Source organism: Haliotis rubra, unplaced genomic scaffold (assembly GCF_003918875.1).
Source record: "Haliotis rubra isolate DU_JTF1 unplaced genomic scaffold, ASM391887v1 Scf284, whole genome shotgun sequence".
In the NCBI taxonomy this organism is placed as follows: Eukaryota; Metazoa; Mollusca; class Gastropoda; order Lepetellida; family Haliotidae; genus Haliotis; species Haliotis rubra.
Genome location: NW_025766936.1, coordinates 430,636 through 491,583, shown reverse-complemented (window position 1 = coordinate 491,583; position 60,948 = coordinate 430,636). Strand labels below are relative to the sequence as shown.

General features: G+C 40.3%; 1 protein-coding gene across 3 annotated transcripts; it reads right to left on the bottom strand.

Annotated features, from left to right (window-relative positions):
- Nucleotides 1-441: 441 nt before the first annotated feature.
- Nucleotides 442-27,787, bottom strand: LOC124281407. Of its 3 annotated transcripts, XM_046717444.1 has the most exons (3): nucleotides 27,660-27,787; nucleotides 22,566-22,643; nucleotides 442-2,222 (listed from the first exon to the last, which is right to left on the bottom strand). In XM_046717444.1, the coding sequence occupies exon 3, from the start codon at nucleotides 2,220-2,222 to the stop codon at nucleotides 1,386-1,388; it is 837 nt and encodes a 278-aa protein (XP_046573400.1). In that variant the 5' UTR covers nucleotides 22,566-22,643; nucleotides 27,660-27,787; the 3' UTR covers nucleotides 442-1,385. The 3 variants fall into 3 exon arrangements, with proteins under 3 accessions (XP_046573400.1, XP_046573399.1, XP_046573398.1); XM_046717443.1 differs by lacking the exons at nucleotides 22,566-22,643; nucleotides 27,660-27,787 and adding an exon at nucleotides 16,667-16,836; XM_046717442.1 differs by lacking the exons at nucleotides 22,566-22,643; nucleotides 27,660-27,787 and adding an exon at nucleotides 4,233-4,306.
- Between the last annotated feature and the right edge of the window lie 33,161 nt (nucleotides 27,788-60,948).

Here is a 60,948-nt window from a genome sequence, read left to right as displayed (position 1 = left end):
TTTAACAAATATATCGATTTAAAGAAGACAGAATACTTCCTGTGGGGGTGGCTAATCAGTGTAACCATGTTACCTATGTAACCTATGTAACCAGTGAGATTCAGAGGTGACATAAAGTAGGTCTGTAATGTATAAAGTCGTCCGTGTTGGAACAGACTGGGGAGAGATACCATTGTTAGCAACATTCACAGACATAGCTTATATGAGAACAGGTGATCACAGGTACATTCACTATTCTACACCGACAGGTATCACATACGTTCTAAAGTCGTTCTTGCATCACAATGGGGACAGCCGGGACTATACGACGTTTGAGCAACGATACCCATTTGAATATTAGCGAGGAGACAGCGTCTTGCAAGGAGCTCTGAGAGCACGTGTTGTCATAGTAACAGGTGTGTCTGTCTCCACGCTGACATACGGGTCCTCATGAATGTATACACACATGCACACGGTCGGTGGGTGTTCTATCGTTCATGACAAGCAGGTGGTTGTCACGTGTACTTGCAGAGAAAGCTTGTGTCGCACGTGCACTTGCAGCGTTAATGGTGTGGTGTGTACACATGCCAGGTGTGTGTACGTCCATCGTCCAGCAGAGATGACCATACATTCCATGAAGACCCGTCACCAGACATTCCTGGACACTGACAACGTAGAACAAGGAGAATTTCAGCATGGTTAATTTTCGATGAAGTCAACACTGTTTTGCAAATGAACATCTCCATTGTTGACAACAAAGAGTGTATGACATCGCTACAGTTATCACAATTGTTTCAGACAGTATCACATATTGCAGTAATTGGGTCCTGAGGGCAGGAAAGTGATGGGCAGTCGCGGGACTGTGTCACTCCCACACACATACCGTCCCTCCACTGACATCCTAGCACTTGGAGCCTAGCTAGTCTATAGAAGCTGGACCCGTTAGTGGGTTGCACTGACCTTGGATAAGATCATCGTGACCTGTAGATGCTGCATCTTATATAACACCTTGATGAGGCCATCGTGACCCTCGTCGGATACGTACCACTAACACAAAGGTTCACCTCACCACACAGCTTTCTACTCACACGTCTAGAGACACATGTACATTTCTAGACATGCTATCGGTACGAAACATACTACTTTGTGCAGCCCCACCGTACTGGCCGTCCATGGACAGTTGGAGAACTGGACTGTGGTCAGTGATTGTCCCAGTTTCTGGCCAACCATATCTGGTTTCTCCATCAATCCTCAGAACACAACATGTTGACCAGATGCTTGTCCAGTACTCTCCACTCCCTTCAAGGTGCAACACGTAGTAGAGGGAACACAGATAGGTTGGCCACATGTGAGCATACCAGGTTCCATCACGAAGCAACATATAACACTGGTATTGTCCGGCATGTTCACTCTATCAGGCCGGCCACCTGTTTGTCCAGCTTCTTAATTTCCTCTATCTGAGACACCTCTTCCTCCTCTGAATCCATCTCCACCGATTTGGATTGGATAGGGGGAAGGGGCATTGTTTTAAGCATACCAGTCTCCGGGTTCGGAAGCTGAGGTAAATGGTTCACATTTAATATCACAGGTGGAGCATACTCCTGTTTTGTCTTTAGTGACGTTTCTATGATTTCCTGTGCTGTCCCACTGATAGTCGTCCTGGACGACGCGGTCTGGGAGGAGTCTAGAGACTGGGACGACTCGTCCAGATCGATATGTTCACGACGGGGCTCACTTTCATTGATCACCTCCTTATGAGTTGTGAGATTATTTTTATATTTTTTAAGATGTGGTCGTTTCTTTGTAGTCCGCTTCCCACGTCGGCCTTTCGATGAGTTATGCTGTTTCGCATTCACCTCTGTACAGTATGGGTCAGGTGTGTTTGGAGGGTGGTGGGCTGTCTTCCCCGCCGTCAGATGTCCCGGCCCGTGTCCCTGGACAGGTCCAGCAGGGGCGACGGCAGGGGTGGTTTTGGGACGAGAGCAGACAGTAAAGTACAACACAGTGATGAGGGCACTCATTCCCATGCCGCCTATGCCACAACAGATGAGGATGATACCAACAATCTTCTTGCCCTCCTCATTCCGCCACTCAGGAGGAAGGCCTGTCGTGTCCACCTCCATGATGCGGTAGTTGAGCACCAGGCAGACTCCGGTCGACAACATGATGATCCCGAACAGCGCGGAGAAGACGCTGATCGCGCAGCAACAACACTGGCTCTGCATCGACTGCATCCTTGCCATCTGAAACATACAGAAACCATGACAACAGACTGAAGTATTGGGATAGCAACCTGTCCTGAAACATACAGACACAATGACAACAGATTGAAGTATTGGGATAGCAACCTTTCCTGAAACATACAGAAACCATGACAACAGATTGAAGTATTGGGATAACAGCCTGTCCTAAACAACATAGATTGGTACTTATTCCAAACTCAAGAGAGCAAATAAAAACACATCCAAACCCACCATAAGGTTGCCTCTGTACTGTATGTACAAAGTAGACTGACATGGATAGCGATGTCAATCATTCTGTCTGTACTCATATAGGTCTAGAGGTAATGTCAGCTGTTGGAAGTTTTGAATGAATGTGTAATACAAATATATTTGAACAATTCATACACTGATCCCCCAAACACACAGGAATTATCACCTCCGGGTTAACAAGCCTCATGTGTGCTACTCAAGGCAGTTCTACTCGTGTAGGCGATACTTCAGTGTATATATCTATAGTAATGATCTTATGTATATGTGTGAACGTCACGTCACCGTCACCGCAGTTAGTGTGATCCTATGGGTGGGGAAACAACGCGTTTTCTCTTCAAAGGCAGAGACGTGAAAGGTTTTGTTTTGAACTACATGGACACTCGGCTACAGACTACTGGCGTTTGATGAGACCAACTGCAGAGTCAGTGATGAACTAGATATACCGAGATGACAATGAGTAAAATATATGTTGATGGTTGGACAAAGGTGACTCAGTTAATATTCCAGCGTGATGGAGTCTGAACGATGGCCTTTACAAACTATACCCAGGAGGGGAATCGAACCCTTGACCTTCAACAGACGAGGGACTGTTTTAACCAAATGGCCACCCCACTGGATCTGAAGTTGCTCGAATCACAAAAGGCAACATGCTTGGGGCGACTGGTTTAGTATTTGGCGAGGAGTGCACGTAATTTCTGACGTGTAATACAAGTAATTTCCCATAGGTAACAGGTCTCCAGACATTAAAAATCAATGAACTGGCACGTCTGTTGCTGTAAGCTGTGAAAGTGGTGGCAGGCTGCAGTTACCAACACAGGAGAAGGTGTGTTCCCAGCGCAGATGAAGCATTCACATCAATTAATCTAGCTGTGCAGCAGAAAGAAGCCATAGTCGGGTTTCTGTACATAGCCCTCTCTTTAAAATAAAATCACGAAATATTGCCATTGTTAATGAACATAGCGTTATGTGTGTTACTATACTTATAAAGTGCTAACAAGCTGTTCCAGGGATAAAAAATGTAAGTAATAGCAATGAAAGCTTTGCCAGGGTAGGGATGCCTCGGGTACCACAGTGTCATCATAACATGGGGGTCAGGTTGGCAGGAGGGAAGGAGCAGAGGGTATCATTATCACAGGTACTGAGGGGACATTCCGGCCAGAACAGATGGACATACCCTAGCCACTGCCTCGGTATACCTTACAATCAGGCGAGCAGATAGTCTGTGTGCGAATCGTGAAACACCTACCTTCCCGAGAGGACCACGCAGCTTCTGGCCCACAAACGGGTGTACATGCCAGCTCTAGCATGTCACGAGTCAACTGGACGTGAACACATTCATGTTTGAGTCAACAACAGGACCAACTCGACGATTGTACTTAATATTGTATTCACCCTTGAACGATTATTAAGCTTATCCTTCGGCAAGTCCAGAGCAATTGTAGCTGCTCTGCCCAGACTGGTCAAACCGGCAACAATTGATCAAATGACCAGGTCACCTGTTAACAATCCCTGTTGTTTAATTACCACAGCATCACATTGAGAGTGACCACGTCCCAGGGACATCTTGTAGGTATCTCCACGGGACAGACTCACCTGTATACGAACCCCACTTGGCAGTACGCTCATTAAACAGACATCCATAAACGTTCGCAGCACTTAATATTGCAAATGTGATACCGTGTATATACTGATGTGTCTGACATTCACAACCGTGGCGAATATCGGGGATCACCGAGGTATACCAGACATAGATTGACATACCTTTGGCGATCCATTATCACAAGCCATCCTGGCTCAAACGGCCACAGTGTAATACCTTGTGAACATCCTCTGGTAGTCAGACCACAACACGCTGTAACACACAGCTCTGGTTAAACAATGAGCCACAAGCACTGGTAACACGTGTAGCCTACACTCGGCAGCATGTACTTCCTGGTACAAATGTCAATGGGCTCTGTGTCTGGTTGGGCGGCACACCAGCCCCGTGTCTGACTGGGTGGTATACCTGTCCTGTGTCTGACTAGGCGGTACAACTGTCTTGTGTCTGACTGGGCGGTACACCTGTCTTATGTCTGACTGGGCAGTATACCTGTCTTATGTCTGACTGGGCGATCGACCTGCCCTGTGTCTGGACGATATACCTGTCCTGTGTCTGACAGGGCGGTACACCTGCCTGTGTCTGACTGGGCGGTAGACCTGTCCTGTGTCTGACTGGGCGGTACACCTGTTCTGTGTCTGGTTGGGCGGCACACCAGCCCCGTGTCTGACTGGGCGGTATACCTGTCCTGTGTCTGACTAGGCGGTACAACTGTCTTGTGTCTCACTGGGCGGTACACCTGTCTTATGTCTGACTGGGCAGTATACCTGTCTTATGTCTGACTGGGCGATCGACCTGCCCTGTGTCTGGACGATATACCTGTCCTGTGTCTGACAGGGCGGTACACCTGCCTGTGTCTGACTGGGCGGTAGACCTGTCCTGTGTCTGACTGGGCGGCACACCTGTTCTGTGTCTGACTAGGCGGTACAACTGTCTTGTGTCTCACTGGGCGGTACACCTGTCTTATGTCTGACTGGGCAGTATACCTGTCTTATGTCTGACTGGGCGATCGACCTGCCCTGTGTCTGGACGATATACCTGTCCTGTGTCTGACAGGGCGGTACACCTGCCTGTGTCTGACTGGGCGGTAGACCTGTCCTGTGTCTGACTGGGCGGTACACCTGTTCTGTGTCTGGTTGGGCGGCACACCAGCCCCGTGTCTGACTGGGCGGTATACCTGTCCTGTGTCTGACTAGGCGGTACAACTGTCTTGTGTCTGACTGGGCGGTACACCTGTCTTATGTCTGACTGGGCAGTATACCTGTCTTATGTCTGACTGGGCGATCGACCTGCCCTGTGTCTGGACGATATACCTGTCCTGTGTCTGACAGGGCGGTACACCTGCCTGTGTCTGACTGGGCGGTAGACCTGTCCTGTGTCTGACTGGGCGGTACACCTGTTCTGTGTCTGACTAGGCGGTACAACTGTCTTGTGTCTGACTGGGCGGTACACCTGTCTTATGTCTGACTGGGCAGTATACCTGTCTTATGTCTGACTGGGCGATCGACCTGCCCTGTGTCTGGACGATATACCTGTCCTGTGTCTGACAGGGCGGTACACCTGCCTGTGTCTGACTGGGCGGTAGACCTGTCCTGTGTCTGACTGGGCGGTACACCTGTTCTGTGTCTGACAGGGCGGTACACCTGTTCTGTGTCTGACAGGGCGGTACACCTGTCCTGTGTCTGACTGGGCGGTATACCTGTCTTATGTCTGACTGGGCGATCGACCTGCCCTGTGTCTGGACGATATACCTGTCCTGTGTCTGACAGGGCGGTACACCTGCCTGTGTCTGAATGGGCGGTAGACCTGTCCTGTGTCTGACTGGGCGGTAGACCTGTCCTGTGTCTGACTGGGCAGTACACCTGTTCTGTGTCTGACAGGGCGGTATACCTGTCCTGTGTCTGACAGGGCGGTACACCTGTCCTGTGTCTGACAGGGCGGTACACCTGTCCTGTGTCTGACTGGGCGGTACACCTGTCCTGTGTCTGACAGGGCGGTACACCTGTCCTGTGTCTGACAGGGCGGTACACCTGTTGTGTGTCTGACTGGGCGGTACACCTGTTCTGTGTCTGACAGGGCGGTACACCTGTCCTGTGTCTGACTGGGCGGTATACCTGTCCTGTGTCTGACTGGGCGGTACACCTGTCCTGTGTCTGACAGGGCGGTACACCTGTTCTGTGTCTGACAGGGCGGTACACCTGTCCTGTGTCTGACTGGGCGGTATACCTGTCCTGTGTCTGACTGGGCGGTATACCTGTTCTGTGTCTGACAGGGCGGTATACCTGTCCTGTGTCTGACAGGGCGGTATACCTGTCCTGTGTCTGACTGGGCGGTACACCTGTTGTGTGTCTGACAGGGAGGTACACCTGTCCTGTGTCATTGAATGATGTTGTTAGTGAGTGGTCGAGTTTAGTTTTACGCCGCTTTTAGCAATTTTTTAGCAATATCACGACCGGGGGACACCAGAAATGGTCTGCACACGTTGTACCCATGTGGGGAAGGTGTTACTTTACTTCCAATCATTGTTTGATAGATATGCAAATAAGGAACTGACATAACCTCCACGCGTATTTTGCATACGTGCTCCATATACTATTTATGTTGAATGTTTAAGTAAGTATGTTTATGTGGAGGTTTTGCCGAGTGCAGATGATTCCTCAACAAACATATGGCTCCATAAGGGACTATTTTACTAACGCTTTGCACATTCTTACAAACACCTTTCATTGTATCAATACGCAGGTTTTGAGAATACTTAGCGAGTCAAAGGCGTCTTGATCTCCGATTATCTATGAGTTACACAAAATAATGTTTAATTATTACCCTCGTATGTTTCAAAACAGTAAAAACTTAATTCCTTTCCATATTATTTTTTTGCTGGTTTTAACGACACGGACATGCACTTCGCTTTTGGTATACGATACCCTTTAATCCTTTGTCTACAACGGGTAATCTTTGGAACTAGTGGCCATTGATTTCAACAACACATGCTTATGTAGCCAAGGAAAACCGTCACCGTGACCCGAGACATGCATCGACCGTCTCTGGGAAAACCGTTTACTTATTACTTTGATCAGGAAGTCCGATCATGACAGTACTGAGTTAACGGGGCGCTGTCTGTATATTGTGGTTCCTTATACGTGCTGAGGTAACGGGCGCTGTCTGTATATTGTGGTCTCTAGGATGTGCTGAGTTAACGGGGCGCTGTCTGTAAATTGTGGTCCCTAGGATGTGCTGAGGTAACGGGCGCTGTCTGTATATTGTGGCCCCTAGGATATGCTGCGTTAACGGGGCGCTGTCTGTAGGATGTGCTGAGTTAACGGGGCGCTGTCTGTATATTGTGGCCCCTAGGATGTGCTGAGTTAACGGGGCGCTGTCTGTATATTGTGGCCCCTAGGATGTGCTGAGTTAACGGGGCGCTGTCTGCAGGAGTTGCTGGCCCCTATTGTGGGATGTGCTGAGTTAACGGGGCGCTGTCTGTATATTGTGGCCCCTAGGATGTGCTGAGTTAACGGGGCGCTGTCTGTATATTGTGGCCCCTAGGATGTGCTGAGTTAACGGGGCGCTGTCTGTATATTGTGGCCCCTAGGATGTGCTGAGTTAACGGGGCGCTGTCTGTATATTGTGGCCCCTAGGATGTGCTGAGTTAACGGGGCGCTGTCTGTATATTGTGGCCCCTAGGATGTGCTGAGTTAACGGGGAGCTGTCTGTATATTCTGGTCCCTAAGATGTACTGAGTTAACGGGGAGCTGTCTGTATATTATGGTCTTTTAGAGATGCCCCCACCTCCTCCCCGAAACAGTGTGTCGTGTTCCGCGCAAATCGTTCACGACTGCTGAGATCGATAGAGATCGATACAGCCTGCTGAACGAAAGCAGGTGCTAACATGTGACTACATCCCTGCTATATGGTTGTACAGTTATGAAAACACTCCGTTAAAGCAGCCAGAATGTGGAAGGGTCTGTTGGTGAGTCGGGCCAGGCAGCGTGGGCAAGGGCAAGAGTCACACGTTTCGGCGTTAACAGCACCGCGTGCATATTCTTCAGAAAAAAATGACAATAACTGACCAATGAGTCATATACACTAACTTATATTAGACTTGGTCAACTCTGTTCTATACGTCAGTATGACATGATCTAGATGATTCTCCTACCTACACAACACAGTACTATACGTTAGTATGACATGATCTAGATGATTCTCCTACCTACACAACACAGTACTATACGTTAGTATGACATGATCTAGATGATTCTCCTACCTACACAACACAGTATTAAACGTTAGTATGACATGTTCTAGATGATTCTCCTACCTACACAACACAGTACTATACGTCAGTATGACATGATCTAGATGATTCTCCTACCTACACAACACAGTACTATACGTCAGTATGACATGATCTAGATGATTCTCCTACCTACACAAGACAGTACTATACGTCAGTATGACATGATCTAGATGATTCTCCTACCTACACAACACAGTACTATACGTCAGTATGACATGATCTAGATGATTCTCCTACCTACACAACACAGTACTATACGTCAGTATGACATGATCTAGATCTAGATTCTCTCCTACCTACACAACACGGTACTATACGTCAGTTTGACATGATCTAGATGATTCTCCTACCTACACAACACAGTACTATACGTCAGTATGACATGATCTAGATGATTCTCCTACCTACACAACACAGTACTATACGTCAGTATGACATGATCTAGATGATTCTCCTACCTACACAACACAGTACTATACGTCAGTATGACATGATCTAGATGATTCTCCTACCTACACAACACAGTTCTATACGTCAGTATGACATGATCTAGATGATTCTCCTACCTACACAACACAGTACTATACGTCAGTATGACATGATCTAGATGATTCTCCTACCTACACAACACAGTACTATACGTCAGTATGACATGATCTAGATGATTCTCCTACCTACACAACACAGTACTATACGTCAGTATGACATGATCTAGATGATTCTCCTACCTACACAACACAGTACTATACGTCAGTATGACATGATCTAGATGATTCTCCTACCTACACAACACAGTATTAAACGTTAGTATGACATGATCTAGATGATTCTCCTACCTACACAACACAGTAATACACGCCAGTATGACATGACCTAGATGATTCTCCTACCTACACAAGACAGTACTATACGTCAGTATGACATAATATTTCCACGAGTGGTCAGCGTGACCGCCTCTCATGACAGTACCACTGACCGCCTCTCATGACAGTACCGCTGACCGCCTCTCATGACAGAGATGTTTCTGGAATTATATCTGATGAATATTGAATGGGTTTAGTGGGACCAACAGTGTACACATATATATGTAGACATCTCAGTTCAGATAACATAACCCGATATGTTTACAACAAAATCTGTTTGTGACGTTACCGAAAACAAGCCCACACAGTCCCGTATCGCGGGATACACCACACTCACGTCGACAGGTAAACAGATGTGGGGCTTACACACAGTGGCGTATCGCGGGATACACCACACTCACGTCGACAGATAAACAGATGTGGGGCTTACACACAGTGGCGTATCGCGGGATACACCACACTCACGTCGACAGATAAACAGATGTGGGGCTTACACACAGTGGCGTATCGCGGGATACACCACACTCACGTCGACAGATAAACAGATGTGGGGCTTACACACAGTGGCGTATCGCATACATACACACACTGATCATGGCAACGCTTACACAGACGTGTGTACAAAAGATCGTATTGTCAGTCCCTTTTACGCAGAAATCCGCTATAACCTGTCCATGTACTGTAACCATTATGTAAAGGCAACGCTGTGTATACTGGAAGGTCGGTATACCGGCAATACTTTGTCGCTGTGGTGTAAGTAGAGCATTTGATTCTAGATAGATTCAGTGTCGCAGTGAGCATCAAAAGGAAGTCGGTCTAACCAGAATTTCCCAAACATATTGCCAACCTTACAGACACTGCTGGAACAGCCATGTGAGTGAGTGAGTGAGCGAGTGGGTGGGTGAGCGGGTGGGTGAGTGCGTGCGTGCGTGCGTGCGTGTATGGGCGGTCAGCCAGCGTGTGTTGATGAATACTAACAAGGTATACTGTCGATCAATGACAGGGCACACATGGACAAAATGATAACAGTTCTTGAACACATTGTATCACAGACAAGCATAATGCAGATTTGTACCAAAACAGCCAGACGCTGGTGCCCGACTGCACGAGTTGACTGGGAGCGAGGTATACCCCGCTGGGTCATGCTGACACTACAGTGTACCTGTCTGATATCAAACTGACATCATTATCTCACAACCAGATTGTAACGGCTCCTCGCGACATGAAGGACTTTTCAAGTGCTTCTCGATAGCTTCGTTCGATGAGGGTCTTGTCGACCGCAGAGGCCCAGGTCCCAGATAACACAACAGTTGCTGTGGCTATAGTCCGGGTATTCAGAGTTTTTGTCCTCCTTCGTCTACCCGCTTCTACCCGTCGTACTGGGTGTATATTGATGTGAGCTTCACACGCTACTGTCGCCTAGTGAGGACAGGGTGATTTGTGGTGGTGTATGATGCCGGACCACGAGGTCCTCTACTCTGCACAGCGTTACGACGTAATACGGAGTCTTGTCACGAGACAGATCTGTTGACGGCTTAATACACAACAACAACAGGACCACTGTTGCACATACACCGAGCGAGAGAAGCACATTTCGGGGGGACACAGCCTCCTCATCCCTCACAGTTCACATACAGTCACATGTCGGGGAGGAAGGTGCTTGTTGAACACATCACGAGGCCCGAGGCAGCAATTGGGACGGTAGGGTGGGAGGCAGGGGGTAAAGAGTGTAGATTATGGGTGTAAGGTTAAGGGCGTCAGGCGGTGTGCATTCTGGGAGAATTGTCTTCACAGACTGAACAAAGTGGCAAGCTTTGAATTTGCAAGTGAAGTGGATTCGTTCGTTATCGGCCGGGAAATCTCGGATTTACGTCTGCCAGGTTCAGCCTCTTGAACAGGTTCTACTCTATCGGCCTTAAGTGCCTTAAGTGCGTAGTAATAAACAAGTGTGCACCAAACACAGTCTTTTAAAACACCCCTCCCACCCACTTTTTTCAATGAGGGGGTAAGGGGAAAAAAAGGGGGCTGCTGAAACAAGGTAACTGCGGCCCAGTCACATCCGTGTTGGTTAAACTGAGTTCTCAATACCTCCAAGGTCTTCCACAGTTATATTGAGACAGGCGCTTGGCGTGGTTTGTTTGAAGTCAAATGTCAAACGTCATTTTGAGAGTCACAGGTTAAGATATTTGGAAACATAGGGAATCAATTGTTGTATTGTCACGCATAAAAAAGGGAGCACAAAACACCCACGTTTGCTCGTGGTGGAAGAATACAAGGGAAATAAATGGTACCTCATTTCTACTAAAATTCAATATTTGTATAATAAATGTTCTTCGTTTTGCTGATGAAAAGATCAACATATGATGACGTCTTGTAATGGTCACCACTCCGACATGTTCCCCACCACCGGGATCCAGGTGAAACACAGTGGACGCAATGAGACTATTACGGTCACTTGGGCCCGTGGTGGTCAAACAAAGATATCACAATGGCACAGTTTGTTATCTGATCTACGATCACTTGATCCCCGTGGTGGTCAAACAGAGACATCACAATGACCCCTGTTGTCCCGATGACACGTGCTGACCATTTGGATACAATAAAGTTTCAGCCCAGCGGGTCCCGTTTCCAAAATATATAATAGGAATGCGAAATCTGGCCAACATAAACCTATTTTCTCTAATAAGTGATATTTACAATTTGGTATCAAGGATGGATCAGGAAAAAAAACGATATTTGAATTTGTAAACATACGCAAAATAAACGAAACGAAAAAGTAGATTGGAAATGTCTGACGAAGTTTTTCTGAAGGCTTTCAGGTCTAAGCTCCATCGAACATTTATGGGATACTCTTGATCAACGTCTGCGATCACATGACCAACAACCACAGAACCTCCAACAGTTGGCACAAGCGCTGCAGGAAGAGTGGGTAAACTACCCCAGTCCACAATTGGTAATCTGGTTGGTTCCGTGGGGCAAGATTGCCAGTCAGTTCTGGACTCTCTCAGAAGCCATACATGTTGAGAACAGATGACCTTCACGTTGACATTCGACTGTTTCATGTGTGGTGAACCTCGGTCTTTGAGAATGACTTGTGCTTAATCTGACCAATTTGATATGATGATTGTTTATAACAATGCATATAGTATACACCTGTAAAATACATTTGTGTGTCTTTTCGGGACAATATGTTATTAAAAACATGGTATTATTAAATAAATTGATCGAAAATTGGTTGAATGGAGTGAAAAATAGTTCCTGCCAGGTGAGCTGGTTTACATCAGATGAAGCTGATATGTTCCACAGAACTACCTATACATGACCAACAGTTGGACATAGTTAGAATCTCCACCACTGATCAACATCAGATGAAGCTGATATGTTCCACAGAACTACCCATACATGACCAGCAGTTGGACACAGTTAGAATCTCCACCACTGATCAACATCAGATGAAGCTGATATGTTCCACAGAACTACCCATACATGACCAACAGTTGGACACAGTTAGAATCTCCACCACTGATCAACATCAGATGAAGCTGATATGTTCCACAGAACTAACCAAGCAATGACCAACAGTTGGCCATAGTTAGAATCTCCACCACTGATCAACAGCGACTCGACACTGAGGTATCGTATGCCAGATAACTCAATCACATAATTAGATAATCGATGTCGGAGTAATAATCAATGTATTTGTGCATGGTATTCAGCATGACGTCAATAAAGGGTAGCTTACTGTATCCAAGGCTGAGCATTACCTGGAGTTAGTGCCACGAGAAGTTTCAACTTTGTCGTTCCAGTGGTTTAGTAAACAAGATGTTCACACGCCGGATGCCAAATAGACCATGACATCAGTTCGCTTGACCTGTCAGGTGGGCTAAAATACCTTTATCAGGCCATTGCCTTTCAAGAAACAATTTGCTACATTTTATGACGCTAGATAAGTGCTGGTAGGTGGACCACGCCCATTTTTTATATGTGTACGCTCGTCACATCTCAATGCCTGACATGAATGCCATCGCATCTAGCATACTGTACTGATGTGCTTCCATGAATACAGACACACAGCAAGCCGTGACGCCACTAATAATTCAGTGTCGGGGTCTTCTCGATCTTTCCATGTCCTCTACCAAAGCAGTGCTTCGTCCACCCCTGGCTACTGACAAGGACAACTAAAACCAGCATCCGGCTCACACCATCACCACCTCACACCAGCTACGTTCACATCACACCGTTTGCTAACGTCACACCGCTCCCCATCTCATTCCATTAACACGCCTCACACACTTTACCAACATCACACCGTTTACTGACTGAGTGAGTGAGTTTAGTTTTACGCCACACTCAGCAGTATTCCAGCTATATGGCGGTGGTCTGTAAATAATCGAGTCTGGACGACAATCCAGTGATGAACAGCACGAGCATCGACCTACGCAATTGGGAACCGATGACTTATGTCATCCAAGTCAGCGAGCCTGACCACCCGATCCCGTTAGTAGCCTCTTACGACAAGCATGGGTTGCTGAAGATCAATATTCTAACCCGGACCTTCACGGGTCACATCGTTTACTAACGTCACACCGCTCCCCATCTCACTCCGTTAACACGCCTCACACAGTTTACAAACATCACATCGTTTATGTTTCTAAAGTCTCCCAAACCTCCAAATGGAGTGGCTCTTGGTATTTTATGAAATATATGCGTTTATTAATATGTACCAAATGAGGTGAGACTTATATAAAATAATTATCTATCTATCGTTTACCAGCACCTCATCATTTACCAACGTCAACCGATTGTACCCACATCACACCGTTTACCAACATCCCCTCGTTCAGTAAGTCACACTGTGTTCCACCTCACACCATTCACACGCCTCACATCTTTTCCCCAAATCCCTATATTTACCAACATCACATCGTTTACGAATAAAACGCAGTTTACCAGTAATACACCTTTTACCAACATCACACCGTTTACCAACTAAACAATGTACCAACATAACTATACATGTCATTGTTGCCCCTAACACAATCTGTATGCAAGTCAATTAGCGGGTTGCCTTGAACACCATCGGTAAACAAATATTTAGCATATTTGCCATTGTCAGTGGAGTCATCGAATAGATCCCCAATAGAAGGATGGAATCATCAGCGGCCGAGACCATTAATAAACCATCACAAGAGTCGGTTGTAACTTACATATCTATTGATTGTCATATGGAGACGATCGGCAGTAAACATTTCTCGCACACTGCTGTTATTACCAATGTGCCTCTTACTGTCACACAAAACTGTCATTGCTGCAACCTGACAGTCTGTTTCAGTGTGGTATTCCACCCATTTGTGTCAAGTGTTGGTATTCCACCCATTTGTGTCAAGTGTTGGTATTACACCTGTTTGTGTCAAGTGTTGGTATTACACCTGTTTGTGTCAGTGTTGGTATTACACCTGTTTGTGTCAAGTGTTTGTATCACACCTGTTTGTGTCAGTGTTGGTATTACACCTGTTTGTGTCAGTGTTGGTATTACACCTGTTTGTGTCAGTGTTGGTATCACACCTGTTTGTGTCAGTGTTGGTATCACACCTGTTTGTGTCAGTGTTGGTATTACACCTGTTTGTGTCAGTGTTGGTATTACACCTGTTTGTGTCAGTGTTGGTATTACAACTGTTTGTGTCAAGTGTTGGTATTTCACGTGTTTGTGTCAGTGTTGGTATTACACATGTTTGTGTCAGTGTTGGTATTACACCTGTTTGTGTCAGTGTTGGTATTACACCTGTTTGTGTCAGTGTTGGTATCACACCTGTTTGTGTCAGTGTTGATATTACACCTGTTTGTGTCAGTGTTGGTATTACACCTGTTTGTGTCAGTGTTGGTATTCCACCCGTTTGTGTCAAGTGTTGGTATCACACTTGTTTGTGTCAGTGTTGGTATTCCACCTGTTTGTGTCAGTGTTGGTATTCCACCTGTTTGTGTCACTGTTGGTATCACACCTGTTTGTGTCAGTGTTGGTATTCCACCCGTTTGTGTCAGTGTTCGTATCACAATTTTATTTTGGTATTTATATCATACGTTTGGTCACACTCTCTCAAACTCCAATCGACTCAAAATACATATCACAGTTTGTGTCAGAATGTGTTTACCATTAAATATGTGTCGAAAATGGTGAGGGTCCACACCGTAACACAAGCAGGGGCGTCCCATTTTTATTGAGCACTAAAGGTGCGATCTAGTGTGTTTATCTACCATTACAGACACAAGGATTCCACAGGCTTTGTGTCGACATGTTAGAGACAGCCACGCTCCACAGTGCAGATTACTATACACAGGAATGTATAACAGCCGGTGCATCACATAAATACAACAATGTGTACATACATCGGTGTGTGGTGCTCTCATGGGTTTAACATTAACACATGCGGTGAAGCAGCTCCTACAACATGTTTACATAGGAAGTCTTAATTAATGTACGTGTGTCGGTGTGCAGTTCTGTGGTTTTCTAAGATTGACACAAATGATTGCAATCAGGCAATACTGCGTTCAGCACAGCGTTCCACTCCAGTGCATATACACCTGGAATATCGTGGTAGAGGCAGCTCGTCAACACAGATTGTTCACAACGTCAGATCAAGACATAACCCGAGCGCTGATCCGACCACTGATCCGACCAGTGTTGTATAGGTGTTGGCTAATGGTCTACACAAACAGGGCTCCGGTAATAAACCCACTGGTTACTATGGGCATCACAGCAGGTGTACGCTGCAGGTGTACGCTGCAGGTGTACCAGGACGTGGTGGGTGCGGACCAGGTCACAGCGTGCCAACATGTAGGTCAGGTAAGTATTGCACGTATTTCATCGGAACTAAAATTAAACTTTCGTTTGTGTATTACTTGTGAAAGAGTCACGGACGGTGTTATCATGGTCACATCACGGTCACATTAGGACAGTGGATGACCAGTGACACAGAGGTCGGATAGTTCACTGTGTATTTACATTGTTGAACAGACACGGGCACTAATTACACAGGAAATGTAAATATCTTTGTAAATACTTCTGAGCGAAGAAGATATTTATTTTAACCACGGATGTCCAAGGTACACACACTAGGTCAACAATCAAATAAGTGTCCTCACTACAACTTTGTAAGGTCCAACATCAACAAACCCCCTATCTCACGTACACCACCTTGGACAGTAGCCTGGTTAAACCAGCATTCTGATAACATGGGCGATATTACTTGACTACAGCTGGGTCGTCAGGTCCACATAATACACTAGTATATTACCCCGGATGCCTAGGAGCGATTTGATTTGATACCTCAGCTTCAGGCCACGTTGCATCTTCCCCTAGGTTCACGTTTGTAGGATGGATGGTCGTGAGAGAAATAGGTCAGATAACTTTGTGGAAGTTGATTACGGTGATTACGAAGCTTACCTGATTCTACACAGCCATGGGTACAGCCTTCAGTCCCGTGTAAAGTTTTGGGCATGTGACAACTAGCCTCCCCTCCATTGTATCGTGGGTGTCAGTAACATCCTGCGTCTATCTAAACACTTCTCGAGTACCCAGCTTGACGTTCACACAGCGATATCCCAACACAATGCGGGTTTCCTCAGCCCGATCCGGATCAAAATAGCAACACTCGCTTCTCAACACAGGTCACGTGACTTACTTCCCGCGTGACGTCGTGCATTCAGCGAGATGTATTTCATAATTTTGACTATGAAATCAATGTATGGCTGAGTTCCCTATCGACTCAGCTTACCCTTTTATTTAACAGTGGAGTATTTCACAAGTGAAACAACGTATCGGGATATCGGCGACATCGCTGGAAATTTCAAACTATTTGAGAAGACAGAAGTAGATGGCAAATCCGTATTCAGCCCATATTTCACCATGCTCACTCAGGTTTGCCATGGGAACAGGGTTTGAGAAAACAACAGGATTTAGTTGTATTTTTACATGGAAACCAACAGTTACAAATCAGCTGTATGCCAGCTGTGCGGGAAGCACACTTTAGACTCCCCCTGAGATAGGACATGGCGACAGGTACTCAGCATTCAACACTGATTTATATGTGCGTGACCCGACTATACAGGTCGGACCTTGATATAGCGGCTATAAATAGCCGACACTGGGGGTTGATATATGTGTATATTTGTGTGATGAGTGAGTGATCTTGGATGTGTGTGGGGTGGTTGAATGGGTCAGTGATCTTGTAAGTGTGTGTGTGCATGTGCATATATGTGATGTGTGTGTGGTGTGTGTGAGAGAGTGTGTGTGTGTGTGTGAGAGAGAGAGTAATCTTGTGGGCGTGTAGTGAGTGTTGTGTGGTTGATCGACTGGTTGGGTGTTGTTTTGGTTAAAATGGGTTGTAGAGTGGATGTGCAAATGAGTGAGTGAGTGGGTTGTGGCGTGTGTGTGTGTGTGTGAGTAAATGCGTAGCTCCACCCTTCGTGGCTCTATGCTGGACCATGCCAATTACAATGTATCTCGCCGGGCTGCTCAAAAAGGAGGTATTTTAGTCTGTCTCACAATTTCTAAATCCATCGCACATGAATTTTGTGTTTCTATCAAAGTTATATACATTAAGAGGCAAAGCGTTTGTCAACATGTTCCCCGTAGACGTTCTGTTACAGCGATGTCATCATACATTCTCAGTTCATGTTTTACAGATACATCACATGTTTGTCTGCCTCCATGACATCAGATACTGCACCAACTCTAACCTGATCTCAAGTCTAATTATTTGGCAAGTGTATTCAACTGGAAATATTGTCCTGTTCTATTGGGATGTGTGTCAATATGATTCAATACTTGTATTTCGGGGGACGTTAGTTTACTGTTACTTGTGCGCACAAAAATTGCAACACAACTTAGTGAGCTAAACTTCCGCCAGCTTTTATTTTCATTTCGTTGTATTTGGGCGACATAGTTAAGAAACATTTCCATGAAAGAAATATATGTAGGAAGTGTAATATGTTTAGAGAACAACAAGCGGCGTCACTGACAACGGGGGCTTCAACACATGGTAAGAAATTAAAGGGGCACTGACACCGTGCAGATGTGCTACAGTGGGCCCGTCCCTCTGTTCAGTAATACAAGTTACCATCTATTGACGAGTTCATCGCAAGCGAATGTCACACTGATCATATATGAATGATCATCTCGTTACCATAGAGACATACATGAAATATATCCAGTGCGATTCTGTCTATATCATGTGTTTATTATTCTCCTAGATGTTCGTGGACGCATCCTCCACATCCGGGTCACCCGTCACAAATACATGCATAGGCAGTTCAAGAGTTTACCATGTGTTCATATGTGACGTGTATAATTTCAGCCATACAGCGACGTTAACCTGAAGAAACTCGTTGACATATTGTAATCATGTTAAAATATGGAACTGGGTTGGACATTAGTGGAGAGTATTGCTTACTAGATGCGTAAGAGTCGAGATGTATCCCTGTCATATACGTTCTGTCATGTGAGATATCATTAACCTCTGAACCTACATGACCCGGATAATGAGCTGGGGAACGTGACGAAAGGAGTTACCGTTACAGCTAGCGGTATGCAGGACGCCGGTGTGGTTTGTACCTGGATGTGAGGTACAGCTGATGCGGCTGATGCTCCACCTGGTGTAGTTTGCACCTGGTTGTAAGGGTTGATGTACCTGTACCTTGATGTGAGGTACAGCTGATACAGCTGATGCTCCACCTGGTGTGGTTTGTACCTGGATGTGAGGTACACCTGATACAGCTGATGCTCCACCTGGTGTGGTTTGTACCTTGATGTGAGGTACAGCTGATACAGCTGATGCTCCACCTGGTGTGGTTTGTACCTTGATGTGAGGTACAGCTGATACAGCTGATGCTCCACCTGGTGTGGTTTGTACCTTGATGTGAGGTACAGCTGATACAGCTGATGCTCCACCTGGTGTGGTTTGTACCTTGATGTAAGGTACACCTGATACAGCTGATGCTCCACCTGGTGTGGTTTGTACCTGGATGTAAGGTACAGCTGATACAGCTGATGCTCCACCTGGTGTGGTTTGTACCTTGATGTGAGGTACAGCTGATACAGCTGATGCTCCACAAGGTGTGGTTTGTACCTTGATGTGAGGTACACCTGATACAGCTGATGCTCCACCTGGTGTGGTTTGTACCTGGATGTGAGGTACACCTGATACAGCTGATGCTCCACAAGGTGTGGTTTGTACCTGGATGTAAGGTACACCTGATACAGCTGATGCTCCACCTGGTGTGGTTTGTACCTGGATGTGAGGTACAGCTGATACAGCTGATGCTCCACCTGGTGTGGTTTGTACCTGGATGTGAGGTACAGCTGATACAGCTGATGCTCCACCTAGTGTGGTTTGTACCTTGATGTGAGGTACAGCTGATACAGCTGATGCTCCACAAGGTGTGGTTTGTACCTGGATGTAAGGTACAGCTGATACAGCTGATGCTCCACCTGGTGTGGTTTGTACCTTGATGTGAGGTACAGCTGATACAGCTGATGCTCCACAAGGTGTGGTTTGTGATGTGAGGTACAGCTGATACAGCTGATGCTCCACCTGGTGTGGTTTTGTACCTGGATGTGGTACAGCTGATACAGCTGATGCTCCACCTGGTGTGGTTTGTACCTAAGGTACACCTGATGTGATGGTACACCTGATACAGCTGATGCTGGTGTGGTTTGTACCTGGATGGTGCTGATACAGCTTTCCACCTGGTGTACCTTGATGATGAGGTACAGCTGATACAGCTGATGCTCCACCTGGTGTGGTTTGTACCTTGATGTGAGGTACAGCTGGTACACTGATGCTCCATACAGCTGATGCTCCACAGCTGATGTGGTGTGGTTTGTACCTTGATGTGAGGTACAGCTGATACAGCTGATGCTCCAACTGGTGTGGTTTGTACCTTGATGTGAGGTACACCTGATACAGCTGATGCTCCACCTGGTGTGGTTTGTACCTGGTGTGTGGTTTGTACCTTGATGTGAGGTACAGCTGATACAGCTGATGCTCCACCTGGTGTGGTTTGTACCTTGATGTGAGGTACACCTGATACAGCTGATGCTCCACCTGGTGTGGTTTGTACCTTGATGTGAGGTACAGCTGATACAGCTGATGCTCCACCTTGTGTGGAGGTACAGCTGATACAGCTGATGCTCCACAAGGTGTGGTTTGTACCTTGATGTAAGGTACAGCTGATACAGCTGATGCTCCACCTTGTGTGGAACTATGTATCGGTTTCAGCATTCAACACAGGCTGTCGACCTTCAACTTCACCAAACAGGTGCAAACAAGGTGTTATATTGTTCTGCATATATGACAACTCAAGACGTGGCAGTTATATATATATGACAGAACAAAGACTCAAATGTCATTAATTTAGGTTATAATGTTTGTATGTTCCGTCTGTTGTTGTGAGACTCCCCGTGGAGGTGGGGCACATCAAACACTGCTGGCCTTCTCCAGCTGCATGTTGAAACTACTTGGTTGGCGTCGGCGACGCTGTTTGATAACATATCTCAGGTGATCATGTGCTCAACGACAGATGATCCTTTAGATGAGGCCCGTATCGATTACGTATAGAATATCTTGTTCACAAGACCAGATTCTGCGATAGTCACTATCAGCACACAATTAGAACCAACACAAGTGGACTGCGCCAACAACCAGGGAGAAGCAGGTGAACAGAGGATCAGTGGGGCTGGCAGCGAGGGTCTCTGTTACAGGATTCTCAATCTGAGTAGGAATTATAAAATGCTGTCAGATTTTTACCCTACACATATTTCACACCACTCCTTCTTTCAATATTTATAAATAATTGTTGTTTTGAATAATTGCCTTAAACATGCGAAGTGAACTGTTAACACGGATATACGAGGAAAATCGACAGCACACTGGAGACTGACACATCGCTTTCATGTCAGACTGACAGGTGCCTGAACAGATTCACCCAGCAGAAACACAGCATACTAGAGACTGACACATCGCTTTCATATCAGACTAATAGTTTCCTGAACATATTCTCCCGGCAGCAACACAGCACACTGGAGACTGACACATCGCTTTCGACCCGTGAAGATCCGGGGTAGAACAGGTCCCGATTTCTCGAAACAAACTTAAGTCAGAGTTTTTACTCAAATTTGAGAAAATGCAGGAAATGCATTCTCCAGAATAAACTGAAATCAATATTAAACTCAAACTTAGTAGACAATTTGAGTTTGGTAGATAGATTACTTAAGTTGTTTGGGCTTTTTTTATTTAAAAAGAGCAGTTGAGTTAAAAATTCAGCTGTTTCAAGTTGTCAAAGTTTGAAATTTGAGAAAAACTTAAGTTCGTTTTGAGAAATCGGGGCCAGGTCTTCAGCAACCCATGCTTGCCACAAAAGGCGACTACGCTTGTCGTAAGAGGCGTCTAACGGGATCGGGTGGTCAGGCTCGCTGAGTTGGTTGACACATGTCCTCGGTTCCCAATTGCGCAGATCGATGCTCATGCTGTTGTTCACTGGATTGTCTGGTCCAGACTCGATTATTTATAGATCGCCGCCATATTGCTGGAATATTGCTGAGTGCGGCGTAAAACTAAACTCACTCACTCACATCGCTTTCATATCAGAGTGATAGTTTCCTGAACAGATTCATGCTCCAGCACCACAGTACACTGAAGATTCATTTATCAGTTTAACGAAACACTGATCACAAAGTTTCAGGTCACACCAAGTAACATCCGCTAATTTCCTATCACTGTAGGTAGTTTCACGGTACACTTGAAATGATCCGGTGACAAGTTTTGTTTCGATCTTGAATCCCATTCAAACTTTCTGGAGAGGCATTTAGATGTTGGTGTGGTGAACAACGGGGAAAGTTCTATGGATATATAACTTCTTTATTATAAGATAAGGGTCGTTTCGGCTTCCCCCGTTGTTGAAACAATTCAAAGTTCAATGAAAACCACTATATATGTGGCTAGAGGGACGGTTTTTCTGAAGTATCAAACCGTATTCTGGTGAGTAGACGAAGGAAGGGGAGACAGTAACAGTAGTCTACATGACCCACGTTCTACGTGTACGGTTGTGACGATCATTTAGTGCTGAACGCATACATCAGGCCAACATGGCAACCGCTCTGTTCAGTTAGGGCAGATGACACCATACACATTTACGTAGACATCATACTGTTGATACCTCTTGACTGCCTACCCCTGAGGTATCCAACTGGCTCTCCCACGGGGCATTCCGTTGGCTCCTCCTCATGGCAGTCTGTTAACAGTACTAATGGTATATCATGAGCATCTGACGACGACACAACCTACCTTGAACGTGTTTCTGGTCTCTCGATCCGTCCATCCCCCGGCGTTCTTGACCACTGTCCAGTCACATCGTGACACCCTCTAAGATATAACACACAAGTATTAGATGTACAGCCAGAGACAAGGTGTATATGGAAGGTGGTTGAGTTGTCTAGCAGGAACGTTTGACTTCGTGACTTCAGTTAGTTGTTGTTCGTTACTGTAGGGAGTTAGGTTTACAGCTCTTTAGATACGCTAAAAATAAAAGTGGACCCGGAAAACTCACGATACAATTGGGTAATCCTCGTTCGTATTACTACTGTATGAGCCATATTTACAACTGAATAAAGCGCTTGACTCCATGTCAGTTATTGTCGAGCTATATCACAGCCAGCTGTCACTATCGAGACCCACTCTGACGACACACCCGGGTTACTTGGGACCTGGTCTGCAGGTACACACAACACAGATCCTGTCTGTTAAACGGTGAAATGTATACCTCAGTCGTGTTAGTGTCTGACTGTCTTTACACTCCACTTCACCCTACAACCCCACCCCTAATGCCATACAGCGTTTTACGGTAAACGCCACCCTACCTCCCCCCACCCTTCACCCACTCTCTCACCCCTACCACCCCTAATGCTATACTGTATTCTAAAGTAAACGCCACCCTACTTCACTTCACCCACACTCCTACCACCCCACCCCTAATGCTATACTGTATTCTACGGTAAACGCCACCCTACTTCACTTCACCCGATCTCTCACCCCTACCACCCCACCCCTAATGCTATACTGTATTCTACGGTAAACGCCACCCTACTTCACTTCACCCGATCTCTCACCCCTACCACCCCACCCATAATGCTATACTGTATTCTACAGTAAACGCCACCCTACTTCACCCGCTCTCTCACCCCTACCACCCTACCCCTAATGATATACTGTATTCTACGGTAAACGCCACCCTACCCACCTTCACCCTCTCTCTCACCCCTACCACCCCACCCCTAATGCTATACTGTATTCTACGGTAAACGCCACCTTACCCACCATCACCCGCTCTCTCACCCCTACCACCCCACCCTAATGCTATACTGTATTCTACGGTAAACGGCACCCTACTTCACTTCACCCGCTTTCTCACCCCTACCACCCCACCCTAATGCTATACTGTATTCTACGGTAAACGCCACCCTACTTCACTTCACCCGATCTCTCACCCCTACCACCCCACCCTAATGCTATACTGTATTCTACGGTAAACGGCACCCTACTTCACTTCACCCGCTCTCTCACCTCTACCAACCCACCCCTAATGCTATACTGTATTCTAAGGTAAACGCCACCCGACTTCACTTCATAAACTCTCTCACCCCTACCACCCCACCCCTAATGCTATACTGTATTCTACGGTAAACGCCACCCTACCCACCTTCACCCGCTCTCTCACCCCTACCACCCCACCCCTAATGCTATGCTGTATTCTACGGTAAACGCCACCCTACTTCACTTCACCCGCTCTCTCACCCCTACCACCCCACCCATAATGCTATACTGTATTCTACGGTAAACACCACCCTACCCACCTTCACCCTCTCTCTCACCCCTACCACCCCACCCCTAATGCTATACTGTATTCTACGGTAAACGCCACCTTACCCACCTTCACCCGCTCTCTCACCCCTACCACCCCACCCTAATGCTATACTGTATTCTACGGTAAACGCCTCCCTACTTCACTTCACCCGCTCTCTCACCCCTACCACCCCACCCCTAATGCTATTCTGTATTCTACGGTAAACGCCACCCTACTTCACTTCACCCGCTCTCTCACCCCTACCACCCCACCCATAATGCTATACTGTATTCTACGGTAAACGCCACCCTGCCCACCTTCACCCGCTCTCTCATCCCTTCCACCCCACCCATAATTCTATACTGTATTCTACGGTAAACGCCACCCTACCCACCTTCACCCGCTCTCTCACCCCTACCACCCAACCCCTAATGCTATACTGTATTCTACGGTAAACGCCACCCTACTCCACATCAAACACCCGTACCACCGCACCCCTAATGCTATACTGCATTTTACGGTAAACACCACTCTAAAACACACCTCCTCCTCCCTTTCACCCACTCTCTCACCATACCACACTCACACACACGCACCCCTACCCCCACCTCCCATGCTATACTGTATTTTACGTGCATGTCGTAATGTGCCGTGGAGCCGTGTCGTGCATGACAAGCCAACTACTGCGTGATCGGAATGTTCAGAATAACAACACCAACTTCTGGGTCCATATACCTGTGATGTAGGCACCGTTTAATGTGTGGTGGCAAAAACAAATGAGAATAAACCCAAATCAATATTTGTTTGTTGATAAGGTCGTTGTTGCCGTGGCGAAAACGGCGTCTCTGGTCGTCATGTCAACACCATGCGCACCCTGACAATGGCCGCACTCTCCAACTCCTGCCATTACACAGCGAGCAAACAGAGTAAAACAAAACCTTTTGTCGTTGTCCCAAGGGACCAAGCCGAGGTCAACTGTACGCACGCCGTACAGTGTACAGATCGAACCATGTCACTGGGTCATGGGACAACGGCTGCGGTACAGAATGTCAATAATCTTATTAATCCTATTACATATATATTTTATAATAATGTCTCTTTAGAGACGTATAATACGTAGGTAAATACATGCTGATTAAACGTCCTATACGCGACGTGACTGGTTTATTTTCTGCTAATCTGCTAACCAAATATTAAGAATGAGAAGTGATTTCTATACCAAATGAAATAAATATCCGATCACTTCTAAAATGACATAGTATTCTGTATATAACTCTATAGAGATCATGCCTATCGGAAATACCGAAGCATCCTTATCGATCAATAGATCCACATAGTTGTTTGTTAAATCAAACACATAAAGTGGAATCGCGTCTACCTTACTGGATGGTGATATGACGAGTAAACAGTTGTTGGATGGATGTACTGACACGTGGTCTACCTGTCACCGTTCGCTCGCTGAGCAGCTGTATCCCTCAGTCAAGATGCAAAGATTGTGTTTACAAGATTCATTCTTGTCAGTACTTATATTAGCCAACAACCTACGATACAGGTGATGGCCCACAGAAGAGAGTATGGCCAAACCGCGACCTATTATGGAATACTGACTGACTAACTGAGTTTGGTTTTACGCCGCTTTTAGCAATATTCCAGCAACATCACGGCGGAGGACACCAGAAATAGGCTTCACACATTGTACCCATGTGGAGATTCGAACCCGGGTCTTCGGCGTGACGAGCCAACGCTTTAACCACTAAGCTACCCCACCGCCTCCTATTATGAAATAGACACACATGGCAATATCACGATTTGTTTACATTAGATTAGGTTTCATTAGAACATTTAACTCGGATAATGTGGGATGGATATTAAACGTTTATGGAATTTACTTTTGTCGACCGTTGACATCATCGTTACAAATTAACAACAAACTATATTCGTCCTCCACCATAACACATGCTACAAAACCTTATACCATTTAAACTCTTGTTAATCTATTATCTACCCGTTTCTGTACGTATAGAATGTCCGAAGCCGATCTAAATTTATAACCGCTATAAAATATTCAACACAGAAGTTTGTTTAAGAAAAGGCAAGATGGAGCATCTTTGCTAAGTTACTAAGTGAATAACTGCTAAGTTCCCAGATGAGACTGAAGGTGCTGAACATTCAGAAATTTTCACTTGAGGGTAAATGGTTTTGGAAGGTTGAAATTATAGACACAGTGTCACGCAAACGCACACGAGCTCGCGCACGCAACCACGGTGTTCAATTACTGTACACAGGTTGGGTTGCAGCCAGTACGATACACACATACAATTCAAAAACAGTATTGATCTCATGTATTGATCCAGGGGCGGATACAGCTTTTTGAGAAAGGGGGGCTGCACACAATTGAGAAAAGGAGGGCTGCACACTTCAATTTCACCCGAGTTTCAATGGTCATTTAACAAACTTTCAGCACAAAAGTGGGGGTGCGCACCCCTGCACCCCCCCCTCTGGATCCGCCTATGTGATCTACTGATCTTGAGACACCAAACAACAGTGTAGCACTGGAACTTGCAGGTTTAGAATGTATCCGTTGCAATCAGATTCAGTGTGCTCCCTGTTGTAAACCGAAACTTCGTCTTTGTTCCGTTGCCCGTGGAATTGCTAACGGGCTGATGTATGCTATCCGGTGAACGTTATACTGGGGTTGATATTGACGGAGGCCACTCCTCACCGCGGCACATGCCACAGTCGATAATAGATCGCAATATGACACCAGTGGTCTTAATAAAGTCATTGAAGTGGCGAAGAAGGGCCGTTCATATGGCCGGGAATGGGGAGTAGTCTCCCCTTGTTGTCATAGTGATCTCTCAAACACAATGGCGTACGTATTGGAAAAGAAAAGCCTTGTTGTCTCCCCATACCGTGAAAGTGAATTGCTTAACTACTGGGAGCGAGACAGCATACTGTCAGGAGATGCATGGGGACGCAGCAGGGGGACGCAGCAGGGGGAGCGTCAGCGAGACTAACACAGTTAGCGCTGTGAAACTTCGTGTAGAAATATATCACAATATGTTTAGTCAACAGATGAAGAAAAGCAATGGCTATTTGGCATAAATTATTCAATCGCTTCAATTACTTTGTTAAATCAACAATCAATGAATTACTCAACAACATACTTAGAACATCAGCCTGTCACTCCACATGCATCAAACAAGATTAAACCACAAACAAAACAGCTAATGAAACCAAACAAAAATGAAATTATAGGGTAAAAATACCCCTACCCCGCCGCGAAAAAATAGGAAAGAATATTTTAAAAGGTATGAAAATTAAATAAAATAGAAGAACGCGCTAAAGCAACCGTATATTTTATAAAATCGAGTTGTATCAGGACAGATACTTACCTGTTTCAGTCTAACCTGAATTACTTATCGCTCTACAGTTAACTGAAACCAGTATATACCGTTAGATTCTTCCAAGATATTACTTTGGAACATCCAACCGTTTAACAGTGGCTCGAGTTAATTACCCGACATTGAAAAACTCACCTCACATATATAAACACATACAGTTCGTTCTGAGTGTAATCCCGGGCAGCGCTGAGCACAGCGGCATGGTAGATCAGCAATGTTGTAGTAGGTGCGTGTGCAGTCGTTGTCGTTGCTGGGCGAGGGGGTTGGCGTGCGGGGCGTGCTGGTATCGATTCCCTAACACGTGTATATTGCATCCAGATAGAATCTGAGTGTGAGACTATCAGAGTTACCTCCCCTTCTGGCACCATGTGGGTATCGGTTAGTGGTGGTGGTTGAATTGGGTTTAAGGTCGTACTTGAAAATATTTCGCTCATATGACGACGTGCATGCGTCTGTATGTGTATGTGCGGCTGCTTGTACTAGCCCAGACAGAAGCTGGTTTTATAGTGCTAGCCCACTGAGATACCATGCCGCAGTGAAGCATGAATACCCCACTCAGACACATTATACTGACTCCGAGCCGACCAGTCCTTGTTGTACCCATTAATGCCGAGCACCAGGCAGGGACCAACAAGAACCACATTTTAACGTCTTTTTGGTATGACGCGGTCGGGGATCGAACCCACGACCTTCCGCTCTCCGGGGCGGACGCTCTAACCACTACACCACGGAGGCGGTGGGTATCGGTTAGTATTTCTGTGCCCGGCCTACCTTTAGAATACAGCACCACAAACTTTAAAAATACGTCATAATACCCTTTTACGTAATGTAATGTGATTTTGTTCGAGAGCACGTTCTCGGTACAATGCCCTATGACGCCTGCATGGCAACACGGTTGTCTGGCTCAGCGAGTGCGTATAAGCTCCGCTCACTGGTGTTTCATCTCTACGAGCTATGTCATTCCATAAGCCCAACGATGTTGAGAGTTTCCAGTAGTTGTATACCGGCGGATGCGCAATATTTTGTAAGCACCAGTTTGAAATATTTTTCATTTTTCACTAATACGCTCATATTTATTTGTATTACGGGCTGCTGAGGTGTTATGTTTTGTGTATTTTGTATTTTGTAATTTTTTTAATTTACATATATATTTTTGTCATTCAGTATTTTGCACCATTACATAGAAAAGTGTTTTAATAGTATTTTATTTTTCGAAGCGGTAATAATGCATTACACTAGTCAGTCGTGTTTGTGCCGGTTCGGTCAATGCATTCTATTTATTAGGATTAATTCAAGGGATTGGGGTTAGGGTTATGCTTAGGGTTTAGGGCTTAGGGTTAGGGCTAGGGCTAGGGGCTAGGGCTAGGGCTAGGGGTTAGGGTTAGGGTTAGGGTTAGGGTTGGGGGTTGGGGACCTAATGCAATATAGTAGGTACATGTCCGGTGGTTCGGTCAATGCATTCTATTTATTAGGATTATTTCAGGGGGTTAGGGTTAGGGCTGAGGCTTCAGGGGTTAGGGTTAGGGTTAGGGTTAGGGACTTAATCCAATATAGCAGGTACATGTCCGGTGTAATACGTGAGTACCATTTGTTGTTTTTCTTTTTTGCATTTTAATACTTTTTTTTCACACAAAAACGGGAAACCAAAAAACGTCGAAAGTACATTATGAAATGGGTTAATGTAGAAATTTTGGGCTAATGGAAATTGGCCTGGAATTTGCACTCAAGCCTCTTTCACACGCAACATAAATTTTGTTCAGTAATGATTCGAAGGCTAACTCACCCTCGTGCCGTCACTACACATGCTCATGTCTCCCTCGTTTCTTAGTGCGATCCACATTATCCTTACAGTGTTCCCTACATCACTTTTCTGTCACAAAATCACCGATTTATATAAAAGCGCGTCATTCATGCATGCACCGTGAAATCTACGTCTGACGCCTGACGTCAACAACCCTTTTCAGTTTGAGGCATATCGGCTCATTCCACGCCACACGTTAATTTGTAGATTACGGAATGGGACGAGTGTGCCAAATGGCATCGGATCCATTCGGCAATTGTCCGAAGAATAAAATCACGCGACACCAAGTCTACCCGTAGCATTCGTAATTGTCCGTGACCTATTCGACTCTTTCCGTTCATTTCCGTGACGCCACAGGAATGACTCGACAAATTTGCACATTGTGCAACAGTGTGGACGTAGCTCAGTCGGTTAGCTGTCGAGCTAACAATCCGAAGGTCGCGGGTTCGCGTCCGACGGGTTCTAACAAACTGGTTGCCACGATATGGGTAATTGTACGAGTGAGCTGGTCAGTGCACCTCTATCTCAATAGTATTTCATTCACACCACGACCCATAATCTCAACGTGGGATAAAACCCCGAAATTGTGTAACTGTTTAAAACGGACCCGGAGTTACATAGCACCATCATGTCCGATCACCAGTTTGTTTGTGGTTGGTATTGCTTGACCTGTGGTGTCAGAGATTGAAGGGCGACAAACACTGAGTTTAGATAATATCTGGATCAGTTAATGATAAATGAAAGTGAGTGAGTGAGTTTAGTTTTACGCCGCTTTTAGCAATGTTCCAGCAATATCACGGCGGGGGAGACCAAAAATAGGATTCACACATTGTACCCATGTGGGGAATCGAACCCGTGTCTTCGGCGTGACGAGCGACCGCTTTAACCATTAGGGTACCCCACCGCCCCTGACTTGAGAAAGGAGTGTATACTCAAATTGCCTTTGGAAATATTATCCTGAAGAAGATTCCAGTGGAAAGTTTCGCCTTGGTTATTCCTTCAAATGCACAGTCTCCAAAGGAGAGATGATGAAGCATCGCACGGAATGTTTGCTTCTAGTTACATCAATATCAAGGTTTAGTAATGACTGTGTTAAGAACGATAAAATAATTAAACGCATATGCGATATAATGAGAATGTTGCCTTCGTTGATTCATGAAACATCAAATACAATGCAATATATTCGATTGAACGATATTCTTCCTGTGTTCGTCGCCTGGGGTAGAGCACAACCGCAACGGCTTTAAGGTTTGTAGTTTTACATAACAAGATGGTACAAAAATGTAGTGGGAGGGAAATTTAAAGAAGAATGCACGTGCAAGTTGACATTTTGTCATACGTTTGTTGAGTTATTTTTAGTGGGAAAAATCTGAGAGTAAATTTTGCCAGTCTCAACATGGTATCGGTTTGTTTTCGGATTGGTACACCCGCCTCAATTCAAACCAAGGCCGTCTGAGAAGTGGTAGAACAAGTATCTCCATCCTTGCACAAGGTCGTTGAGTCACCGGACTGCAGGACCTGAGTTGGACCGCACAGACATGGAGAAACTGGGGCCGAGTCTTGCTCAGCAGGTCAATTTAATCTTTTTATCTGTCAAGCATTTGTATTTGAATTATTTTGCGTTTCTTTCATTTTTTAAAGTTTGGTGAACGGTGTTTCTAATCTGAAAACCAAGTTTCAGATCATCACAAGCTGGGATGTATCGTCATGGACCATTTCTAATTTTACAGTGTTTTGCCACCAGTAGGTACATAGCCAAATGCAAAGACGCCTATACGGTAACAAATGTTTTTGATAGTTTTTATTTTGTCACATTTAGACATATAGGACACTGTGGGGACTTATGTGAACATTAATACTCCATGTAACATATGATATATCTGGGATTACACTTTCTCAGTAAAGTACAGCTTCTAGTAATTTTGGAGGTTAAGTTCCAACCGGGATTCGAACCCACACTCTCAGAGATAGGCTCCTAATTGCCATCACACAAAGTCTAACCCACGCAGTCGCAATCTCCCCCCAAAATGGTCCGACAACCGGCAGCCCAGATCACGGACTTTGTGTACCCGTCTGACAAATTGAATCGTCTTCCGTGGCTATGAATAGACAGTGCCTTTCAGAACGTATTGAAATATGATATGCTATATTTAGGATACCATGGTGGTTGAGTCTCATCAGTAAATGTCCGCCATGAGCACGTCACCACATGATTCAGGAAGACAGGTATTTTATGCTACTTCACTTGGATCGTGTGTCTGTCCTACACGGACTGCTGCTCTGGTAGTGTAATTGCTGCTCGGCCGATGTCGCCTGTGTCCAGCTCGCATTCAGCGTGTCTATAAGTAAGTCACCTGCTAATGTTTTCCAATAGACTTCTATAGTAATGTTATGTCTTTGGAAAACAATAAGACTTTCAACAGCCAATCCTTATAAATGGCTGTATGACCTTGCCTGAAATCTCCAATAAAATCCCAATTCGGCTAGCCCAGTCAGTTCTACTTGTGGGTACAGGAAACACAACCTACCAGTTCGGCATCAAATATCACTCAGAGTGGAGTCAAATATTACGGAACTGCTAACACTATATATACAATGTCAAGTATTACGGAACTGCTAACACTATATATACAATGTCAAGTATTACCGAACAGCTAACACTATATATACAATGTCAGGTATTACCGAACAGCTAACACTATATATACAATGTCAAGTATTACCGAACAGCTAACACTATATATAACATGTCAGGTATTACCGAACAGCTAACACTATATATACCATGTCAGGTATTACCGAACAGCTAACACTATATATACCACTTCAGGTATTACCGAACAGCTAACACTATATAAACAATGTCAAGTATGACCGAACAGCTAACACTATATATACAATGTCAAGTATGACCGAACAACTAACACTATATATACAATGTCAAGTATTACCGAACAGCTAACACTATATATACAATTTCAGGTATTACCGAACAGCTAACACTATATATACCACGTCAGGTATTACCGAACAGCTAACACTATATATACAATGTCAAGTATTACCGAAAAGCTAACACTATATATACCATTTCAGGTATTACCGAACAGCTAACACTATATACACAATGTCAGGTATTACCGAACAGCTAACACTATATATACAATGTCAAGTATTACCGAACAGCTAACACTATATATACAATGTCAGGTATTACCGAACAGCTAACACTATATATACAACGTCAGGTATTAGGGAACAGCTAACACTATATATACCATGTCAGGTATTACCGAACAGCTAACACTATATATACAATGTCAAGTATTACCGAACAGCTAACACTATATATACCATTTCAGGTATTACCGAACAGCTAACACTATACACACAATGTCAAGTATTACCGAACAGCTAACACTATATGTACAATGTCAAGTATTACCGAACAGCTAACACTATATATACAATGTCAGGTATTACCGAACAGCTAACACTATATATACAATGTCAAGTATTACCGAACAGCTAACACTATATATACAATGTCAGGTATTACCAAACAGCTAACACTATATATACAATGTCAAGTATTACCGAACAGCTAACACTATATATACCATGTCAGGTATTACCGAACAGCTAACACTATAAAAACAATGTCAAGTATTACCGAACAGCTAACACTATATATACCAATGTCGGGTATTACCGAACAGCGAACACTATAAAACAATGTCAAGTATTACCTAACAGCTAACACTATATATACCATGTCAGGTATTACCGAACAGCGAACACTATATATACAATGTCAAGTATTACCGAACAGCTAACACTATATATACAATGTCAAGGTATGACTGAAGAGCTAACACTATATATATAATGTCAAGTTTTACGTAACACTATATATACCATGTCAAGTATTACCGAACAGCTAACACTATATATACAATGTCAAGTATTACCGAACAGCTAACACTATATACACAATGTCAGGTATAACCGAACAGCTAACACTATGAATTAATACAATGTCAAGTATTACCGAACAGCTAATACTATGAATACAATGTCAAGTATTACCGAACAGCTAACACTATAAAACAATGTCAAGTATTACCGAACAGCTAACACTATGTATACAATGTCAAGTATTACCGAACAGCTAACACTATATATATAATGTCAGGTATTACCGAACAGCTAACACTATATTTACAAGGTCAAGTATTACCGAACAGCTAACACTATATATACAATGTCAAGTATTACCTAACACTATATATACCATGCCAAGTATTACCGAACAGCTAACACTATAAATACAATGTCAGGTATTACCGAACAGCTAACACTATAAATACAATGTCAAGTATTACCGAACAGCTAACACTATATATACAATGTCAAGTATTACCGAACAGCTAACACTATATATACAATGTCAAGTATTACCGAACAGCTAACACTATATATATACAATGTCAAGTATTACCGAACAGCTAACACTATATATACAATGTCAGGTATAACCAGACAGCTAACACTATGAATACAATGTCAAGTATTACCGAACAGCTAACACTATAAAACAATGTCAAGTATTACCTGAACAGCTAACACTATATATACAATGTCAAGTATTACTACCGAACAGCTAACACTATATATACAATGTCAGGTATTACCGAACAGCTAACACTATATATACAAGGTCAAGTATTACCGAACAGCTAACACCTATATATAAATGTCAAGTATTACCTAACACTATATATACCATGTCAAGTATTGCCGAACAGCTAACACTATAAATACAATGTCAGGTATTACCGAACAGCTAACACTATAAATACAATGTCAAGTATTACCGAACAGCTAACACTATATATACAATGTCAAGTATTACCGAACAGCTAACACTATATATACAATGTCAGGTATTACCGAACAGCTAACACTATTTATACAATGTCAGTATTACCGAAGAGCTAACACTATATATACAATGTCGGGTATTACCGAACAACTAACACTATATATATTCAATGTCAAGTATTACCGAACAGCTAACACTATATATACAATGTCAGGTATTACCGAACAGCTAACACTATATATACAATGTCAGGTATAATGAACAGCTAACACTATGAATACAATGTCAAGTATTACCGAACAGCTAACACTATAAAACAATGTCAAGTATTACCGAACAGCTAACACTATATATACAATGTCAAGTGTATTACTAACACTATATATATATTAATGTCAAGTATTACCGAACAGCTAACACTATAAATATATGTCAGGTATTACCGAACAGCTAACACTATAAATACAATGTCAAGTATTACTGAACAGCTAACACTATATATACAATGTCAAGTATTACCGAACAGCTAACACTATATATACAATGTCAAGTATTACCGAGACAGCTAACACTATATATACAATGTCAAGTATTACCGCACAGCTAACACTATATATACAATGTCAGGTATTACCGAACAGCTAACACTATATATACAATGTCAGGTATTACCGAACAGCTAACACTATAAATACAATGTCAAGTATTACCCTAACACTATATATACCATGTCAAGTATTTAATACCGAACAGCTAACACTATATATATACAATGTCAGGTATTACCGAACAGCTAACACTATATCTACAGTGTCAAGTATTACCGTACAGCTAACACTATATATACCATGTCAAGTATTACCGAACAGCTAACACTATATATACCATGTCAGGTATTACCGAACAGCTAACACTATAAAACAATGTCAAGTATTACCGAACAGCACAACTATATATACCATGTCAGGTATTACCGAACAGCGAACACTATAAAAACAATGTCAAGTATTATTTCAGACAAGCTAACACTATATATACCATGTCAGGTGTACTGAACAGCGAACACTATATATACAATGTCAAGTATTACCGAACAGCTAACACTATATATAAAAATGTCATAGTATGATGAAGGAGCTAACATCTATACATATAATGTCAAGTTTTACGTAACACTATATATACCGTGCGTCAGAGTATTACCGAACAGCTAACACTATAAAACAATGTCAGAGTATTACTGAATCAGCAGGTAACACTATAAATACAATGTCAAGTATTACCGAACAGCTAACACTATTATATATACAATGTCAAGTATTACTGAACAGCTAACACTATATATACAATGTCAAGTATATACTGAACAGCTAACACTATATATACAATGTCAAGTATAACTGAACAGCTAACACTATGAATACAATGTCACCGCATTACCGAACAGCTAACACTATAAAACAATAACGTCATGATTATTACTGAACAGCTAACACTATATATATAATGTCAGCGTATTATGGAACAGCTAACACTATATATATAATGTCAGGTATTACCGAACAGCTAACACTATATTTACAACAAGTTATTACTGAACGGAAATAGAAACCATATATGTTAATGTCAAGTATTACCTAACACTATATATACGATGTCAAGTATTACGAACAGCTAACACTATAAATACAATGTCAGGTATTACCTGAACAGCCAACACTATAAATACAATGTCAAGTTACCGAACAGCTAACACTATATATACAATGTCAAGTATTACCGAACAGCTAACACTATATATAATAATGTCAAAGTATTACCGAACAGCTAACACTATTTATACAATGTCAAGTATTACCGAAGAGCTAACACTATATATACCATGTCAGTTATTACCGAACAACTAACACTATATATTACAATGTCAAGTATTACCGAACAGCTAACATTATATATGCTGAATGTCAGTTATTACCGAAAACAGCTAACATACTATACACAATGTCAGGTATAACCGAACAGCTAACACTATGAATACAATGTCAAGTATTACCGAACAGCTAACACTATAAAAAACAATGTCAAGTATTACCAGACAGCGTTCTTACTATATATACAATGTCAAGTGTTACCTAACACTATATATACCCATGTCAAGACACTACCGAACAGCCAACACTTGTAACATACATGCGCTGGTATTACTGAACAGCTGAACACTATAAATACAATACAGGGTCATTATTGAGACAGCTAATAACTATAAAACAAATGTCAAGTATTACTTTGAACAGCTAACACTATAAATACAATGTCCAAGCATTACCGGAACAGCTAACAAATATATGGTTGTTGTAACACCAAGTATTACTATAACAACTCGAACAGCTATATACACGATGTCAAGTAAGTACTTTGACAGCTACAGTCAATTAGATACAATGTCAGGTATTACTTGAACAGCTAACACTATAAATAGAATAACAACAGGATTATGGACAAGCTAACACCATATATACAATGTCAGGTATTACCAGGACAGCTAGCACTATATGTCTCAAGGTGTGCCACTGACAACTAACACTGTTTATACAATGTCAAGTATTACTCAGAAGGAGCTTACACTACTTATATGCCATACCATGTAAGGTGGTTGCCAGGACAACTAACACTTCATATGTTCAGTGTCCAGGTGTTACCGAGACAGCTGACACTATATATACAGTGATAGTTGTGCCGGACAGCTAACACTATTTACGTGGGTATAACCGAACAGCTAACATATGAATACATATCCAAGTATAACCAAACAGCTAACACTATAACAAATACAATATGGGATATTACCGAACAGCTAACACCTTATATACAATGTCAGATGGTATTACTAACACTCATATATATACACATGTCCGTATTACTGAACAGCTAACACTATGAATATAATGTCAGTATTACCAGACAGCTAACACTATGTGGGTGTTATGAGACAGCTAACACTATAAATACAATGTCAAATTATTACCAGACAGCTAACATATATATACAATGTCAGTATTACCGGACAGCTAACACTATGCCATACAATGTCAAATGCAGGGCATGCTAACACTATATATACAATGTCAAATTATTACCATAACACTCATAACACTATGTATATTAGTTCGAACAATGTAACAAGTATTACAATGTCAGGTACAGCTAACACTATATATATACAATGTCAAGTATTACCAACACTATATACACCTATGTCATATTAAGTATTAGCTAACACTATATATACCATGTCGTAAGTATTACCGAACAGCTAACACTATATATACAATGTCGAGTAATACCGACAACAGCGAGGTGTCACACTATATTGCAATACAATGTCATGTCCGTATTACCGAACAGCTAACACTATATAAACAATGTCAAGTATTGCCAGACGGCAACATATAGCCTATGTCAGGTATTACTCGAACAGGCACTATATATACAAATGCGGGTATTACTGAGACAGCTAACACTATATATACCATGTCAAGTATTACCGAACAGCTGGCACTATATATACCACGTCAGGTATTACCGAACAGCTGACACTATATATACCAATGTCAGGTATTACCGAACAGCTAACACTATGCATGTAATATAGGGTATGACCGAACAGCTAACACTATATAAGGGCCATGTCAAATGACTATTAACACTATATATAGAATGTCATATATTGCTGCTATATATATACCACAAGTATTACTGAACAGCTAAATACTTATATACAAGGTCAAGTGGGACCGAACTTTAACACACTATATACAATGTCAAGTATTATTGAAAGACAGCTAACACTATATATATACAATGTCAAGTATTACCGAACAGCTAACACTATATATACAATGTCCCACAGCTAACACTATATATACAATGTCAAGTATTACCGAACAGCCTTCTAACACTATATATACAATGTCAGTATTACGGAACAGCTAACACTATATATACCAATCAAGTATTACGGAACAGCTAACACTATATATACAATGTCAAGTATTACCGAACAGCTAACACTATATATACAATGTCAGGTATTACCGAACAGCTAACACTATATATACAATGTCAGGGTATTACCGAACAGCTAACACTATATATACAATGTCAAGTATTACCGAACAGCTAACACTATATATACAATGTCAAGTATTACCGAACAGCTAACACTATATATACAATGTCGGGTATTACCGAACAGCTAACACTATATATACAATGTCAAGTATTACCGAACAGCTAACACTATATATACAATGTCAGGTATTACCGAACAGCTAACACTATATATACAATGTCCAAGTATGACCGAACAACTAACACTATATATACAATGTCAAGTATTACCGAACAGCTAACACTATATATACAATGTCCGAAGTATTACCGAACAGCTAACACCTACAATGTATATACACTAACAATGTCAGGTATTACCGAACAGCTATATATACAATGTCAAGTATTACCAGAAAGCTAACACTATATATACCATTTACAGAACAGTTGTGGCATATATATACAATGTCAACAGCTAACACTATATACACAATGTCAGGTATTACCGAACAGCTAACACTATATATACAATGTCAAGTATTACCGAACAGCTAACACTATATATACAATGTCAGGTATTACCGAACAGCTAACACTATATATACAACGTCAGGTATTAGGGAACAGCTAACACTATATATACCATGTCAGGTATTACCGAACAGCTAACACTATATATACAATGTCAAGTATTACCGAACAGCTAACACTATATATACCATTTCAGGTATTACCGAACAGCTAACACTATACACACAATGTCAGGTATTACCGAACAGCTAACACTATATGTACAATGTCAAGTATTACCGAACAGCTAACACTATATATACAATGTCAGGTATTACCGAACAGCGAACACTATATATACAATGTCAAGTATTACCGAACAGCTAACACTATATATACAATGTCAGGTATTACCAAACAGCTAACACTATATATACCATGTCAAGTATTACCGAACAACTAACACTATATATACCATGTCAGGTATTACCGAACAGCTAACACTATAAAAACAATGTCAAGTATTACCGAACAGCTAACACTATATATACCATGTCAGGTATTACCGAACAGCGAACACTATAAAAACAATGTCAAGTATTACCTAACAGCTAACACTATATATACCATGTCAGGTATTACCGAACAGCGAACACTATATATACAATGTCAAGTATTACCGAACAGCTAACACTATATATACAATGTCAAGTATGACCGAAGAGCTAACACTATACATATAATGTCAAGTTTTACGTAACACTATATATACCATGTCAAGTATTACCGAACAGCTAACACTATATATACAATGTCAAGTATTACCGAACAGCTAACACTATATACACAATGTCAGGTATAACCGAACAGCTAACACTATGAATACAATGTCAAGTATTACCGAACAGCTAATACTATGAATACAATGTCAAGTATTACCGAACAGCTAACACTATAAAAACAATGTCAAGTATTACCGAACAGCTAACACTATGTATACAATGTCAAGTATTACCGAACAGCTAACACTATATATATAATGTCAAGTATTACCGAACAGCTAACACTATATTTACAAGGTCAAGTATTACCGAACAGCTAACACTATATATACAATGTCAAGTATTACCTAACACTATATATACCATGCCAAGTATTACCGAACAGCTAACACTATAAATACAATGTCAGGTATTACCGAACAGCTAACACTATAAATACAATGTCAAGTATTACCGAACAGCTAACACTATATATACAATGTCAAGTATTACCGAACAGCTAACACTATATATACAATGTCAAGTATTACCGAACAGCTAACACTATATATACAATGTCAAGTATTACCGAACAGCTAACACTATATATACAATGTCAGGTATAACCGAACAGCTAACACTATGAATACAATGTCAAGTATTACCGAACAGCTAACACTATAAAAACAATGTCAAGTATTACCGAACAGCTAACACTATATATACAATGTCAAGTATTACCGAACAGCTAACACTATATATATAATGTCAGGTATTACCGAACAGCTAACACTATATTTACAAGGTCAAGTATTACCGAACAGCTAACACTATATATACAATGTCAAGTATTACCTAACACTATATATACCATGTCAAGTATTGCCGAACAGCTAACACTATAAATACAATGTCAGGTATTACCGAACAGCTAACACTATAAATACAATGTCAAGTATTACCGAACAGCTAACACTATATATACAATGTCAAGTATTACCGAACAGCTAACACTATATATACAATGTCAAGTATTACCGAACAGCTAACACTATTTATACAATGTCAAGTATTACCGAAGAGCTAACACTATATATACCATGTAAGGTATTACCGAACAACTAACACTATATATTCAATGTCAAGTATTACCGAACAGCTAACACTATATATACAATGTCAGGTATTACCGAACAGCTAACACTATATACACAATGTCAGGTATAACCGAACAGCTAACACTATGAATACAATGTCAAGTATTACCGAACAGCTAACACTATAAAACAATGTCAAGTATTACCGAACAGCTAACACTATATATACAATGTCAAGTATTACCTAACACTATATATACCATGTCAAGTATTACCGAACAGCTAACACTATAAATACAATGTCAGGTATTACCGAACAGCTAACACTATAAATACAATGTCAAGTATTACCGAACAGCTAACACTATATATACAATGTCAAGTATTACCGAACAGCTAACACTATATATACAATGTCAAGTATTACCGAACAGCTAACACTATATCTACAGTGTCAAGTATTACCGTACAGCTAACACTATATATACAATGTCAGGTATTACCGAACAGCTAACACTATATATACAATGTCAGGTATTACCGAACAGCTAACACTATAAATACAATGTCAAGTATTACCTAACACTATATATACCATGTCAAGTATTACCGAACAGCTAACACTATATATACAATGTCAGGTATTACCGAACAGCTAACACTATATCTACAGTGTCAAGTATTACCGTACAGCTAACACTATATATACCATGTCAAGTATTACCGAACAACTAACACTATATATACCATGTCAGGTATTACCGAACAGCTAACACTATAAAAACAATGTCAAGTATTACCGAACAGCTAACACTATATATACCATGTCAGGTATTACCGAACAGCGAACACTATAAAAACAATGTCAAGTATTACCGAACAGCTAACACTATATATACCATGTCAGGTATTACCGAACAGCGAACACTATATATACAATGTCAAGTATTACCGAACAGCTAACACTATATATAAAATGTCAAGTATGACCGAAGAGCTAACACTATACATATAATGTCAAGTTTTACGTAACACTATATATACCATGTCAAGTATTACCGAACAGCTAACACTATAAAACAATGTCAAGTATTACCGAACAGCTAACACTATAAATACAATGTCAAGTATTACCGAACAGCTAACACTATATATACAATGTCAAGTATTACCGAACAGCTAACACTATATATACAATGTCAAGTATTACCGAACAGCTAACACTATATATACAATGTCAGGTATAACCGAACAGCTAACACTATGAATACAATGTCAAGTATTACCGAACAGCTAACACTATAAAACAATGTCAAGTATTACCGAACAGCTAACACTATATATACAATGTCAAGTATTACCGAACAGCTAACACTATATATATAATGTCAGGTATTACCGAACAGCTAACACTATATTTACAAGGTCAAGTATTACCGAACAGCTAACACTATATATACAATGTCAAGTATTACCTAACACTATATATACGATGTCAAGTATTGCCGAACAGCTAACACTATAAATACAATGTCAGGTATTACCGAACAGCTAACACTATAAATACAATGTCAAGTATTACCGAACAGCTAACACTATATATACAATGTCAAGTATTACCGAACAGCTAACACTATATATACAATGTCAAGTATTACCGAACAGCTAACACTATTTATACAATGTCAAGTATTACCGAAGAGCTAACACTATATATACCATGTCAGGTATTACCGAACAACTAACACTATATATTCAATGTCAAGTATTACCGAACAGCTAACACTATATATACAATGTCAGGTATTACCGAACAGCTAACACTATATACACAATGTCAGGTATAACCGAACAGCTAACACTATGAATACAATGTCAAGTATTACCGAACAGCTAACACTATAAAAACAATGTCAAGTATTACCGAACAGCTAACACTATATATACAATGTCAAGTATTACCTAACACTATATATACCATGTCAAGTATTACCGAACAGCTAACACTATAAATACAATGTCAGGTATTACCGAACAGCTAACACTATAAATACAATGTCAAGTATTACCGAACAGCTAACACTATAAAAACAATGTCAAGTATTACCGAACAGCTAACACTATATATACAATGTCAAGTATTACCTAACACTATATATACCATGTCAAGTATTGCCGAACAGCTAACACTATAAATACAATGTCAGGTATTACCGAACAGCTAACACTATAAATACAATGTCAAGTATTACCGAACAGCTAACACTATATATACAATGTCAAGTATTACCGAACAGCTAACACTATATATACAATGTCAAGTATTACCGAACAGCTAACACTATTTATACAATGTCAAGTATTACCGAAGAGCTAACACTATATATACCATGTAAGGTATTACCGAACAACTAACACTATATATTCAATGTCAAGTATTACCGAACAGCTAACACTATATATACAATGTCAGGTATTACCGAACAGCTAACACTATATACACAATGTCAGGTATAACCGAACAGCTAACACTATGAATACAATGTCAAGTATTACCGAACAGCTAACACTATAAAACAATGTCAAGTATTACCGAACAGCTAACACTATATATACAATGTCAAGTATTACCTAACACTATATATACCATGTCAAGTATTACCGAACAGCTAACACTATAAATACAATGTCAGGTATTACCGAACAGCTAACACTATAAATACAATGTCAAGTATTACCGAACAGCTAACACTATATATACAATGTCAAGTATTACCGAACAGCTAACACTATATATACAATGTCAAGTATTACCGAACAGCTAACACTATATCTACAGTGTCAAGTATTACCGTACAGCTAACACTATATATACAATGTCAGGTATTACCGAACAGCTAACACTATATATACAATGTCAGGTATTACCGAACAGCTAACACTATAAATACAATGTCAAGTATTACCTAACACTATATATACCATGTCAAGTATTACCGAACAGCTAACACTATATATACAATGTCAGGTATTACCGAACAGCTAACACTATATCTACAGTGTCAAGTATTACCGTACAGCTAACACTATATATACCATGTCAAGTATTACCGAACAACTAACACTATATATACCATGTCAGGTATTACCGAACAGCTAACACTATAAAAACAATGTCAAGTATTACCGAACAGCTAACACTATATATACCATGTCAGGTATTACCGAACAGCGAACACTATAAAACAATGTCAAGTATTACCGAACAGCTAACACTATATATACCATGTCAGGTATTACCGAACAGCGAACACTATATATACAATGTCAAGTATTACCGAACAGCTAACACTATATATAAAATGTCAAGTATGACCGAAGAGCTAACACTATACATATAATGTCAAGTTTTACGTAACACTATATATACCATGTCAAGTATTACCGAACAGCTAACACTATAAAAACAATGTCAAGTATTACCGAACAGCTAACACTATAAATACAATGTCAAGTATTACCGAACAGCTAACACTATATATACAATGTCAAGTATTACCGAACAGCTAACACTATATATACAATGTCAAGTATTACCGAACAGCTAACACTATATATACAATGTCAGGTATAACCGAACAGCTAACACTATGAATACAATGTCAAGTATTACCGAACAGCTAACACTATAAAAACAATGTCAAGTATTACCGAACAGCTAACACTATATATACAATGTCAAGTATTACCGAACAGCTAACACTATATATATAATGTCAGGTATTACCGAACAGCTAACACTATATTTACAAGGTCAAGTATTACCGAACAGCTAACACTATATATACAATGTCAAGTATTACCTAACACTATATATACGATGTCAAGTATTGCCGAACAGCTAACACTATAAATACAATGTCAGGTATTACCGAACAGCTAACACTATAAATACAATGTCAAGTATTACCGAACAGCTAACACTATATATACAATGTCAAGTATTACCGAACAGCTAACACTATATATACAATGTCAAGTATTACCGAACAGCTAACACTATTTATACAATGTCAAGTATTACCGAAGAGCTAACACTATATATACCATGTCAGGTATTACCGAACAACTAACACTATATATTCAATGTCAAGTATTACCGAACAGCTAACACTATATATACAATGTCAGGTATTACCGAACAGCTAACACTATATACACAATGTCAGGTATAACCGAACAGCTAACACTATGAATACAATGTCAAGTATTACCGAACAGCTAACACTATAAAACAATGTCAAGTATTACCGAACAGCTAACACTATATATACAATGTCAAGTATTACCTAACACTATATATACCATGTCAAGTATTACCGAACAGCTAACACTATAAATACAATGTCAGGTATTACCGAACAGCTAACACTATAAATACAATGTCAAGTATTACCGAACAGCTAACACTATATATACAATGTCAAGTATGACCGAACAGCTAACACTATATATACAATGTCAAGTATTACCGAACAGCTAACACTATATCTACAGTGTCAAGTATTACCGTACAGCTAACACTATATATACAATGTCAGGTATTACCGAACAGCTAACACTATATATACAATGTCAGGTATTACCGAACAGCTAACACTATAAATACAATGTCAAGTATTACCTAACACTATATGTACCATGTCAAGTATTACCGAACAGCTAACACTATATATACAATGTCAGGTATTACCGAACAGCTAACACTATATCTACAGTGTCAAGTATTACCGTACAGCTAACACTATATATACCATGTCAAGTATTACCGAACAACTAACACTATATATACCATGTCAGGTATTACCGAACAGCTAACACTATAAAACAATGTCAAGTATTACCGAACAGCTAACACTATATATACCATGTCAGGTATTACCGAACAGCTAACACTATAAAACAATGTCAAGTATTACCGAACAGCTAACACTATATATACCATGTCAGGTATTACCGAGCAGCTTAACACTATATATACAATGTCAAGTATTACCGAACAGCTAACACTATATATACAATGTCAAGTATGACCGAAGAGCTAACACTATACATATAATGTCAAGTTTTCACGTAACACTATATATACCATGTCAAGTATTACCGAACAGCTAACACTATATATACAATGTCAAGTATTACCGAACAGCTAACACTATATACACAATGTCAGGTATAACGGAACAGCTAACACTATGAGTACAATGTCAAGTATTACCGAACAGCTAACACTATGAATACAATGTCAAGTATTACCGAACAGCTAACACTATAAAAACAATGTCAAGTATTACCGAACAGCTAACACTATGTATACAATGTCAAGTATTACCGAACAGCTAACACTATATATATAATGTCAGGTATTACCGAACAGCTAACACTATATTTGCAAGGTCAAGTATTACCGAACAGCTAACACTATATATACAATGTCAAGTATTACCTAACACTATATATACCATGCCAAGTATTACCGAACAGCTAACACTATAAATACAATGTCAGGTATTACCGAACAGCTAACACTATAAATACAATGTCAAGTATTACCGAACAGCTAACACTATATATACAATGTCAAGTATTACCGAACAGCTAACACTATATATACAATGTCAAGTATTACCGAACAGCTAACACTATATATACAATGTCAAGTATTACCGAACAGCTAACACTATATATACAATGTCAGGTATAACCGAACAGCTAACACTATGAATACAATGTCAAGTATTACCGAACAGCTAACACTATAAAACAATGTCAAGTATTACCGAACAGCTAACGCTATATATACAATGTCAAGTATTACCGAACAGCTAACACTATATATATAATGTCAGGTATTACCGAACAGCTAACACTATATTTACAAGGTCAAGTATTACCGAACAGCTAACACTATATATACAATGTCAAGTATTACCTAACACTATATATACCATGTCAAGTATTGCCGAACAGCTAACACTATAAATACAATGTCAGGTATTACCAAACAGCTAACACTATAAATACAATGTCAAGTATTACCGAACAGCTAACACTATATATACAATGTCAAGTATGACCGAACAGCTAACACTATATATACAATGTCAAGTATTACCGAACAGCTAACACTATTTATACAATGTCAAGTATTACCGAAGAGCTAACACTATATATACCATGTCAGGTATTACCGAACAACTAACACTATATATTCAATGTCAAGTATTACCGAACAGCTAACACTATATATACAATGTCAGGTATTACCGAACAGCTAACACTATATACACAATGTCAGGTATAACCGAACAGCTAACACTATGAATACAATGTCAAGTATTACCGAGCAGCTAACACTATAAAAACAATGTCAAGTATTACCGAACAGCTAACACTATATATACAATGTCAAGTATTACCTAACACTATATATACCATGTCAAGTATTACCGAACAGCTAACACTATAAATACAATGTCAGGTATTACCGAACAGCTAACACTATATATACAATGTCAAGTATGACCGAACAGCTAACACTATATATACAATGTCAAGTATTACCGAACAGCTAACACTATATCTACAGTGTCAAGTATTACCGTACAGCTAACACTATATATACAATGTCAGGTATTACCGAACAGCTAACACTATATATACAATGTCAAGTATTACCGAACAGCTAACACTATAAATACAATGTCAAGTATTACCTAACACTATATATACCATGTCAAGTATTACCGAACAGCTAACACTATATATACAATGTCAGGTATTACCGAACAGCTAACACTATATATACAATGTCAAGTATTACCGAACAGCTAATACTATATATAACATGTCAAGTATTACCGAACAGCTAACACTATATATACAATGTCAAGTATTACCTAGCACTATATATACCATGTCAAGTATTACCGAACAGCTAACACTATATATACAATGTCAGGTATTACCGAACAGCTAACACTATAAATACAATGTCAAGTATTACCGAACAGCTAACACTATAGAAACAATGTCAAGTATTACCGAACAGCTAACACTATATATACAATGTCAAGTATTACCGAACAGCTAACACTATATACACAATGTCAGGTATAACCGAACAGCTAACACTATGAATACAATGTCAAGTATTACCGAACAGCTAACACTATAAAATTAATGTCAAGTATTACCGAACAGCTAACACTATATATACAATGTCAAGTATTACCGAACAGCTAACACTATATATATAGTGTCAAGTATTACCGAACAGCTAACACTATATATACCATGTCAGGTATTACCGAACAGCGAACACTATAAAAACAATGTCAAGTATTACCGAACAGCTAACACTATATATACCATGTCAGGTATTACCGAACAGCGAACACTATATATACAATGTCAAGTATTACCGAACAGCTAACACTATATATAAAATGTCAAGTATGACCGAAGAGCTAACACTATACATATAATGTCAAGTTTTACGTAACACTATATATACCATGTCAAGTATTACCGAACAGCTAACACTATAAAAACAATGTCAAGTATTACCGAACAGCTAACACTATAAATACAATGTCAAGTATTACCGAACAGCTAACACTATATATACAATGTCAAGTATTACCGAACAGCTAACACTATATATACAATGTCAAGTATTACCGAACAGCTAACACTATATATACAATGTCAGGTATAACCGAACAGCTAACACTATGAATACAATGTCAAGTATTACCGAACAGCTAACACTATAAAAACAATGTCAAGTATTACCGAACAGCTAACACTATATATACAATGTCAAGTATTACCGAACAGCTAACACTATATATATAATGTCAGGTATTACCGAACAGCTAACACTATATTTACAAGGTCAAGTATTACCGAACAGCTAACACTATATATACAATGTCAAGTATTACCTAACACTATATATACGATGTCAAGTATTGCCGAACAGCTAACACTATAAATACAATGTCAGGTATTACCGAACAGCTAACACTATAAATACAATGTCAAGTATTACCGAACAGCTAACACTATATATACAATGTCAAGTATTACCGAACAGCTAACACTATATATACAATGTCAAGTATTACCGAACAGCTAACACTATTTATACAATGTCAAGTATTACCGAAGAGCTAACACTATATATACCATGTCAGGTATTACCGAACAACTAACACTATATATTCAATGTCAAGTATTACCGAACAGCTAACACTATATATACAATGTCAGGTATTACCGAACAGCTAACACTATATACACAATGTCAGGTATAACCGAACAGCTAACACTATGAATACAATGTCAAGTATTACCGAACAGCTAACACTATAAAAACAATGTCAAGTATTACCGAACAGCTAACACTATATATACAATGTCAAGTATTACCTAACACTATATATACCATGTCAAGTATTACCGAACAGCTAACACTATAAATACAATGTCAGGTATTACCGAACAGCTAACACTATAAATACAATGTCAAGTATTACCGAACAGCTAACACTATATATACAATGTCAAGTATGACCGAACAGCTAACACTATATATACAATGTCAAGTATTACCGAACAGCTAACACTATATCTACAGTGTCAAGTATTACCGTACAGCTAACACTATATATACAATGTCAGGTATTACCGAACAGCTAACACTATATATACAATGTCAGGTATTACCGAACAGGTAACACTATAAATACAATGTCAAGTATTCCCTAACACTATATATACCATGTCAAGTATTACCGAACAGCTAACACTATATATACAATGTCAGGTATTACCGAACAGCTAACACTATATCTACAGTGTCAAGTATTACCGTACAGCTAACACTATATATACCATGTCAAGTATTACCGAACAAATAACACTATATATACCATGTCAGGTATTACCGAACAGCTAACACTATAAAAACAATGTCAAGTATTACCGAACAGCTAACACTATATATACCATGTCAGGTATTACCGAACAGCGAACACTATAAAAACAATGTCAAGTATTACCGAACAGCTAGCACTATATATACCATGTCAGGTATTACCGAACAGCGAACACTATATATACAATGTCAAGTATTACCGAACAGCTAACACTATATATACAATGTCAAGTATGACCGAAGAGCTAACACTATACATATAATGTCAAGTTTTACGTAACACTATAAATACCATGTCAAGTATTACCGAACAGCTAACACTATATATACAATGTCAAGTATTACCGAACAGCTAACACTATATACACAATGTCAGGTATAACCGAACAGCTAACACTATGAGTACAATGTCAAGTATTACCGAACAGCTAACACTATGAATACAATGTCAAGTATTACCGAACAGCTAACACTATAAAAACAATGTCAAGTATTACCGAACAGCTAACACTATGTATACAATGTCAAGTATTACCGAACAGCTAACACTATATATATAATGTCAGGTATTACCGAACAGCTATCACTATATTTGCAAGGTCAAGTATTACCGAACAGCTAACACTATATATACAATGTCAGGTATTACCGAACAGCTAACACTATAAATACAATGTCAAGTATTACCGAACAGCTAACACTATATATACAATGTCAAGTATTACCGAACAGCTAACACTATATATACAATGTCAAGTATTACCGAACAGCTAACACTATATATACAATGTCAAGTATTACCGAACAGCTAACACTATATATACAATGTCAGGTATAACCGAACAGCTAACACTATGAATACAATGTCAAGTATTACCGAACAGCTAACACTATAAAACAATGTCAAGTATTACCGAACAGCTAACACTATATATACAATGTCAAGTATTACCGAACAGCTAACACTATATATATAATGTCAGGTATTACCGAACAGCTAACACTATATTTACAAGGTCAAGTATTACCGAACAGCTAACACTATATATACAATGTCAAGTATTACCTAACACTATATATACCATGTCAAGTATTGCCGAACAGCTAACACTATAAATACAATGTCAGGTATTACCAAACAGCTAACACTATAAATACAATGTCAAGTATTACCGAACAGCTAACACTATATATACAATGTCAAGTATTACCGAACAGCTAACACTATATATACAATGTCAAGTATTACCGAACAGCTAACACTATTTATACAATGTCAAGTATTACCGAAGAGCTAACACTATATATACCATGTCAGGTATTACCGAACAACTAACACTATATATTCAATGTCAAGTATTACCGAACAGCTAAGACTATATATACAATGTCAGGTATTACCGAACAGCTAACACTATATACACAATGTCAGGTATAACCGAACAGCTAACACTATGAATACAATGTCAAGTATTACCGAACAGCTAACACTATAAAAACAATGTCAAGTATTACCGAACATCTAACACTATATATACAATGTCAAGTATTACCTAACACTATATATACCATGTCAAGTATTACCGAACAGCTAACACTATAAATACAATGTCAGGTATTACCGAACAGCTAACACTATAAATACAATGTCAAGTATTACCGAACAGCTAACACTATATATACAATGTCAAGTATGACCGAACAGCTAACACTATATATACAATGTCAAGTATTACCGAACAGCTAACACTATATCTACAGTGTCAAGTATTACCGTACAGCTAACACTATATATACAATGTCAGGTATTACCGAACAGCTAACACTATATATACAATGTCAAGTATTACCGAACAGCTAACACTATAAATACAATGTCAAGTATTACCTAACACTATATATACCATGTCAAGTATTACCGAACAGCTAACACTATATATACAATGTCAGGTATTACCGAACAGCTAACACTATATATACAATGTCAAGTATTACCGAACAGCTAATACTATATATAACATGTCAAGTATTACCGAACAGCTAACACTATATATACAATGTCAAGTATTACCTAGCACTATATATACCATGTCAAGTATTACCGAACAGCTAACACTATATATACAATGTCAGGTATTACCGAACAGCTAACACTATAAATACAATGTCAAGTATTACCGAACAGCTAACACTATAGAAACAATGTCAAGTATTACCGAACAGCTAACACTATATATACAATGTCAAGTATTACCGAACAGCTAACACTATATACACAATGTCAGGTATAACCGAACAGCTAACACTATGAATACAATGTCAAGTATTACCGAACAGCTAACACTATATATAAAATGTCAAGTATGACCGAAGAGCTAACACTATACATATAATGTCAAGTTTTACGTAACACTATATATACCATGTCAAGTATTACCGAACAGCTAACACTATAAAAACAATGTCAAGTATTGCCGAACAGCTAACACTATAAATACAATGTCAAGTATTACCGAACAGCTAACACTATATATACAATGTCAAGTATTACCGAACAGCTAACACTATATATACAATGTCAAGTATTACCGAACAGCTAACACTATATATACAATGTCAGGTATAACCGAACAGCTAACACTATGAATACAATGTCAAGTATTACCGAACAGCTAACACTATAAAAACAATGTCAAGTATTACCGAACAGCTAACACTATATATACAATGTCAAGTATTACCGAACAGCTAACACTATATATATAATGTCAGGTATTACCGAACAGCTAACACTATATTTACAAGGTCAAGTATTACCGAACAGCTAACACTATATATACAATGTCAAGTATTACCTAACACTATATATACGATGTCAAGTATTGCCGAACAGCTAACACTATAAATACAATGTCAGGTATTACCGAACAGCTAACACTATAAATACAATGTCAAGTATTACCGAACAGCTAACACTATATATACAATGTCAAGTATTACCGAACAGCTAACACTATATATACAATGTCAAGTATTACCGAACAGCTAACACTATTTATACAATGTCAAGTATTACCGAAGAGCTAACACTATATATACCATGTCAGGTATTACCGAACAACTAACACTATATATTCAATGTCAAGTATTACCGAACAGCCAACACTATATATACAATGTCAGGTATTACCGAACAGCTAACACTATATACACAATGTCAGGTATAACCGAACAGCTAACACTATGAATACAATGTCAAGTATTACCGAACAGCTAACACTATAAAAACAATGTCAAGTATTACCGAACAGCTAACACTATATATACAATGTCAAGTATTACCTAACACTATATATATACCATGTCAAGTATTACCGAACAGCTAACACTATAAATACAATGTCAGGTATTACCGAACAGCTAACACTATAAATACAATGTCAAGTATTACCGAACAGCTAACACTATATATACAATGTCAAGTATGACCGAACAGCTAACACTATATATACAATGTCAAGTATTACCGAACAGCTAACACTATATCTACAGTGTCAAGTATTACCGTACAGCTAACACTATATATACAATGTCAGGTATTACCGAACAGCTAACACTATATATACAATGTCAGGTATTACCGAACAGCTAACACTATAAATACAATGTCAAGTATTCCCTAACACTATATATACCATGTCAGTATTACCGAACAGCTAACACTATATATACAATGTCAGGTATTACCGAACAGCTAACACTATATCTACAGTGTCAAGTATTACCGTACAGCTAACACTATATATACCATGTCAAGTATTACCGAACAACTAACACTATATATACCATGTCAGGTATTACCGAACAGCTAACACTATAAAAACAATGTCAAGTATTACCGAACAGCTAACACTATATATACCATGTCAGGTATTACCGAACAGCGAACACTATAAAAACAATGTCAAGTATTACCGAACAGCTAACACTATATATACCATGTCAGGTATTACCGAACAGCGAACACTATATATACAATGTCAAGTATTACCGAACAGCTAACACTATATATACAATGTCAAGTATGACCGAAGAGCTAACACTATACATATAATGTCAAGTTTTACGTAACACTATATATACCATGTCAAGTATTACCGAACAGCTAACACTATATATACAATGTCAAGTATTACCGAACAGCTAACACTATATACACAATGTCAGGTATAACCGAACAGCTAACACTATGAGTACAATGTCAAGTATTACCGAACAGCTAACACTATGAATACAATGTCAAGTATTACCGAACAGCTAACACTATAAAAACAATGTCAAGTATTACCGAACAGCTAACACTATGTATACAATGTCAAGTATTACCGAACAGCTAACACTATATATATAATGTCAGGTATTACCGAACAGCTAACACTATATTTGCAAGGTCAAGTATTACCGAACAGCTAACACTATATATACAATGTCAGGTATTACCGAACAGCTAACACTATAAATACAATGTCAAGTATTACCGAACAGCTAACACTATATATACAATGTCAAGTATTACCGAACAGCTAACACTATATATACAATGTCAAGTATTACCGAACAGCTAACACTATATATACAATGTCAAGTATTACCGAACAGCTAACACTATATATACAATGTCAGGTATAACCGAACAGCTAACACTATGAATACAATGTCAAGTATTACCGAACAGCTAACACTATAAAAACAATGTCAAGTATTACCGAACAGCTAACACTATATATACAATGTCAAGTATTACCGAACAGCTAACACTATATATATAATGTCAGGTATTACCGAACAGCTAACACTATATTTACAAGGTCAAGTATTACCGAACAGCTAACACTATATATACAATGTCAAGTATTACCTAACACTATATATACCATGTCAAGTATTGCCGAACAGCTAACACTATAAATACAATGTCAGGTATTACCAAACAGCTAACACTATAAATACAATGTCAAGTATTACCGAACAGCTAACACTATATATACAATGTCAAGTATTACCGAACAGCTAACACTATATATACAATGTCAAGTATTACCGAACAGCTAACACTATATATACAATGTCAAGTATTACCGAAGAGCTAACACTATATATACCATGTCAGGTATTACCGAACAACTAACACTATATATTCAATGTCAAGTATTACCGAACAGCTAACACTATATATACAATGTCAGGTATTACCGAACAGCTAACACTATATACACAATGTCAGGTATAACCGAACAGCTAACACTATGAATACAATGTCAAGTATTACCGAACAGCTAACACTATAAAACAATGTCAAGTATTACCGAACAGCTAACACTATATATACAATGTCAAGTATTACCTAACACTATATATACCATGTCAAGTATTACCGAACAGCTAACACTATAAATACAATGTCAGGTATTACCGAACAGCTAACACTATAAATACAATGTCAAGTATTACCGAACAGCTAACACTATATATACAATGTCAAGTATGACCGAACAGCTAACACTATATATACAATGTCAAGTATTACCGAACAGCTAACACTATATCTACAGTGTCAAGTATTACCGTACAGCTAACACTATATATACAATGTCAGGTATTACCGAACAGCTAACACTATATATACAATGTCAAGTATTACCGAACAGCTAACACTATAAATACAATGTCAAGTATTACCTAACACTATATATACCATGTCAAGTATTACCGAACAGCTAACACTATATATACAATGTCAGGTATTACCGAACAGCTAACACTATATATACAATGTCAAGTATTACCGAACAGCTAATACTATATATATAACATGTCAAGTATTACCGAACAGCTAACACTATATATACAATGTCAAGTATTACCTAGCACTATATATACCATGTCAAGTATTACCGAACAGCTAACACTATATATACAATGTCAGGTATTACCGAACAGCTAACACTATAAATACAATGTCAAGTATTACCGAACAGCTAACACTATAGAAACAATGTCAAGTATTACCGAACAGCTAACACTATATATACAATGTCAAGTATTACCGAACAGCTAACACTATATACACAATGTCAGGTATAACCGAACAGCTAACACTATGAATACAATGTCAAGTATTACCGAACAGCTAACACTATAAAATTAATGTCAAGTATTACCGAACAGCTAACACTATATATACAATGTCAAGTATTACCGAACAGCTAACACTATATATATAGTGTCAAGTATTACCGAACAGCTAACACTATATATACAATGTCAGGTATTACCGAACAGCTAACACTATAAATACAATGTCAAGTATTACCTAACACTATATATACCATGTCAAGTATTACCGAACAGCTAACACTATAACTACAATGTCAGGTATTACCGAACAGCTAACACTATAAATACAATGTCAAGTATTACCGAACAGCTAACACTATATATACAATGTCAAGTATTACCGAACAGCTAACACTATATATACAATGTCAAGTATTACCGAACAGCTAACACTATATATACAATGTCAAGTATTACCGAACAGCTAACACTATATATACAATGTCAGGTATAACCGAACAGCTAACACTATGAATACAATGTCAAGTATTACCGAACAGCTAACACTATAAAAACAATGTCAAGTATTACCGAACAGCTATCACTATATATATAATGTCAGGTAGTACCGAACAGCTAACACTATATTTACAAGGTCAAGTATTACCGAACAGCTAACACTATATATACCATGTCAGGTATTACCGAACAGCTAACACTATATATACAATGTCAAGTATTACCGACCAGCTAACACTATATATACCATGTCAGGTATTACCGAACAGCTAACACTATATATACAATGTCAAGTATTACCGAACAGCTAACACTATATATACCATGTCAAGTATTACCGAACAGCTAACACTATATATACAATGTCTTTTATGTCAAGTAGAGGAAACCAAAAAGAAAGGTTACATCAATTCGTAAACGTATTAACCACTGGTGGTTTGTTTGAAGACAACCACCTAACACCCCTGTGTTCCAGCCCACCTGCAGCAACCCGTGCTTATGCAACCATGAACATCTGAGCTACAACTAGAACTAAAATAACGGCCTTCAGCAACCAATACATTTCACAACCATGAACATCCGAGTTACAACTAGAACTAGAATAACAGCCTTCAGCAACCAATACATTTCACAACCATGAACATCCGAGTTACAACTAGAACTAGAATAACAGCCTTCAGCAACCAATACATTTCACAACCATGAACATCCGAGTTACAACTAGAACTAGAATAACAGCCTTCAGCAACCAATACATGTCACAACCGTGAGTTTCTTTAGAATTGGTCTCTTTCCTGAAGATCCAGGTTAGGATTTGCCATCAGCTACCCGTGCTTGTTACAACCGTGAAGACCTGAGTTAGAATTGTCCTTCCAACCCATGTCTGTCGTCCTGGAGAAGAGCCAGGTTAGAATTAGAGAATTAGAGAAATGTTTGCCACACTATCGAGGATTCATGTTTGTTTCAGGTTCATCAACCCATGCACAATCGAGAAGTTCAAGGTAAGACGCGGCCTTCAGAATCCCATGCTTGTCTGCCCCGTGAAGATCTACATTAGAACTGTTCTTCAGCATCTCGTGCTTGTCTCAACTGTAACATCGGGGTTAGAGATGATCTCCAGCAACACATTCTTGTGTCAACCGTAACATCGGGGTTAGAGATTGTCTTCAGCAACTCATGCTTGTCTCAACCGTAACATCGAGGTTAGAGATGGTCTTCAGCAACACATTCTTGTGTCAACCGTAACATCGGGGTTAGAGATTGTCTTCAGCAACTCATGCTTGTCTCAACCGTAACATCGGGGTTAGAGATGGTCTTCAGCAACACATTCTTGTGTCAACCGTAACATCGGGGTTAGAGATTGTCTTCAGCAACTCATGCTTGTCTCAACTGTAACATCGGGGTTAGAGATGATCTCCAGCAACACATTCTTGTGTCAACCGTAACATCGGGGTTAGAGATTGTCTTCAGCAACTCATGCTTGTCTCAACCGTAACATCGGGGTTAGAGATGGTCTTCAGCAACACATTCTTGTGTCAACCGTAACATCGGGGTTAGAGATTGTCTTCAGCAACTCATGCTTGTCTCAACCGTAACATCGGGGTTAGAGATGATCTCCAGCAACACATTCTTGTGTCAACCGTAACATCGGGGTTAGAGATTGTCTTCAGCAACTCATGCTTGTCTCAACCGTAACATCGGGGTTAGAGATGGTCTTCAGCAACACATTCTTGTGTCAACCGTAACATCGGGGTTAGAGATTGTCTTCAGCAACTCATGCTTGTCTCAACCGTAACATCGGGGTTAGAGATGGTCTTCAGCAACACATGCTTGTCTCAACCGTAACATCGGGGCTAGAGATGGTCTTCAGCAACACATGCTTGTCTCAACCGTAACATCGGGATTAGAGATGGTCTTCAGCAACTCATGCTTGTCTCAACCGTAACATCGGAATTAGAGATGGTCTTCAGCAACACATGCTTATCTCAACCGTAACATCGGGGTTAGAGATGGTCTTCAGCAACTCATTCTTGTCTCAACCGTAACATTGGGGTTAGAGATGGTCTTCAGGATCTCGTGCTTGTCTCAACCGTAACATCGGGGTTAGAGATTGTCTTCAGCAACACATTCTGGTCTCAACCGTAACATCGGTGTCCATCACTGTATTGTCTGGTCAAGGCTCAATCACTTATAGACTGCTGCCATATAGCTTGAGTATGGCGTTAAACATCAAATAAACAAATAGAAACATTCATTTATTTACCACGACACTGCTGATATTTAAAGTCAAGGGAGGCAACCCTGGCTTATCTGTGTGATTTGGACCCATCATGGCGTGACGACACACACTGCAACATTTTATTCCGCATCGCGGGACTGCTGTTTCCACAGTCACACGGGCTACCCAACATTACTATACTATTGTGTGTGTTTCTGTAAACTTTGACATTTGTTTTCAACAACAGGTAGACACATTTTAGGAATTTATCACGTATTGGTCATTTTTGCAAACACGGTCAAATGCTTGATATATACTTGGAGTCATTTTGACATTTTTGTGAAGCTTGGTTGAGTTTAATTCTGTTTCAAAGAAATAATGTGTAGCAAAGTAAATTTTGCTAATCCAGTCGCAATCGTTACTGGTTCCGTAGTTCTGATCGATCACTCTGTGAACAGATAACTTCCAAGGCATACAAACAGTGCATGTAAACACCATTTTAACTGAAGGTCTGAACTCTAATTTTCTCAGGGATGAAGTCATGTGGATATGTTCTTAATATTGCTGTCTTTAGGAAATGAACGCTTTTCTTTTGAAAGTATTACTTCTAGATTTCAACGCTGGCCAAAATGTTCGATAAACTTGTTATTCATTACTATTTATAAAGATGAACCCTTTCTATATCAGAGACAAGTATTGATTAAGGTGTGCTTGGCTTGTGCAGTAACAACGATTTGTTTGCTCATTTGTTCATATTTCTAAATTTGAAGTTGTTTTTCAAATGTTAAATATCTTTTGATGCCGGACCACGAGTGCCTTGTATCACGGTTTAGATCAGGAACATGCTCAGATTGGATCAGCACACGTTATCGAGTGAAATAAGTGCCTGTTTAGATCAGGAACATGCTCAGATTGGTGTACCAGGCGTGTCAGGATAGTTTACTCGATGCCGGCCACAGATAGATCAGAACGTACTTGAGATCACAGACCAATTAATATATATGTTAATTATGGTTATGTTTCATGTAATATATTGAAATTGTGTTAGATCATCAAAGTTCTAGAAACAGTGTTTGGTACACAAGTAACAAGTGCATTCATTGTGTGATTTCTGTATTCGATGGGAGAATTGACATTGACATCTATTTGCATACAAAATGTCGATGAATATTTAACTAAACGGGACAAATATATCGGAGCATTTGTCACTTGTATAGATGAATTGTTCATGGAAATATTTTTCCTAACGTGGAATTTGTCATCATAGCCTAAATCTTGGTTAACAATTCCGATTTCTTGAATCGAAAGCGAATTTCTAGGTTGAGGAGTAATCTTAAATAAACGTGGATGGAACTGCCCACTGATATGATGTGTTGAGGTAATCCAAGGGGATCCTGGTCCGTAGTGCTTGGTATGATGGACATTCGAGGCCCTACTGCTCTGTAGTGTTCAGTCTGGAGGACATCCGTGGACCTACTGTTCAGTCTGGAGGACATCCGTGGACCTACTGTTCAGTCTGGAGGACATCCGTGGCCCTACTGTTCAGTCTGGAGCACATCCGTGGCCCTACTGTTCAGTCTGGAGGACATCCGTGGACCTACTGTTCAGTCTGGAGGACATCCGTGGACCTATTGCTCTGTAGTGTTCAGTCTGGAGGACATCCGTGGATCTACTGTTCAGTCTGGAGGACATCCGTGGACCTACTATTCAGTCTGGAGGACATCCGTGGATCTATTGCTCTGTAGTGTTCAGTCTGGAGGACATCCGTGGATCTACTGTTCAGTCTGGAGGACATCCGCGGACCTACTGCTCTGTAGTGTTCAGTCTGGAGGGCATCCATTGACCTGCTGCACTGCAGTGGTTGGTCCAGAGGACATTCGTGGATGTGGTAGTCTCCTGTCCTGTCCTACCTATCTGTGGTCCTCTGATTGAAGCTGAACTTTGCGGACGGACCCCTTTGATGTATTTCGTGCCTTTTCTACTGGGTGATCTTAGTAACATCACATTTTGTCTTCCACCGTCAGTTCTTCACCACGTCATCCAAACCCCCGCTAATATAGGGGACGGATACGCCGGTTTGTGGTGAAGTACATACATGTCTAGTTTAAATGATGTTGGTAAAATTCATGAAACCCATTTCTGTCTGACATTGAAACATTATGTAAAGTATGGTGTCAAGAAATAAATGTCGACGTTTGTGAAATGTGAACTGAGCCCTCATTATTGTCAGTAATGGTTTCCCTCTTTGTGGGCAAAGGCCAGCCTTTGATTGGTGAGTTACTAGGAGCAACTACACAGCACAGCGGCCTATATACTGAGGAGTGACGGAGGAAGATAGTACACACATACCTGTAGAGTGCTGGTCAAGTCATCAACTTTTATATGTATTTTTAACAATG

Excerpts from the sequence above, each read along its gene's own strand:
- LOC124281407 (XM_046717442.1), bottom strand. The coding sequence starts at position 4,259 with ATGGCTTGTGATAATGGATCGCCAAAG. Across the intron at positions 2,223-4,232 it reads GTGATAATGGATCGCCAAAG|ATGGCAAGGATGCAGTCGAT; the intron begins GTATGTCAATCT and ends TGTATGTTTCAG.